At 34.3% G+C, this 72,089-nt stretch overlaps 6 protein-coding genes and 1 pseudogene across 11 annotated transcripts; 5 read left to right on the top strand and 2 right to left on the bottom strand.

Annotated features, from left to right (window-relative positions):
• Nucleotides 1-4,415: 4,415 nt before the first annotated feature.
• On the top strand, nt 4,416-11,336 carry LOC131616042 (uncharacterized). 3 transcript variants are annotated; one of them, XR_009288007.1, is made up of 15 exons: nt 4,417-4,708; nt 4,882-5,009; nt 5,087-5,219; nt 5,370-5,526; nt 5,601-5,679; nt 6,755-6,795; nt 6,923-7,039; nt 9,131-9,211; nt 9,987-10,049; nt 10,123-10,174; nt 10,408-10,468; nt 10,588-10,635; nt 10,764-10,799; nt 10,880-10,954; nt 11,044-11,110. XR_009288007.1 is itself a non-coding variant. In XM_058887266.1 (15 exons), exons 1-15 carry the CDS (start codon nt 4,546-4,548, stop codon nt 11,101-11,103), a joined length of 1,308 nt encoding a protein of 435 aa, XP_058743249.1. In that variant the 5' UTR covers nt 4,418-4,545; the 3' UTR covers nt 11,104-11,336. The 3 variants fall into 3 exon arrangements, 2 of the variants coding, with proteins under 2 accessions (XP_058743248.1, XP_058743249.1); XM_058887266.1 differs by having other exon boundaries at nt 4,418-4,708; nt 10,408-10,482; nt 11,044-11,336; XM_058887265.1 differs by having other exon boundaries at nt 4,416-4,708; nt 10,408-10,635; nt 11,044-11,336.
• A 1,600-nt stretch (nt 11,337-12,936) lies between these two features.
• On the bottom strand, nt 12,937-26,226 carry LOC131616044 (uncharacterized). Of its 4 annotated transcripts, none has more exons than XM_058887272.1 (4): nt 26,074-26,226; nt 25,411-25,559; nt 13,472-13,521; nt 12,938-13,331 (listed from the first exon to the last, which is right to left on the bottom strand). In XM_058887272.1, the coding sequence occupies exons 2-4, from the start codon at nt 25,470-25,472 to the stop codon at nt 13,093-13,095; spliced, it is 351 nt and encodes a 116-aa protein (XP_058743255.1). In that variant the 5' UTR covers nt 25,473-25,559; nt 26,074-26,226; the 3' UTR covers nt 12,938-13,092. The 4 variants fall into 4 exon arrangements, with proteins under 4 accessions (XP_058743252.1, XP_058743255.1, XP_058743253.1 ...); XM_058887270.1 differs by lacking the exon at nt 26,074-26,226 and adding an exon at nt 25,658-26,062; XM_058887269.1 differs by lacking the exons at nt 25,411-25,559; nt 26,074-26,226 and adding an exon at nt 13,833-15,431 and having other exon boundaries at nt 12,937-13,331.
• LOC131616043 (serine/threonine-protein phosphatase PP1-like) lies at nt 17,695-19,150 on the top strand. The gene is made up of 2 exons (XM_058887267.1): nt 17,695-18,013; nt 18,098-19,150. The coding sequence occupies exons 1-2, from the start codon at nt 17,845-17,847 to the stop codon at nt 18,826-18,828; spliced, it is 900 nt and encodes a 299-aa protein (XP_058743250.1). The 5' UTR covers nt 17,695-17,844; the 3' UTR covers nt 18,829-19,150.
• LOC131616045 (uncharacterized) lies at nt 23,589-24,617 on the top strand. The gene is made up of 2 exons (XM_058887273.1): nt 23,589-23,753; nt 23,862-24,617. Exon 2 carries the CDS (start codon nt 23,889-23,891, stop codon nt 24,465-24,467), a length of 579 nt encoding a protein of 192 aa, XP_058743256.1. The 5' UTR covers nt 23,589-23,753; nt 23,862-23,888; the 3' UTR covers nt 24,468-24,617.
• Nucleotides 26,227-28,172: 1,946 nt separating the features above from the next.
• On the bottom strand, nt 28,173-29,354 carry LOC131617934 (unknown protein 1-like). Its single transcript, XM_058889203.1, has 2 exons — nt 29,215-29,354; nt 28,173-28,954 (listed from the first exon to the last, which is right to left on the bottom strand). The coding sequence occupies exon 2, from the start codon at nt 28,935-28,937 to the stop codon at nt 28,446-28,448; it is 492 nt and encodes a 163-aa protein (XP_058745186.1). The 5' UTR covers nt 28,938-28,954; nt 29,215-29,354; the 3' UTR covers nt 28,173-28,445.
• A 4,113-nt stretch (nt 29,355-33,467) lies between these two features.
• On the top strand, nt 33,468-35,548 carry LOC131619789 (uncharacterized; annotated as a pseudogene).
• Nucleotides 35,549-35,962: 414 nt separating this feature from the next.
• On the top strand, nt 35,963-37,705 carry LOC131617935 (uncharacterized). The gene is made up of 5 exons (XM_058889204.1): nt 35,963-36,256; nt 36,332-36,505; nt 36,579-36,728; nt 36,879-37,049; nt 37,138-37,705. Exons 1-5 carry the CDS (start codon nt 35,972-35,974, stop codon nt 37,516-37,518), a joined length of 1,161 nt encoding a protein of 386 aa, XP_058745187.1. The 5' UTR covers nt 35,963-35,971; the 3' UTR covers nt 37,519-37,705.
• Nucleotides 37,706-72,089: the final 34,384 nt, after the last annotated feature.

Consider the following 72,089-nt stretch of genomic DNA (forward strand, 5'->3'; position numbering starts at 1 on the left):
CCCCAGACTCAAAAAACCAGAACAACAACATTTGTAACCATAAAAAGATCCATTCCTTAATTAAAATCGACATTGATTAAAATATACATCAAAATTTTCCCACAAAAAATTAAGAAAACTAAGAGATCTAAGAAATTACAACAGTTAAAACAATGTCATATGATCCATGCATCAATAGAACGGAATCAATGTCGCCTTCCACTTTATCCCACCAACGTTCCTTTTCTTCGGTCTCAGACGAGGTCCTTGTTCTAAGCCTCTAGATCCTTCTGATGACTTTGCCAAGTTTGTACTCCCCCTCAAAATAAGACATCAGGGTCCTCTTGAGTTGGTCAAAGGAATGGATGTTCCAAATTTTAAACGGCATGGGGGGTTTGACGGAAGAGAAAATAACATACCCATCCCTTCTGCGATAAACCAGTTCAGGATCGGGGCGCTTGGATGATGTTTGCAGCCATGTACAAGGCCTTATGTGAGCCATTTTTGTGTTTGTGTTTAGGGTTTGTGTTTGTGTTTGTGTGTAATGCAACACTAGACACCCCAAATTTATAGAAGCTTTTGGTGAATATGGGTCACACAATTTCTATCACAGAATGTTTCGTAGATATATCCACAGAAGGGTCATAGATTTCTTCGTTCCGTAGATACATCTACGGAAAACACCCATAATTTTCAATATCAGAACCTTCTGTAGATACAACTATAGAAGTTTCCCTGTTAGTTTTTTTAACAGAACTCAATGCAGTAGCAGTAGTAGTAGTAGTAGTAGTAGTATAAGGAAAAAGACACAAACACATAAGCACATAAACTAATACTTGACAAAAAAGGATTATATTGCAATGTTATAGAGTGAATATATTATACTTTGAAACTAAAAAATACATCAAAAGAACTGTCGCTGGCTAAATCTATCGGAGGTTCTAATCTTGACTTTTCGATATTTGATTCCTTTACAATGTTGTTCAACCTTTCGAAATCGTGCATCATATCCTCAAAACGATCTGGCCACGTCTCAGCAGCTTTGGTATGATGAAACGCCCATTCCGGTGACGTAGGTGGTATGGGGCATCTCGATTTCAAGTAAGCTTGCACAAAATGTTTCGATTTTGCGAGCCATCCAACACACATAATATATGATCATTTGGATTTGTAGGAGGTGCGGTGCGGAGCAGAAAAAAGGTTTTCGAAAAACCATAATGCGTCAAGTCAATGCATACCATGTCATATGCATATGCAATAAGATGTCCCATTTCCGGGAATCTCATCCATTTTGAAATCGGCGCGTAAGCGCCCAACCAAGGAACAAGAGCTTCGTTAACTGGTTCAAATTTAGCTTTGTCTCCAAATACCCGCGTGTACAAGTCTTTATGGTTCATCAACTCTTCGATTAGTTCATGACAGACAAGCTTATAGTCATCCTCTCCCTTACCAAGCAAAGTCGATACATCACGTAATCCGCAATTACCGTCCCTCACCACATTGACGATCCAGTCGATGTATTTGTGCATAAAAATTGGCATCTCATCGATGAATGGAATTTTTGGAGCAATATGCACCTCTTCGATTGATGGATTTTTTGGAGCAATATATACCTCTTCTATTGATGGAATTTTTGTGGCAATAGGTGTCAGAGTCGAAACTTTCTGAACAATAGGTGTCAGAGGCGGTTTGCTAATGCGAGCTCCTTTTTTTGAACTTTTTTGAGATTTAGGAGTAGGTGAGTCGGGAAAGAGTTTGTCGAAATGCTCACAATAAGAAGGAGACTGTGTAGTCGAGTTATCATTCGGAGTAGGCTTCACTTTCTTCAGAGCACCATTTGTCTTAACCGGTTGAGACGGAAATTTCATGTCGGTTGTTTTTGGAAATCCAATCTTCCATAATTGTTCTTTGATGTATAGTTTCATGTTGTCATCGGCCTTTGAAAACCTCTCTTTTATCGCCTCCAATTCAGAAGTAATAGAGATATTCAATTTTTCTCCTTCGATGCAACCATCATCATCAAAACTAAGTCTCTTCCAATGAGGAGTGACTTCATCCATTCTTATTGGCTCACCTAATCTCACCTTTTTAGGAATAACACAAGGGCACTGAAGACCATACGTGCTAGTAATAATGCAACCACACTATGCGCTATCGCCACCAAAAGTTACACCGTGTTTGGCCTCGTGAAAGATATAATTCGATCCGGCCCACAACTTATTACCGATCAATTGATAGTAAAGGATGTTGTCCTTAAATCGATGCTCCAACACCGTAAAGCTCCGACTGAATGAGGTTTATATCTCGTTGTGTTGGTTCAAAATCATGAAATTTATGGTGTCCCAACCTCAACACAAATCACCCTTGCTATTATAAAACCAATTTTTCAAAGTAGCATGTGCCGACTCAACTCTATTGGTGGTTGTATTCCCAAGGTGTCGGTCCTTATCAGTCCATGCATAAACAAACTTCTCATTCACCTTGTCAATAATGGTGCTTTCAATATATTTCAATAAATCAGGATATTTTTCACATGACGGAATCGGCATACAATTCTTTTGTCGACGAACTTGTAATACGAGCCCATGCATCCATTATTTGGTCAACAACCACTCCGGGCTTCACCGGTTTCCCACCTTCGGTCTCTACTTGTTTCATCCCCACATCGGGTTTAACCTTACTTCTCAAATTACATGATATATGATATCGACAAAGTAATGCATCGGAAGAAGGAAATACCTTTGCAACCACATTCATCAAAGCAGGGTCGCTGTCCGTAACAATCGCATTAGGCATCTCGACTTGTTTCTTGAAAAGTGAGCGACACACCTCCAATGCCCACCTAAAATTATCTTCTTTTTCACACTCCAAAAAAGCAAAACCAACGAAAAATGTCTTCTCGGTGGATGTAACACCAACCATCTCAAATAATGGGAGTCGATACTTGTTGGTCTTGTAGGTAGAATTGAGAAGGAGCACTGTTGGGAAAGTGTTGAACAACTTTATCGAATCCGGATGAGTTCAAAAAATATCTCGGACCTTAACTTCGTTATCACAAGTTCTGTACCGCAACACGTATTTGTTAGCATCCAAAATTTTCAACAATTGTTGTATCCCACATATCTCCCCTACTCGCCTTAATATTGCGGTACCGTTGATTATACACTTGCCTTATATTTGATACGTTGTTGGGTTCCTTCCTTTTCAATGTGCCAAGTATATTTTTCGATTGGACAAAATTCAATGGCACGTCTTTAGTAGATGTCTTCTCTTCTGAATTGAGCTGACAGACACTAGGATGTCATTGTAATTTTGCGCACAAATCATGGTTATGCAAGCCATAAATAATTGAGAATATCCACTTCTTGCTAGCCAACATGTAACAACGAATTTTAAATGGACACTCGCATTTTCTAGTACATGTGTAGTCTCTCTTAAAAATCTTTAGAGGAGGATGGTATTTCCCGCTTCTTTCGCACACCATTGTTACAAACGAGTTTCTTTTTACCGTACCATTATCCGATATTCCTATTACCACACCAAAACCAAGGTTAGTTGTATTCCTACGAATCCATGTTAGCATGCTTTCATGATCATCAAATTCTTGCTTGCTATTAAAGTCAGCTCCAACCTCTATACCATCTTTGCGACTACCCCATCAACACTCGTACAAACATCAACTAAAGGAGATAATTCTCTTAAAGTATTACCGGGGTGCACCATACCTATTTGCAAACAATTGCCAAAATAACATAGAATTACAAAACTGTTGGAAAAAACAACTCAAGAATTATTTTGTAGATGCACCTACGAAAGTGTTCTTCCTCACCACGTTCCGTAGATGCACCTACGGAAGCAGCATAACTTTTTTTCACATAATTTAGTTGTATAATGTGAACAATGTAGTGGTTGAAGATGAATATTTATCAAAAATTCAGACTCCTTTTGCTCCCTTTGATTTGTTGCACCAAAAAATTTGAGTCTTGGAGTGAAATAAGGTATTGATGATGTATGGTTTTTAGGGAGTGGAATATGGAGAGGTTGAAGAAATGAAACAATGAGAGGAGTGATCATGCTGGTTCAAACTATATCAGACACTTCCATAGATGCATCTACGGAATAATGTGACACTAAGCCATTATGTAGGTGCATCTACGGGAAAATCCCATAACTGATTTTATGTGTATTTTTCTCTCATATATACTAGTTTATTATACTTCTGTATATGTACCTACGGAAGAAATCAATTATTTTGAATAAATGAGTTGCTTCTCGAAGTGCATCTACGACAACATGGAGCAAAAGTAAAATTTTATTCAGTGGGTAAGAGATCCATGAGGTGCATTGAAAAATTGTCAATAAATTAGATTAATTATTAATAAGATTGAATGATAAAAATTGACATAATATAATATGTTAATAATGAAAGTAACTGATTTATTTGAAAGGTTAGGAAAATAAGCCTAAAAAATACGCTGTGGAATTGAGTTTGACGATGGAGTAAAGAGAATATCCAAGAGGAATAAACGTTGAATTGAATTGAAGAGATCTGAAAATCCGATTCCGATGGCTTCTACAGAGGGTTTGGTGCCCATAACTAGGGCTTTTCTGGCTTCTTACTACGATCAACACCCCTTTACTCCTCCTCTTTCTCCAGATGTCTCTCGTCTTTCTTCTCAGCTTCGTTCTATGGCCAATCATTTGCTCACTCAACATCCTCCTATCCATGGTTTACTCCTTTATCTCTGCATTCATTATTATTTATTATTATTATTATTATATATCAAGCATAGACTTCGACACTGACACTAATAGTTAGGGCTGTTACACTCTTGATCTATCATCAATCATAGACTCCGACACTGACACCAGACACTCTGACACACCGATATGTCAATCCAGGAGAAAGCATATTAATAAATGAAGCTGAGAGCCAACCTCCCCATAAGATTGATGAAAATATGTGGAAGAATAGAGAGTATATTGAAGAAACTATTTTTTTACTTCAACCTTCTAACTGCCCTCACCCGGTAATCTATATTTTTCAATGCCAACTTCATTACTTCTCCTTAACATCGTTAATCTAACACCTATTTTCTTGATGCAGCTGAAACAACAGTCCGATCCTGACAATGTTGAATTTTCCATTATGCTTGGGAACCTCAAAGATAAACTTGATAATACTTTGAGGATTTTGGAATCTTTCCAAATCAAAAATGCTGACCATGTATTTAACACAGGTACCCCGCCCATCCCACTTCAATTACTAGCTTCTAATTGCCTATTTAAGTTAACTCATATTTTGTCCAGATTCAGCAGTAAGTTGTTTATTTCGAATACTTGGTACACTCAATCTTTTTCTTCTCTAACTCGACCAATTGTATACGTAGTTATGACATATCTGCCTCAAGATTTTCGAGGAACTCTCCTCAGACAACAACGTGAACGCTCAGAGAGGAATAAACAAGCAGAGGTAGACGCTTTGGTGAATTCTGGTGGTAGCATACGTGATCGATATGCTCTTCTGTGGAAACAACAAATGGACAGGTAAGGCTCCACTCATGTCTAGTTGAATGTGCTTGTATAAATAAGAAATTTATTAAGCCACTTATGGGTCATAGGAGAAGGCAATTAGCTCAGCTTGGCTCTGCAACAGGAGTCTATAAAACCCTCGTAAAGTACCTAGTTGGAGTTCCTGAGGTATGGTTATCTTGAATTTTCAATACAAGGTCCTTTTTTTTTTCCTTTCCCTCTTTTGTTTCTTGTTCTCTCAGACTGTCTGCTTAATCAGCTTATGCAACTTGTTTTGGCTTATTCATAACTTAATTTTTGTAACGGGCCTAGCTTTATTCTTTAGGTATTTCTATGTAACATGGACGTATCAGTTTGTGTTGGCATATGTACAAATGACATTAATAGGATAAATATACATTGAAATTACGGTAATTAGGATTTTCTTAATTCTTGTAATTATCGACATTATAACTATATAATAAAGCTTCTGCTTTGTAATTTAGACACTCAAAATTTAACCTTTTGTCTTTTGTTTCGTCCTTTCTCAACATGATATTTAAAGCTTCATGAGATACATAATATTCAACATAAGCCTGGTGAAACCACTTTCTATTGGTGGAATTTTCTTTTGGAAATTGTATTCCAAACTCTGGTTAATTGTCTTCGTTGCAGTGTCATCCTTTTAGTAGCTACACATGCCTTGATAGCCATCATATGTATGGAAAATTGTAGGTAACTACTGATTAATTCCTCAAATGAATAGTACATATAGGGAATCTACACTAACTGCAAGATAACGTGAACTTAGTTACAAGTTACAAACTCCTCATATATACACATTCGTAAAACACGGATTTTCCACACTTCCCCTCAAGCTAGTGAATAGATATTCTACATTCTTATCTTCCGCATGCTGTCCTTTGTATACATCTACAAATATATGTGTGCACTATTCTCTAACAACCAACTAGTTATTTTCACCAAGTTTTCAACAGATCTACAGATGAGTTAAACATGCACCAAGCTTAGTGTGTTGACCAACATGGTGTGACAAGAATGTTGATTCATAGATTTAATTACATCTCTCTCGATTCCTCCTTCCTTGCTAGCAGGTTTAGGTTGATTCATGACTAATATCACCAATGTGATACGTATGATGAATTTAGACAAATGTTGCTGTTTATATTATTGTCTTTTGGTGCTGGTTCTTTTGGCTGATGATTTGTTGATATTCTAAATAACTGTTCAATTTGAGTTATAGGTATTGCTTGATTTTACAAGGCAGATTAATGACGATGATGGGTACAAAATTACTTTCTTCAATGTTGTTCAACTTTTATTTTTTATATATGCACTTTATGTGTGTGTGTGTGTGTGTGTGTGTGTGTGTGTGAATAACAATTACTTGATAACACTTATCTACTGGTAGGCCCATGGAGGAGCAACGTCATCGCTATGGACCACCTTTATACAGCCTCACCTCAATGATTCTTTATGTCCGATTCTTCCTTTCATTATCGTGGGCACGCTATGGGCATAATAAATTGTGAGATTCCTTGAATCTTTGGTATTTCAATGCTAGATTTCAGGTTTGATTGTGATGTTCTTAGTTCTATCTATTGGTATAAGAAATTGCAAGATACCTTGCATCATTGCTATGGACACATATCCACTATGGAGACACCCAACACATGCACACACTCACGAGAGATGTAATCTAAATAGGATGATCTATCTAGATTCTAAGCACCAAGAAATCTAATTATAATCAATATCAGTATCTCAACATACACACACACACACATGAGAGATGTAATCTAAATAGAATGATCTATCATGATCCTAAACACCAACAATTCTAATTATAATCAATATCAATATCTCAACACCCTTGCTCGATATGGAGAAAATATATCATACATACATCTTGTTACATATGTAAGTTAATCTAGGACACTATGGAGATTTAGTAAAGATATCGACATGTTGATCCTTAGAATTGACAACGGAAGTTCTGATGACTCTAGAGAGAATCGTTTCCCAAACAAAATGACAACAAATTCTATATGTTTTGTTCTTTCGTGAAAAACTGGAATGGAGAAGATGGGTGGAGCGGACTGATTAGCACATACAAGTCACATAGGGCCAACCTCAAAATGTAATTCTTAATAGTAAATGTTTCAATCACACAAGCTCACTTGTGCCATGAGCCACAATTTGATACCTGACTCGACTTCTCTACTCGATCAAGCAACAACAATACACCTTTTGCTCTTCCATGAAATTAAATTCCCATCCACGAAATGAAATAACCAAAGTATTTTGCTTATCATTTTATCAATCACGCTCTAGCTCAATCAGCGTATGAATATCCAAGGGAACTTGTATAGGCCCCGATCAACGAAAACAAGTCATTTTTCAAGTAACCTTTTGATGTATTGAATTCGAGCATCTGCATTCCAATGACTGTCACAAGGAGTATTAAGGAACTGACTCACAACACTAACCATAAAAGCTATGTATGGTCTGGTCAAGGTAAAATAATTCATTTTTTTAGTAGTCTTTGGTATCTTCCTGGACTAGGAAAAAGCTTTACATACGGATCCACAGGAGAGGGGCGGCTGATTTACAATGTATTAGACTTGTTTCTTCTAAAATATAAAGTGCATACTTTTTCAGAGAGATATCAATATTTGGCTTCAATCGAACTACCTCAATTCCAAGAAAATAACGTAGAGGACCTATGTCCTTAGTCTAATTTTTTAGAATATTTTTTGTTTCAATATCTTGATGATACCCTTATAAATGTATTTGAAAATTTATTCAATTTCCTCCCCCAATGCATTTTGAGTTCCACAATATTATAGGGTTTTAATCCAATGAAGAAAACTAAAATCTCATGCAAGGTGGGTGGACTACTCACCACCACTCTTCCTCTTCCCTTTACTCATTCCTTTGTCCATAAAACTCTCCCTTCCCTTTTGCACCAAACTCGCCTAAGGGTTTTATTTAATATACCGAGTAGGTTGGACAATGAATATTTTAGTTGTTAATTTGAAATGTAGTACTTCTTTGTGGATGATCAGCCATTATAGACGTATGCCATGTCTACAACCTACAAGCTGCAAACATCATTGGGGTAACTATTTGCTAGTTTTGGCTATGATTGTCTTGGCTTGGATTTTGCCCATTATTAGTAAACATGTTGATTTTTTTTACTTTCTTTATGTAATCAACTAGTTGAATGTAACAACCACTACTAATTGTTCGGGTTTGATCTGTCAAGGTTCAGGATATGTTATGTTTATACAAGATTTTAGGTGCTAGATAATATCAATAGAGGGAGGATCAAGTTTTATGAAGATGTTTCTTGTTATCTATTTTTTTTTTTTGGGTTAAATGATGTTTCTTATTTCGTCTGTGTTTAAAAGTTACTTCATGATGGTACAGAACTATGCATATTACTTCCCTCCCTTTGTGTCTGCCTACAGCCTGTAGAGGAATTCTGCTACTATTTAATATAATTGATGGACTTTTGTAGTTTGATTCCTTAACGGTTGTGGTGTTCTTATTTTTTTTGTACAATGTAGAGCACTTTTAACCCCCTTGTGTTCTCTATGTGGGTATAATTTGTTAGAAAAAGGGAACGGTTAGCTGTCTTGGAACAAGCTGTTGATGTCTACACCATGGAGTTTGAGAGGTTCATTACATTTCTTAGGTATAATAATGCTCGAGTTGATAATGCTCGTCCTTTAATTTTCTGTTCTAAGTACATAAAATTGTTGCTCGCTTTAAATCTGTTTCTATTTTTCTTTTACAGAATATTGATTTTCATGCACAATTTATGGAAATTATCTACACACACATATATAGTTATATATTTAGTGTTATTTATTTTCATACCAGAGAGCAAAGTAAATTCAAACCATGCAGCTATATACATTGATGGTCAAGATTAAGTTAAATAATGTCTTGAAAGAACTTTATCGCTCACAGTTGATTTCTTTTGTGAAAAACTTGGTTGGAAGTAATATGTACCGCAATTTGGTTGTTGCAAATTAGTTTCTTCACCTTGACATCTCCTAGTATGGGTTGTTGCCTGTTGGAGGTAATTTGATCTCATGCCGGAGCAAGAAGTAGAGCATATTCACACGTTCGAGTGCAGAAGCAGAGTATCGTGCCAAGCTAAATGTTAAATTATTTGATAGCTTCACGGAAATGTATGCAACATTAGAAGATTTATTTCTCGTTGAAGAACTTGCTATTTTTGAATTGGTGCGATGCATTATGCAACATCAGTTAGTTTTTGATTTGTTACGTATTAACTTTTAAATAATAATTGGATTGATGAATACTACAATTTGTAATATATTCTTAAAAAGAGTGATGTATGCTAATTTTAAACCTAGTGTGAATGGAAATCAGTCATTGTTCTCACTTGTGTTACTAGAATTTTATTTCTTGTCGAATAACTTACTGGTAATTTTGATCAGTGGGGTCTTTGCAAACTCGCCTTTCTTCATTCCAGCAGATGTTGCCGGTGCAGTGGAAGCAAGGTAAAAATCAAATCTCGCTTTCTTGTATGATTTATACTATTTTCAAGCCAACACTTAAATTTGTCCTTTTCAGTAAAAATGACGACTTCAAAGAAATAAGTGTTCCAGCTGGGAAAACTTTTGAGGTATATTTACAAGGCTTGTGAACTTTATTAACATCTTTTTCTACAAGAACAGTGAATAGCTGTTGTTTAATTTAAAATTTTTGCTTCCTGTTGTACATAACATGTAACAATTTATAAATTTCCTGTTGATAATTGAATCCGCAACTCAGCTGTATTCTTAGTTATTTTTAAGAATTGTTTGCATTATGCCGCTTTTTAGTTTATGAAAATTTATGATAATATTTGAAACTCAGGTTATACTCTCAGTGGACTCGGTAAACTCGTATATTGCATGGGATTTTTCTTTAGTACAAGGCAAGATAAATATGGTATTGCCGCTACAGTTTTTTTTTTTTTTTTTTTTTGCGCGTACGAGTTGTCATGATATTTCTAAGACATCCTTCTATAGTAAACTTGTTTTTGTTTATTGTCAGGATATTGGATTTACTTTGGAGTTTGCAAGTCCTACTGGGGAAAAGACTGTAAGTTTGAATGTCATTTGCGTGTTGTACTTTAATTTGGTTTCTTTAGATTATCAGAAGCTTTGTTCTCTAGTTTGATGTCTGTTTTGCCATTTTTCATTCTCATGGTGGCTGATTGGTTGACACAGCTGATGCTGCCTTACCGCCGATACGAGTCTGATCAAGTGAGTCTTCCATGTTTGTTACAATTTGTATGCTTGCTTCACTAGGCATTTGATGTGTAAATATTTGTCTTGAATTTTAGGGGAACTTCTGCACATTAATGGCTGGAAGCTATAAACTGATATGGGACAACACACATTCAACTTTTTTTAGAAAGGTATTTATCATGTCTATTTGTTCCATCTGGACTGATTACAGAATATAATATGCTTACTAATTATATTGATGAATTTCTGATGATTGTAGGTGCTACGGTATAAGGTAGATTGTATACCTCCTGTCACAGAACCTGTGCAGTTGGAGTAATGCAAAAATGGTGTAGTAATTTTATTCTTGTTAAAAACACAAGTTACAATTACTCATGCCAAGATTGAGACGTGTTCAATTAATTTCTGTAAAGGGAGCCGACTGTTGTAATGGCAAAAAAAGTAATCATTATATCAACACATTGTTTGATGTAGAACAATATGTGAATGGTATGACACTGTTTGATGAAGAACAATATGTGAATGGTATGACATTCAGGTATTAAAACAAAATCTGAGCACCATTAAAACTTTAATTACAAACTTCTACTAAGAAAATATCAACAAAAATAAAATAAAATGTTAATAATTAAGTATTTTAATTTAAAATGTATTTAATATATATATATATATATATATATATATATATATATATATATATATATATATATATATATATATATATATATATATATATATATATATATATATATATATATATATATTAGGGAAGAGAAATAATTAATTATAGAGAATTTCTTCACCCACCTCCTAACCTTCTTGCTCACCCCTGGTGAATTTACAACACTACCCCTTGTTTCGGAAGTTCATTTTCGAAAAGGTACTTTTTTTTTGAAAAAAAGGTGTTTTCGGAAATGAACTTCCGAAAACGTGTTATTTTTAATATAAAATATTAATTTCGGAGATGCATCTCCGAAATAAAGTTACATTTTCAGAAAATATGGTGTTTCGGAAGTTCATCTCTGAACTCACCCCCCTTGGAGGAATTTGGAAATGCACTTCCGAAAAAAGGTCTGGACAGAAGAAAAATAACAAACAAGAACGATTCGCTTTATTTAATCGGATGAAGACGATGGAGGAGACGCTGCAACAGGTTAGAAAGTCCTGATCCTCTAGAAATCCATACCACATTGTAACTTACCAACATAATAAACAACAACAAAAAACTTATGAGCAAACTATACTTACATCATAGTGGTGTAGATCCTTATCAGCCATTCGCAACTGAAAATGATTAGCACGAACTTGAATTTTCCTTCTGAGACGACGGAGCCGACTCTAGAGTAGCCTTCTGTTTAACTTCGACAGTCAGGCTCTCGATGGAGATCAGAGCCGAACTCAAGGAAGCAACCGGCGCTGCGACAGATGGAACAGACGGCGCTGATACAGATGGACGAACAACCGGAGCTGCAACAACAGACGAAGGAGAGGTAACCGGGGCCGGAGCATATGACGGAGGAGGTGGATGTCCGGAGGAAGAAGGATTGGAGGTACGTCCACCGCGAGAGCCACGGCCACCACCACCACGGCCTGATCCTGCAGCATTGATGGATGATTGTTGAGAATGTGCAGGAGATGGTTGACTCCGGCGATTTTCGAGATGATTTCCTCCACCGCGGCGAGACATTGTGATGAAAGCAATAACAAGAGATAGAAAACGTTAAAGCAAAGAAGAAGACTTAGGATCGAAAATGATTTGGGATATTTTGAAAGAAAAATGGGTGAGAAGCTTTTAAATAGGAAAGTGTTTTAGAAGTTAACCGTCTGAGAGTGGTGGGGAGAAGGAAAAGGGAACTTCGAAATTTCAAAAGGTTTTTTATTCTTTTAAATAGGGCGTGGCTGTGGAGCTTCCCAATTTTTGTTACGTAGGCTTTTAAGTAGGAAAGTGTTACCATATTTCTTAGAAGGTAACCGTCTTAGAAGGCTTACGTAGGCACATGTGTCCACATTTCTTACCTGATCAGGGGACGTCATTACAAAAAAATCAAACAAAGGGGTGCGCTGGGAAAGTCAAAGTTCTATGTTTATAATCCAGAAGATGGATAGTGTTCGCGGCGATGAAATCCAAGAATCTACATATTGAAATTAGAACAATCCAAAAACTAAGATGATAAATCCAATACAAAAACACTGTGCGATACAATCCGAAATCAGAACAAAACAAAACAAAACACGTCAAACAAAACAAAAACACGTTATTCTGCCCGACGAGCGTTACAAAATACACATCAAACAAAATAAAAACACGTTATTCTTCCCGACGAGCGAACTCCTCCGAATGAAGATAATTATACCAATCCTCATCCCACTCAGTATCAGAACCATCAGCGTTGATCACGCCTGAAGACTGAGTCTGCACGTCCGAGCCATGGACCCCCAGGGGACGAGAAGCAGAACCAGTCAAAACCTTCTTCTTCTCCTTCACCTCCTTCACCTCCTTCACCTCCTTCTTTGAAGAACCCTTTCTTCCCTTAGCGCCACCCATTCCTGCGTAAAAATGAAGAAAGAAAGGTCCATGAGACCTCCTTTTATAAAAGAAGAAAGGGACACAAACTTCAAAGAAACAGGCACAATAAACAAAGGCGTTAAAAATAAAGTACTTGCAAATTAAAACGGACACTCCCTACCCTCTCTAGAAGACGCAGTCCTGCGTGCTGGTTGATTGTCTGACATGTTCCTGTAAACAATTGAAATCGATTAATATGCGAGACAAAATAAAAAACAAAAAAATTTGAACTTCTGATACATTTCGGAAGTTCATTTCCGAAAACTGGGATGGAGGTGTTTTCGGAAATGAACTTCCGAAACACCCCTGCGATAGAGTTTTCTGCAACTTCCATGGCAGACCCCTAAACCAAACTTCAAACCAAATCAAAATGCTTCTTAACAACCTAAATACTACTAACAACCTAACCATATATCATTTATGCAATTAAAACCCTAAATAACATGCACTTGAATAATAGATCTAAAAATTTCAAAACTTACAAAGTGTTAGGATTGAGGGCTTTTGAATGTTGTTTAGCAGTGTGATTGGAGCCTTGATGCAGCTTTGGAATTCTGTTTGCACAAATTTTCGCCTTTGCCACTTTTTGTTTTGATTTAGGATAAATGATTGGGGGAGGGGGAGTGTTTTGATAAATCTGCAGAAATCGCAGTATTTCGGAAGTGAACTTCCGAAATAATGTTTTTGGAAATGAACTTCCGAAATAAGTCAATTTTTTCAAAAAAAGACGCTTTCGGAAATGAACTTCCGAAGCAGGGGTATTTTGGAATTTTCGCTGGGGGTGATCCCCCATAGTGAGGTGGCTAAAGAAATTTTCTTAATTATATTACATTAAAAAGAAAAAAGAAGATGCATATTGTGAGTGAAATAATTAAAACCTAATATTCAATCAACAGACATATATTATGCCAAATCACCGAATAAAATTAAAATAACTGTTTATAACATTTTATTAGAGGACACTGAAACTATTTTAAATATGTGCATGTGCTTTAAAAGTTTCAAACATTATCTCTCTATAACATATTTAATAAACTAATGCTTAAAAAAAAAAGTAAAGGGTGACAATTTATTTTGAAAAGAAAATGGTAACAAATTCCCTAAAAAAATGGTAACAAATTTATCTTGTGGACAGCAAAAAAAGATACCACACGTTTGGTGAATATTTGATTAAAAGATGTAATGTTTGAGTAAAAAAAGCACACTCATTCCTTGTTTGAATGTCAATGAATAACTAACTTTCATGTGGTTTGAAGTCCTTGTCATCATATACCACCTTAGAGATCGCACACTACATTTTAAGTATAAAAAAGTGGTACATTAGAGATCTATCTGACCAAAAAAATGGAAGTTCAAGTTATTATGAAGGAAGAATGTAAGAGCTCCAATTCAAGGTAGTATTATTGATTTTACCCTCATACATAGCATACTCTTGTTTTAATCTAAATGTTTGAAAAATGTTTGTAGGAGCATACACGTCTCTTATATTTATAGAGAAACTCAAGTGATTGTGATTGAAGAAGAATGTAATGACAAAAGCGGAGGAGATGATCAAGGGATTAAGATGGAAGAACATGAAGCAGACAAAGTGATGATTAAGATGGAAGAACATGAAGCAGACCAAGTGAGGATTAAGATGGAAGAACATGACAAAGCGACGATTGGGTCTATAGTGATAATGTCAATGTTATTATGTGTGACTGAGCTGCTCACCCCTACGCTGAGTGATAGAGAAGAACATTTACCTGAATGGTATAAAATTGTGTTGTTCGTTCCTGGGTCTTTAATCACTCAAATATTTATACTACTGTTTACTCTAGACCTCTCTGTTAACAAAAGCATTTTTACAATAATCTTATGCATACTTATCTTACCAACCGCAATATCAGTAATGGAAATCAGCTATGTTTCCCACACAGGTGCTATCATTATTTTCATCTCATGGGGAATCCTATATGCAATCATCCTTATTCGTAACCGCCAAGTGATCTACAATCTATGTACATGTCTCAAAAGAACATAAACCTAGGTTTCAGAATTTCTTTTTCTTCTTGTTTCATGTAATATTTATTATTTCACTAGTTTTGAATTTTGTTTTCGAATTCTGTTTGTGTTTTCAGTTATAGTAATGTCATATTTATTCCAGAAAGTACAAAGTTACATGATTTAAATTTTGTACTCAAAATGAATTGGATTCTATGTCATACATTTTATGAAATTATGCACTATTTACAATTTTTAACTTGTGAGGATGAAGAGGCATATATTATAACGTATCAAATTTCCAAGGAATATCTTTTAACTAAGGGCAATATTACAAAACCAGTTTACTCAAACCAAACATGGGAACTAGCTAAGTTACATATGGGAAACAAGGAACTTCACAACAAATGGGTGTATCATGTGAAGGAAGAATACGATGACTCCAAGAGATATAAGGCCCGACTAGTTGTCAAAGGATTTCAGCAACATTGAAATCTTTGCTCCAGTTGTGAAGCTCAATACTATCCATTCAGTTTTTAGTATTGTGGCCAGCAAAGAGCTCTACCTTGAGCAATTGAACGTGAAGATTGCATTTCTTCATGGACACTTAGATGAAGAGATTTGCATGCACCAGCCCGAAGGTTTCTCAGAGGAAGGAAGTTTCAAAGCTTCATGCACAAGGAAGGTTTCCAGAAATGCAATGCCGACCGCTGTTGTTTCTTCAAGAGATATAAGTCCATACTATGTCTCAAAGACCCAGCAGGGCAGTATTGAAGGGACATATAGATTTTGAATCCTTTACAAAGACTCAATTTTTCTTTCTAAACATGTTAAATAAATTATGATTGTCAGCTGAAATGTTTGAGGCTTGATGCTCAAACAAAGTAGTGTGTTATTCATGTTGGAGGCTACTTGGGGAGGGGGTCAACAAGGGAAAGGTGATAGGTATGTGGGTTGTCTCACTTGAAGAACCAACGCGGGACTTCTTTCTCACATTTTGTGACTTCCTCTTTTTTAACCAATGTGAGACTTCTTTCTTACACTTGATATCAAGTGTGGGTTGATACACAATGTCCCCCTCATGTGGAAATTTGAGGGGGTCACAACGAGGGAGCTGAGACACACTTTGTGAGAGACGCACCACATACTCATCTAAAACCTTAAGGTTATAAGTGTGTGAGTTCTATCACTTATAAAGTGTTAATTCTTTCCTTTTCTAACCAATATGAGACTTCTTTCTCACACTTGATTCTCAACAATTCACACATGATCATTTACTAGAAATAGAAACAGCTAATAGTTTAACACCTACATATGTATGTATAGTAATGATTATCATAATGATTTCATGACAATTAATAGTTAGTAACGTACTAACAACATGCTCTTTCAAACCCACTGTCTATTTTTGAGTTTCATGTGGATTCCAATACATAATCTAGGACAACTACAAGTTTATATGAGTATATATAATACAACAAATTTACATGAGTATTGTATCCACATTTGCATGAAGTGGGTGTAGAACCCCATAGAGCAGTATATATGAGATCAAATGGTGCATTGTAAATATTATCAAATGCAAAAGAATGTATTGTATCCACATTTACAACCAAATAGGTCAATCTAATAACTAAGTGTAAACATATTAGAAGTAAGAGAAATTAAGTCATATCCACATTTACAATCAACTAGGCCAATCTAATAACTAGGCCAATCATGTGCCAAATAAGAAGGATTAACAAATATAAAAATAAAAGTAAGAGAAACTTGAGATGTGGTGGCAGTGTTTTAAAAACCGTATCCGACCGTTCAGTTGAATCGTGAATCGGAAGGGTCATCAATCTAATTTGAATGTTGGATCAGATAAGCTATTAAACAAGTGAGAGTTTGACAAAACAGACGAAAACCTATAAAAATTGGCGAACCAACGATTTTAGAAAACCAACGGATTAAATGTTTGTTTGGGCCAAATGTCGGCCCAGTCTAGAACAGATTGTATGTGAAAGAAAATACTTAGCTATGTACGAAAAATAACATTTAATTTTACATACAATCAATCATAATTTTTTTAACAATTAAAAAATTAAAAAAAAAAAATGTATCTCCTTCATTATCACAGCTACTCATGATTCCAATTTAAAAAGAAAATTTTAAATATTTGGATTTATAAGCATATTGATATAGTTAGTATACATACAAGTATTTCTCTAACATGAAAGGTGTTACTAATTTTAGGGAGGGAAAAAAAAGGTTAGCAATCTGCTTTCCATTGGTTGGTAGCTATTAGATCCTCAACTTGTGAACCATAGAAATAAGTCAAATTGATAAAACAAAAATATGTTACTCTATTCTAAAATTAACCATGTTTTTTGTAAACTTGTTTTCTCAATATCACGTTGAACCCATAACATAACATCCTTTTTTGCCTTCCGTTGTTTAGCTTCATGAATTTGGTAAGAGTAATCATCATATAATAGAACAAAAACTCTATTATTTGTGTTTCGCTTCATGGAAGGATTGGATGGGTTAATAGATAAGCTTTTGGAAACAAGAAATAATAGAGGAAAGCGGATTCAACTAGGAGAGTCAGAAATTCGCAACCTTTGCACCAAAGCAAAAGATGTTTTCCTGAGCCAGCCAAATCTACTTGAATTAGAGGCTCCAATTAACATCTGTGGTATCTCTAATCACATTTCTCTATAATATCTATTATTATGTTTAATTTAGAATTGCAAATTGTTTATTGTTGATTCCATTCCAGGAGATATACACGGGCAATATCCCGACCTATTGCGAGTATTCGAGTACGGTGGGTTCCCTCCAGATTCGAATTACCTGTTTCTTGGAGACTACGTCGACAGAGGAAAACAAAGTATAGAAACAATATGTCTCCTTCTGTCATACAAGATAAAATACCCTGAGAACTTTTTCCTTCTTAGAGGAAACCATGAATGTGCATCTATTAATAGAATTTATGGATTTTATGACGAGTGCAAAAGACGATACAATGTTCGCCTATGGAAGATATTTACGGATTGCTTCAATTGTTTGCCTGTAGCTGCGGTGATTGATGATAAAATCATATGCATGCACGGTGGCCTTTCTCCTGATATGGAGAGCTTGAATCAAATCAAAGCTATAGAAAGGCCATTAGATGTGCCTGATCAGGGTCTCTTATGTGATCTCCTTTGGGCCGATCCAGACCCGGAAATAAAAGGTTGGGGAGAGAATGATCGCGGTGTTTCCTACACTTTCGGACCAGATAGAGTAACTGAGTTCTTGAAAAAACATGATCTTGATCTTATATGTCGGGCTCATCAGGTTGTTGAAGACGGTTACCAATTCTTTGCAGACAGGCAATTAGTTACAATATTTTCAGCACCAAATTATTGTGGCGAGTTCAATAATGCAGGTGCACTTATGTGCGTGGATCAAACTTTACTTTGTTCATTCCAGATTATCAAACCGTTGAGAGGAAAGAACGTGTGTTAGATTCATTTGCAAGCACACAAACTTCAACTTTTGCTCCAAACAATCAAATTACTATGTCGTGCTTGCTTGCATCCCAAATTCAAGAACTTGCTGTCTGCATTGTTTTATGGTAGATGAAGATAAGGCAAAGTGGGAAACTGCAGTTTTAGCACCCACTTTCGACTTCATAGGTAGCAGGTGTAATGAAGTTAGGATTCAAAAAGAGGGTTCATAAATAATGGTTTGTTAGGAGATGTATATATATGTACTTAGGCCATATTGTTTTTTTGTTTTTGTTTTGTTTTATAGCACAATTAACTAATATTAATCTTACTTGTTTGTATATTGTTTTATGTGTATCGTTGCTTGTTTGGAATTTGGTAAAAAAATTATCTAACAAATAGAGATAGAAAAATATCATTACACTATATCAAGATTTATCTAACTATTATTATAAGCAACTATGATATTTTCTTTTATTAAATTAACTTATATACCATTAAAAAGTTGAGAAGAAATTTGGCACAAATTAAGAATATTAAGCGTTATTTAAGTCTGCATTGTGCAATGGCTGACGTGTTAAGTTATTGGTGAGGTGTAATGAATGGTTTGATTATGTGACCACAAACTCTTTTCCATACAATTGATATGTTGTTATTCTTAATATGTTATAAAAGTGTTTTAATTTGATGATGATTTAGGTTTTAATTAGGGGATTTTGGGAATTTTAAGTTAGGGTTGAATTTGAGAAAAAAATATAAAAGTGTATCAGCAACAAGGAAGAAGAAGGTGATGAATAGACATTCCACCAATCCACCTCAGTTTCCACGTCATCTAAAGTAACGCCGTTAGCCAGTTTTTGATAGAAATGACCACTTTAATTCAATTATACATCATAAGGGACCAACTTGGAACCTTTAAAAGGAAGAGGACCAAAATGAACTCCGAGACATAGGTACGAGACCAAAAAGGATATTAAGCCTTTGAAATAATTGTGTTTAACAAAATATCTTTTTAAGTATATAGTAACAATTTGTAAGAAAGGAAAACATAAATCAAAAAGATTTGAGAAATAAAAAATGCAGAAGGAAATGAAACACATCCTTCTAACATCTAACCTACTAAACGCGCAGCAAAAGTTGTTACTTACTTAGCAAGTAACACAAAATGAGATTGAGAAAAATCAAAAGAGAGAGAGAGAGGGGGGTTAAGTTGTTACTTACTTAGCAAGTAACACAAAATGAGATTGAGAAAAATAAAAAGAGAGAGAGGGGTTTGTCAAAATTGATTTATATAAGCTTAACATAAGCTTATGAAAATGCATGGGTAGTTATAATCTTCATTTAGAATGATTACATCACTCTCCCATAAGTCAAGATATTTGTAAGTTCTAGTTGACTCCTCAAATATTCAAAATTTTCAATCTTAAAAGCTTTTGTAAAGCCGTATGTAAATTGCTTCTTTGTAGGGCAATGTATGTCTTCTATCATACCTTTCATAACTTGCTCCTTTATGAAATGAAATCTTGTCTCAATATGTTTTCTTCTTCCATATAAAAGTGGATTATTGGCCAAACTTATTACAGATTTATTATCAATCATCGACTTCATAGACTTTTGTATTCACACCTTAGCTCCTTTAACAAAGAGTCAGGCCAAATTGATTGACATGAGGCAAATGATCCTGCTATAAATCGAGTCTCACAAAAGGACAATGCAGTGACTGGTTGCTTCTTGGTACACCAAGAGATGGTTGCCTCGCTGTATAAGAATACATAACCATGTGTACTTCTTCTATCATATCTGCCTCCACAGCAGTCAACATCACTAAAGCAATCAAACCTGTTCACTTTTCACTCACAATAGTTGGAGACTTCAAACTTAACTTCAAGGTTCCTTTGACATATTTAAATATTCTCTTTTCAACTACTACACGAGACTTATTTGAAATGCTCATAAATCTTCTCATTATGCTTACTGTATAACATGTATTTGACCCGCTATTGCATAAATATTTTAGTGAGCCAATCATTTGTGTGTATAATGGGGCATCTACCTTTTCTTCACTAGTACACGCGTCTAGATTAATGTTTCTCTCAGAAGGATTTGTGACTGATTTACATTCAATCGTCTCAAATGTTTCAAGCAATTCTTTCATATGGTTTGTTGATGCATGATCATTCCCTTTTTTTCTCTTCACAAATCTCATGCCAAGAAAGTATGATAGCCTGCCAAGGAGTGTCATCTTAAATCCTTCAATCATGTGAGCCTTTAACGCTTCTAAAGCATATGAATGTATGCCCGTAATAAGCAAGTCAAATACATTCAAGTAAATCATCATGACGTCTACTTCCTTTGATTCCTACACATATAGACTGTCATCCACAATGCAGTTCTTGAATATCAAGTTAGCAAGAAATTGGTCAATTATTTAGTTCTAAGCTCTTGGAGCTTGCTTTAAGCCATATGAGGCCTTATGTACCTTGTATACTGTATGTTCCTTTCCTTTTACCACATAACATATGGGTTGAGTTACATATGCTACTCCTTCTAAAGGGCCATTTAAGAATGCATATTTTACATCCAAATGATGCAGGGACCAGTCTATACTATTAAAACTTTTTACCATTAACCTTATAGTCTCAAACCTTGAAACGCAAGCAAAAGCCTTAATGTAATATATGCCATGTCTCTGCAGGAACCCTCTAGCCACCAATTTTACTTTTCATTTTGAAACTGAGCTATCTGGATTAAGCTTAGTCCTGTACACCCATTTCACACTAATAGTTTTCTTCTTCTCAAGTAGTGGTACCAATTCTCAAGTTTGATTCTTCTCAATTGACGTCAATAATCCTCTCACAACTTCATGATAGGCCACAAGCGTATGGCAATGTCAAGTAGTATAAAAAATATCATACCACATAGACCAAGTGAATGATTCTTGAATTCTATTTTACCTCTATGTAGCTAAAACGATTGAAAATATGGATTGTGAATGATTTTCACGTTTAGAAATAAAATGTTGTGACGATCACACTTGATACCTTCGTTTGCCTACGACACATTCCTATCAGAGGAAGGTTACTTAGCCACTCTTGGATCACTCGTGATGTTGCCACTGAATGGATGGTTAACTATTTGGGAGCCTAATGGAAAAAGGCAACTGAGCAGTTTTCCTCGACTAATAGGGCTCATGCCAAGTTCTCATTCCTGAAGGACCTTTATCACAACCACCTTGATGCGACAACAGATTCCAAGACTGAGGGAGATGCCTTCTTGGTTCAATATCACCGTCATTGTACTTTAAGGTGTTACTTCATGTTCTTGGTTTGCACGCCCCTTTTTGTGAACAAAATTGCAAACTACGTGGATGTAACATACATTAGGCACTTCATGGATTTGGATACAGTGAGGGAGTGGAACTAGGGGCGAAGGTTTGGTATACCTATACCAAAAGCTGAATGAGGCCTCTAACTGGAGGACGGGGTAGCTGACAGGCTCTTCTACACTGCTGACAGTACCTTTCATTCCAACTATTAAATGTAATTTACTATTAATAATTTGTTTTTACATTCATTTTTCAGGGATGAATCATTTCTCACATCCATCACATTCATGGTTTTGATCTTGATCTGTAATACAGTTGGGAGATGTCGAGGGATGCCATGTATATCCCCCATAGAGGAAATTATATTGTATTATCGTTCCGGATGTATCTTGATCGGACTGTGTATGATGACATCATATGGACGCCATTCGAGGATCACATAGAGATTATCTCATTCGACTTTATTTCATTGTACTCCAGGTGGCTGGCATGTGGGACCAACACTATGGTTAGGTAACTGTTGCAGTGATGCATACGCCAGTTTGGCTATGTGCAGACCATACCCAAATTTCCATTTCAGGATGCTCTAGACACCATTGTCTTTTAGGATCTCGATGACATCTTTAAGGATTAAGAGCATCATATGGTGCTTGAGGAGTGTCAGATGATGCAGACATTAAGTAGTTGACATTGTGTAGAGGGATGCATGACATGGTTCTACACAGTGTCACACCTTATCATGACATTGTATGCTCTTGGACTTCCACCTAGGCCAACTCACAATGAGATCTTAGAGAACCAATTGGCCTAGGATAACCATGTCACTGAACTCTTGTCGATCTGTCAGTGAATACAATTGATTGGGCATAAGGATTTGAACTTAGGAATCATTGAGAGAGGGGTCCTGAGGCGGTGGTTATCGTAGAGAGGATGGTTAGGAAGGCAGTGAGTGCAGCGGAATACAAGAGGAAGAGAAGTGGCCGGGAGGTGAGGATTAGGCATACACAGTAGGCTATATTTTTTTTATTCCAAAATAATTTATGAACATTTTATGTATTATTTTTTTATTATTTCATAATAATATATTGTATTTATTATCGTTTTTTATTTTTTATCATTTTCTGTTTGCACTTTTATTATCGTTTTAATCTAATTATATATTCAAACATTGATGATTTTAAAAATATATATCACTGTTCAGGATTTCGTAGATGCATATCTGAAACACTTTTCTCACGTATTAAAAGTGTTTTGGAGATATATACGTGAAACAACCACTTTTTTGGTGTGTTCAAATATGGATCTGAAGAATATTTTAGAATTTTCAGAATTTTATACAATAAATTTTATAATCCTAGGAACACAAATAGGATTAATATTTAATAGCTATTTGCCTGCCTATATTCAGTTACACTCCTGATTTAATATTTTTCAGGGTAGAGTAGAGATAAAGAAAAACGAGAGTTACAAATTGTCGGCTTGAATAGGCTGTAAACCCATTCAATTCCTTAAACCATAAACCATTGAATAAGTCCATCGTAACCGCACCGCGGAACCCTTTTAAATAGAAGTCGCGTTTAGGGTTTTCAAGAGATCCAATTTGTTGAGATTTGGACCAGGTACAACTGTGTGTCATATAATTTTTATTTACGCGTTTTTGGGCAATATTGAAACAAACACACTGTTTTTATGTTTTTTTTCTTCCATATAATCAATCATCCTTACAGGAATAACACTTGAATACAAATATCAGAATGAAAGTAGGATCTGGTAAAGGGAAAAAAGTATGTCTCACAGTGACTATAATTTTCATTGCAATTGTATTGCTAATTGTCATTCTGGCTTTCACTGTATTCAAAGCCAAGCATCCTGTTAACACCGTTGACTCAGTGAAACTAGAAAAATTCGACATCAACTTGGATATAGCAAAACTAAAGGTTGATTTGAATGTAACCCTGGACGTCAATGTATCTGTCAAGAACCCTAATAAGGTTGGTTTCAAATACTCAGACACCACTGCACACCTCAATTACAGAGGCCAGCTTATAGGTGAAGTCCCCATCATTGCTGGACACATCTCTTCCGGTGGCACCAAAGGATTCAACCTCACTCTCACCGTTATGGCCGACCGGTTGCTATCCAATTCCCAGCTTTACTCTGATATCATCTCTGGTACTTTGCCCCTAAACACTTTTGTGACCATTAAAGGAAAAGTCAGTATCTTAGGCTTTATCAAAGTCCATGTGGTTTCCTCTGCTTCCTGTGATATTGCTGTTAATACTTCAAATAGAACAGTTGCCAACCAACAGTGCCAATACAAAACTAAACTTTGATTATTCATTGCTAATTGCTATTTTTTAAGTAATCTGTTCATATTTTATCCTTTTCCATTGGTTATTGTCATTTGTATTCAACTGTCTCTTCTCCCCTGTAAGCTCATTCTGGAAATTTATTTCTTACAGTATCATCTTTCTGCTATCTGTGTTTAATTGTTTATCAAATTACGTGATTTATTCAATTCCGTTACTGTTATCGTTCTTTTACTAAGGCATTGGTATTCTGAAACATGCTTGTTTGGCTCATTCATTATGTGTTTCTAGAATTAAATTAAATACATTATACATCTACCGTAGTTCCTGGATTAATGTAACAACATTTTGCAGAAGAAACATCTGAATGCTTCATATACATAAATGGTGCAGAAAGAAGCATTTTGATGCTACTTTTTGTTGTGCCTTTTAAGCACATTAGTTTAGTGTAGAGTTGTCAGTTTGGGTTTTCTCAGCTTATGTGTCAGTCCATGACAGGCCAAGACATCGTTGGGCAGTGTTTGGTTAAATTTTGTTCAAACCAATAACTTACTAGCAAGACCTTGAGTTGATCAGTGTTGGGTTAAATTTAGTTCAAATCGATAACTTACTAGCATGAAGTTGAGTTGGTCAGTGTTGGGTTAAATTTAGTTCAAACCAATAACTTGCTAGCATGACCTTGATATCAGGTGTATACTAATGTCATCATTGGAAAAGAGAGCGGCGATGTTAGGGGAAAGCAACAGCTGCCGTCATTATGTTTGTGAGGAAAGGGTATGAATCCCCTTAGTCCCAAATTCTGCATTATGTGTTACAAATTCAAATCAAAGAACATTAATTTGAATTCAAGGGTCTTATCTCTTTTATTTCTCTGAACTAATAATATTTAAAACCAGTAGGAGATGATCGTTATATATTAGTAGGGTTTTGTTGAGGAAGAAAGAAGGAGAGAGGGGAAATATGGTACCTTTCGTATTGTTTTCTCAAAGCGTATAGATGCTCCATTTTTACGCTATGCACCGTATACATACATATGTGATGTGATTATTCAAGAGGTGGTTGTTGGGTGAAATGGAATCAACACTCATTGTCTTCCATTGAAGCTACATTCAAGTCCTACAATGAGTAAGATGTAATTAAGTTAGTCACTTGTTTATAACATTGGTTAAACTGGACAGTCATCAGGGGGTTTTCACGACTTTTAGAATACTCACATTCATACAACCAGCGGGGTTTAGTTTATTTGAAGGGACTACTCTCTTTGGTGAACTGTGTTTGAATCGTAGTTGAAGGACTAGTTTCTTTGATGAACTAATTGGGATTCATAGATGATATAAAAAATGAATAAACTCAAATGAATTGAGTTCAAGATTTTCTATTGATGTTGTTGGTTCAATGTGTTTGCAGTGATTTTTACAGCATAACAGTATACTGACATCCTAGCTTTTCCCCCCAAATTTAGTGTTGAGCTTTGCAATAGGACTCTGTATGTTGAATTGGGTTTCACCTATGTAATCTTCTTAAGATTTTGACCAGTGTTCAATAAAACTAAAATGCACGATTAACACAAACTTAAGATAGATACAAGAAGACCACCTCATCACTTTAACCAATTGAAATGAAATCTTACCTCATGATGATTCTCAAACATTCTTTGATGGCATGAAATGAACTGTCTTGTGTATTTTTCTTTTGTCTTGACGTTTCGTGTATTGGGAATTGGTGTATTTACTTTCATTTACCAGTGTGGATGTGTAGCTTTTCAAAAAGGCTAAAAGGTGCTTCTTCAAGAAGGAAATTATAGTATATAACTTTATTATAGCATAGTCATATAACATCCGTAGTTGACTATTAATTGGCACAGTGCCCTTTGGAAAGGATTTTTCACCCAATAATGCTATTTGTACACCAAAGTGTACACCTACACCGTATGTACGGACGGCAATGTTCATGTACGGACGGTACTATTCACCGTCCGTACATGAACAGTGCAATATTTATATTAATTTTTTTTTTCTTTTTTTAAAAAATTTTTTTTTTATGTTTTTTAAAAAAATATTTAATAGTACCTGCGGATTTACCTACGGATTTGATAATACCTGCGGATTTTACTTGCGAATTTACCTACGGATTTGACAATACCTGCGGATTTACCTACGAATTTGACAATACCTGCGGATTTACCTACGAATTTGACAATACCTACGGATTTACTTGCGAATTTACCTACGAATTTAGGTGAATCCGCAGGAAATTTCAAATGCAGGTAAATCCGGAAGTAAATCTGCAGGTATTGTCAAATATTTTTTTTAAAAATATAAAAAAAATGTTTTTTAAATAAATAATATTTAAAAAAATAAATAAATAATGTTTTAAAAAAATATTAATATAATATTGCACTGTTCATGTACGGACGATGAATAGTACCGTCCGTACATGAACAGTGTCGTACGAACATACACCAATACGGTGTAGGTGTACACTTTAGTGTACACATATCATTGCTGTTTTTCACCTCATCAAAATCTATATGTATTTACACATGTCTATATATATTTACACATCTGTAAGTTATATATTTTACACATTTGTAAAATCTATATATTAATGTCCTGTTGATCTCGACGGAAGCTCAATGCAAGATTCCTCCTTAATATTCCTTTCATTCAACAATGAGTGACTTATATTCGAAAATGGATCCTCTCCTGTTTTTTTCTTTAAGCTTCTATTCTGCTCTAAATCCTATGGTTGATAAATGTAAAAAATGGGTAGACAAAAAATATAATCTAAAGGTTCGAAATACTGCTTAACAAAGGGCAATATAATCTAAAGGTTGGAAATACTGCTTAACAAAGGTCAGTAGAGGAAAAGCTGGAGAGAATCCTAATCCCTTATATTCATATGGTTCAATATGCGATCCCATCGTTCACTGTGAGTCAGATCGAGTTATAGTTGTATGACATGTGATTCCATATTTTACTGAGTGGCTGAACAATAAGGGTGGCGAACAGGTATATTCACTCCATAACAAATCCCGAAAAAAAATGAAACAACATAAAATAGTAGATGACATACCGGAAATCATTGGCTCACCCTACCAAAAACGAATATGGGTGGACTTGACAAACTCTACACCCATAAAACCTAAAATTGACAAAAAAAACTTTGACAAATGGATATATCCGTCCTATTAAAACCTAAACCCATCAAAAAAGAAGGTGTGGGCAGAATAGATGGTGCATGTGTAAAACCTTGATTGGGTCCGCCAAAAATTACAAACAAAACATCCATGCTTGGCGAATCATACCCATTTTGCTAAGCTTATTTACTTTATTTACCAAGTTGATTTTAAGACACTAGGGTGTTATTGATACCAACAGGTCCAGTTGGCATTCTACAAAAAAAGTGTACTCGTTTATCTTCAATGGTACTATTATCTCTAAACACTAAAAAGTGACACTTCCCAACTTAATGCAGCGGGGCTCACACCTTGTTTGCTCACATCTCTCCCTTACAAATGCAAAGTTTCATTTTTTACAAGTATAAAGCTCCCAAGAAATAATATAAAGAAATGAGTTGAAATAAAATCAGTCCTTTTTCATAAGAGAGGAAGCAATAAAAGTTCAAGAATCAATCTTGCATTATTCCATCCAACTACTAACACCCAAAACAAATGAATTTCAAAAGTTTAACTAGGCTGGCATTCCTAGCAATAATCACACAAATAACTGAAATAACAACAGCAAATCTGACCATTAAAATCAACTGAATCTGAATGATTTATTAAGCACAAACTAAACTAATTAGTGTAGTTTACAATATTGAAGCTCATCCTGCTGCTACATCCATCTATATGAGCTTGGTCAGATGCAGTTATTTCCTCTAAAAGTATAGTATCATTCAAAAAATAACAATAACTAGGTAAGATACAAATTAATCAGACACAGAATCTCAAAATCAGCAGCAGTACATAATTAAATGCAAATTAACAACTACAGAGAGTCAGAATTCAAGCTTCTTGCATAACTCCATCAGAATGACCTTGGGTTGATGTTTGAGCTTGCGAGGCGCAGGAGGACAAGTATGAGCAATTCCTGTGAAACGGAGCTGTGGAGGAGGTGATTTACATTCATCTTGTTCTACATTTGACATTGGAGCTAGAACCCTCTCCTCCATTTGCTTAGAAAGAATGAACTGAAAGAGATTTTCATGTAGCGACTCAAATATATCCTGATCTGAAGGAGAATCAGCACGGAAAGGAAGGCGGCGTACAACAGAGCTCCTGGAATCATTGAGATTCTTGCGAGTATCCGCAAAGGAGTCCAAAACAACATCCTTGGTGCCGGAATGAATGGTTGTCCCGTTAAGCTGTTTTCTGACCACCGTCAGCGTAAGAGGAGACTGCAATTCGATATCACCATTTTCTTTGACAACATCAGGAGTTACAGGAACCTGACAATCTTTTTTCTCAGCAATCGGAGAGCACGAATCCATAAGCGGCGAGTTTGGTTCTACACAGTCACACAACATTTGTAAAGTTAGGGTTTAGTTTTCCACATAAAAGAAACCCTAATTTTACCCCCAAAGCACAAAGAAAAAGAATATTCTGAGAATGAAAGCGATAAAAGTAAAAAACAAAAACACGAAAAGAGATAAAGAATCGGATCCAAAAGTTGAAGCTAGTATTAAAAAATGAAATCGGTAAAAAAGGTTTGGATTTTGAAATTGGTGACAAATATAAGAGAAACGAAAAGAAGAGGAGAGTGAGTACCTGGTTGGGTTGAGTTGAGTTGAATGATCGGAGGCGGAGAAAGGTTTTATAGAAACAGTCGCCGCCGCGAAGTACAATGCTTTGCTTTCTTGCGTTCTGTGTTCCAACTACAGTCTATGAGTGCCAAAATGCGCCAACTGTTCTTCTCCTTATTTATATTTAAAAAATAAATAAATAAATTCTTATTTTCTTTATTTATTTATTTCTCACTTCCACTTTGCTTTTCTAGTATTTCCACATCCACTTAATAATGATCATGTTATGTATCTATTAATTTTCTTTTTTGAGGGAACAAATCTTCAATATGAGCATGGAGACGTACATTTGTTTTGCTGAGTTCACCTTCTAAAGATTGTCTTCATTTACTTTGAAACACGAGTAGTAATGGAAGTAACTATGTAGCTCAATCTTGTGTTTGCCACGTAGTCCATAACACTAAATGGATAAATACTTATTTGCACTAGTTCCACTTAATTCATACTTGTCCTATGTTAAATTAATAATTTTAGTAGTACATTAAATTAAAGCTATTGAGAAAAGTTTTCTTTTAAAATATGTTTTTGATTTTTATAAATATCTTAAATTTTATTTTTAGTTCCTACTAAAAAATAATATATTTTAGTCCTTATAAAAATTTTATACATGTAATTCTAATCTTTGTTATTTTTTAAAATTTTAAAATTTATTTAATAATCATTTAATTTTTAATTTTTAATTTTTTGAATAATTTTTTTCATACATGTTTCTGTAAAATATTTATTTATCAAAGTTTAAATTTTTACAAAATAAGAAGAATTAAATTTAAATTTTTAAAATTGAAAAGATAATGATAAAAGTAATGCAAATTTTGATTTAGAAATCAAATTTTAAATTTTTTTTCAAATTTTTTTTACAATGTTCATGTCTACAAAATAATTATTCAAAAACACACATTAATTTAACAGCAGGGACTAAAATAATGTGCATAATAATTTTGTAAGAACTAAAACATGTTATTTTTTATAGGATTAAAAAATAAAGTTTATTAATTTATAGGGACTAAAAATATATTTAATTTTTTTTTAAACCAAAACAATACACTTTCTTTATAGGTTAAACAGAAATTAAAATTAACATCACCTTAACCGATTAACTATGACTAATTTCAAATACAAAGTTCTATAAGGTTTCATTTGACTTGATGAATTATAATAGAGTTTATCGGAAGAGAAAACGATGGAATGGAGTGGAATATAACATAATGGAATATAAATTTTATTATTTTTTATGTATTTTTCATAATTTGGCGGGATTGAACATAAAATAAATTAGTTTATTTCACAACATACACCTTAAATTTGTTAAATATGTAATTCTACGTGTTAAGCATGCTTGTAAATTCGACAGAGGCGAAGTAGTATGTAGTTAATATAATCAAATTTAGTTCATAGCAGTTGAATCTGTATGTACTTGACAGAAGGTCGAACACAACCTGAAGTAGTCAAGTTGTGTGTCTTCGACTAAAAGTCTGATACAACAAGATGAATATGTGTGTATTTGACAAAGCCGAATACATTATGTGAAAGTTAGTAAGACAATTAATTAGTTTGAGACTGCTTGATGTACATATAATCTCATTATAAATAAGAGGGCACCTATTGTTTGTTATGAGACGAGACTGAGTAAATTCACAATTGTTAACTCAGACAGAGAGAAAATTTATATTTAATAGAATCAATAAACAATTTCTTCTTCTCTTCTCTCAAAACCCTAATTTCATCTTACCTTCCCCTTTTCTCTTTTAAATTATCTCTTATATTCAATCTATTATGCAAGGAAATTGTCTTGCAACCAAGGTATGGTTGAATCACTCGAGCGAAAGGGGAAGAATAAGAATCTTGAATCAGTCAAGAAAGTGGTTGAATCTTGTTACGTCAAGATTGATTCCAACATCTGGTATCTAGAGCACTAACTACGATTCTTGGGATGCATAGAGCATCGACTTCTCATCCAAACTGACATTTTTCAGCAAATCTTCCCATCTTGAATGCCAAAAATTATAATAATTGGTGTAAGCAAATGAAGTTTGTCTTATCCTATTAAGACGCTTGGGATATTATGAAGAATGGTGTAACACTAGTTAGTGAGAATGCTACAAATGAAGGAAAGGCTGCACATAAAGATTTGAAGCAGAAAGATTATAAATCTCTCCTTAGAATCCATCAATACGTTGATCCTTACAACTTTGAGAAAGTTGGTGATGTAGACTCATATATGGAAGCATGAGGCATCCTGGAGAAATATTTTGGAGGTGCTGAAAAGGTAAAGGAGGTGAGGTTACAAACTCATAAAAGGACGTATGTGTTGCTTCAAATTGATGAAATTGAAAGTGTGGATGACTTACTCACTAGGATAACAAAATTGGTTAATCAAGTCAATATATGTGGAGAAGTGTTGACCTCAAAATGGTTAGTTGCAAAGATTTTGAGGTCGTTACTTCCAAAATTTGATCATGTGGTTGTAACCATAGAATAATCGAATGACCATTTTAGCATGACAAAAGAAAAACTTCAAGGGATGCTTGAATCTCATAAATAAAGAACGACTGAAAGATCTGCAAGCAAGACAAAAGGTGATGTAGCGTTGCGGGCATAATCAGCAAAAGAAAAGAAAGACAAAGGAAGATGGAATGACAACAAAGGTAAAATAAGTTACAACAATTCAAATGGTAGAGGTAACCTACAAGAAGAAACTTCATCGAACCAAATAAGACCTTTAAACTAAAACAATCATAGAAGTGGTGTTTCAGGAAGAGGGAGAGGTGGAGGAAGAAAACCTGATAAAAACCATATTTAGTGTTTCAATTGTCACAAGCATGGTCATTATGCTAGTGATTGTCCTGAGAACAAAATAAGTAATTAAGAAAGTGATGCAAGACTTGCAAAACACGAAGAAGAAGAAGAAGAAGAAGAAGAAGAAGAAGAAGAAGAAGAAGAAGAAGAAGAAGAAGAAGAAGAAGAATTGTTGCTGATGGTCACAACGAAGATATTATTGAATGTCAAAAACTGGATAAATAAATAACAATTGATATTATTGAATGACAAAAACTAAATTACACAATCTCTATTTATATACAACTAACTAAATTGTATACTAAATAATTAACGAATCTTAAACTCTAATTAACTTAGACTTTAACTATGGATTATATTACAACCTACACTAAATTACCTTCACCATAACTTTTTCAAAACCAAGAAAAGGAAAAAATAGTTAAAAAAATAAAGGGTACATGTAATATTATATAAATATAATGTAGTTATCATTTTAAGTCATTTCTCTTAAACTATTTATGAAGTATATTTGAAATCACTACATTCATTAATACTAATTTCTTCAACATTTTTATCAAATGACTATAATTTTGATACATTTCAAGGATGTATCTAATGATTATAAACCTATAAAAAAATTATACAAATAATATGACACAACACTTTTATTTAGCGTTGAACTTTGTAAAATATGTATGAGTAAATATTTTTGAATATACATAACACTAACTAAGTGTAAACAAATCTTTGTTCAAAAAAACTAAGTGTAAACAAATGTTATTTAATTCCCTTATATATTAGCATATAAAAATGTACAATTATAAATATTTTTAAAGTAGTTAACATATAAAATGTATGTTTTATGTTGTCAATAATAGACAAACATCTTTTTCTTAATTTGATCACAACATTTTTTTTGTCTTAAAGTAGTTAATATATAACTTGTCATAAATAATGGATCAGAACATATTTTTTAAATTTATTCTATTCTATTACTCTAACTAATTATTTTTCATTTTGAAATCGAGTTGAGGGACCTTGATTGGAGTGAAGAAATTGTGAGTGATAATGAGGAGAATATTTTTGCATGTGTGAAGAAGTGTATCCTTGGTATTTAATTTCAAGATGTTGATTCGGTGAAAATTTGTTCCAATATTTTCTTTTTTGATTAAGATATTAATTCACTTATTAGTTGAAACAAAATTTTAAAAGAAAAATCCTTGATCTGCTGATCCATAAGCATTATTGCAAGATCATGATCATGTTATTACTCATTAATTCACATGACTCTACCTTTCTAGTACTTGTACATAGTTAAGATTTTTGATATCTCCCAAATGCAATAAACATTATATCTTACCTTTAAAAAACATTGGTACATTGTAATAAATAAAAAAACATTGGTGCGCATCATTTTAAGTCTTTGCATGCGAATGTACAATGACTAGGTTGAGGAATTTGCAAAACGAAGATGTAAAAAGGAGGAGTCCACGTATATCTTGCATGATGAAGGGCAAAAAGAAGACAAAATTCAAGTCACCTCAGCATCTCACCTCGTCACCAAATCAGGTTAAGTTTGTTTACATTATCCATATAAAATAATAACAACTTTCTTCCATATCTTAGATCAATTTTACTCAATTAAATTAACATGATACTTAATTTATGTCATCTAAATAATTATGTGCAGGGTGTGAAACGTGATGATATCAGAAAGAAAAATGTTAAATGTTAGTAAACTTCTTTTTTACATACTTTGTGTCACATCTAATTTATTCAAATTATAAATTTTCATGTAATATATTATAAACCTCATAATACATTTAATTTATTTCACTTGTATGTATCAGATCAACCATCAAAATCGCCATCAACTATTTTTCCAGAAAAACAAGTACTTGAACTTGTCGTTGACACTTTACAAAGGTGTGCTTCAAATTTTATATGTTGCCGATTGAAAAACTCACATTGATATTTTCAATTTCTTGCTTCATAACATATATGATACAGGAGAGACATCTACGAAATATTTGCTGAACCAGTCGATCCAAATGAGGTTAGTGATCTTAATTACTCATAGTATGTTATGGATATATTTCATGAAATTTTTCTTATAACTCACTTTTGGTGGATTTTTGTGGAAAGGTTGAGGACTACTATTCAATTATTCAGGAACCTATGGATTTTGGCACTATGAGAGCTAAATTACACGAAGGAATGTATAAGACTCTAGAAGAATTTGAGGTTTACAACCTTGATTTTCCATAAAGGATTGTCTCCTTATTTTTATATATTACTACTTTTAGTAGGAATCCTAACATGTGTATGCATACAATTTTATTATACTTTAATGTTTGTCATCTAATACTTGGTATTTGAACTATTATGTAGCATGATGTTTTTCTGATATTCAACAATGCAATGAAATTTAATTCTTCTGGCACCATATACTTCAGACAGGTATGAGATAGAACTCTTGTGAACAACTTGGCTCCAATCCAACTTTCACTATCAAATATTTATTTCTTTTTATTAAACTATTTGTATATGACCATTTCAATATGTAGGCTCGAGCTATAAGTGAGTTAGCTAATAAGGTTTTTGATGTTTTAAGAATCAGTCCTAGCAAGTTTGAAATAGAGTTTTCGGAAACAAAACATCAAGTGACTCCAATAAACGAAAGAGATGTTAGGGACTCAACACACATTAAGTCCAATAAAACAGTAACTAGTGTACCCTCGAATAATGCGGCATGCTCTTCCTATGGTACATCAAGCCGAAAAAGCGTTAAGATAGATTTTCATGACACCTTTAAGCATAATCAAGCTATAGATGTAAAAGTTGGTTCAGGTAAGAGGAAACATATACATAAATTAAGATTGTTGAAGCTCAATTCCAAAGTTTTTTATTGCTAAAGAAAACCATTCTCATAATAATTTAGTCTTAATGAAGAAAATGTGAAATTCTCATGACTTACACATTTTAAGTTGTCTAGGTATTGAGGAATATCGGAGATGTAAATCTATTAGTTTTGATAGGCGTTCTACTTATGGAAAATTTTCCAATGACAAAGATGAGTCAATATTTTCAACTATATATGACGATAAAGTAAAGTTACTTGAACATGTGAGTCTTTTTATCTCCTATTATCGCTATTTTACAAAAGACTACATAAAATTTGGATTTGGTTAATCATATGGTTATATTGTGGCTTTGTATAGGTTAGTCAACAAGATAATGGCTACAAAGACAGTTTGGTGTTATTTACTAAAGATTTAGGACCCATTGCTCAAAAAATAGCTAAAAGGAAATTACTTGGATGTGAAATACATACTGCCTCTGCTTTGGTTCCTGCTTCTATGTCATTGTCTCAAAACTCCTTAAATAAAATGACAAGTTATAGAGGAAAAACTAATATGCATATTTATGGTGAAGGGTCATTGAGTTGTGAAAGTGATAAACAAAATCAAAAGCTTACTTTCAAATTTGAAGACAAGTCTTGGTCAGATAGAACCCTTTGAGCAATACAAGCTCTTATAATAGGATTCTAGTTTATGAAAAGGCCAATTTTTTCTCAAATGAATTTTGATCTGTAGCATTTTAAATTTGTAAAGCCATGATGATGCACATTTGTTAAGGCAAGCTTATTTAAGAATTTTAATTAAATGTGAGTTTATCTTTAATGGAGATTATGAAAAAGAGTATTCTTTTCTATTATACCCAATCATGATGGTTAGTAAGTTTTTTTTCTAATTTTATTTAAAAAATGTCTTTCTTTTAAATTAATTAAGGGAGAAGAAAAGGATGAGGCTAAAAATGGGTATGAATTCTAAACACCATCCACTTGTGTGTTAAATGTTGGTTTGGTTATTTACTTTGATGAGAAAAAAATGAAAAGAGTTGAAATTAGTTGAATGTGAGAGAGATAGAGAGAGTTAATAATAATGGCATATAGAAGAAGGCAGGTTGTATCGAGGAGTTCCACCTTCAAGGAAGAGATTAATGTTAATGGGAATGAATTATTAGATGATCATAATAAGAATGATGGTTCAATTAGCGCTCCTCCATTTTTGTCCTCTATTCATAATTCCTTAGCAACTCCCTCCTTTAATAATTCCCTTGCTGCTCAAGCCATCAAAGCTTCTGCTGCTCGTCGCGACCCCTCTCATTCACTTGCTCTTGCTAATTCTTCTATTCCTCTTCAACATGAAAATCATAATAGATCTAAGGTTGTTCTTCGTTTTATTTTCTTTTTTTTCTTCATTTTCTTCTCTCGGTGCAATAATTTAATTTTACATATGTAGAGCTTTGATTCTTACGGTGATGCTTCCAAATCTGGTTTTTGGGGCGTTCTCGCGCAGAAAGCTAAAGATATTTTGGACGATGATAATCCGCCCACACAACTTCCTGATCATGACATCCAAAAACTGAGATCACAATCTTTTAATACCACAATCATGCCTCCTGGTGGAACTCAGGTCAATTGATTAATTCATGAAACGCATTCCATACATGCAATTTGTTTGTCTAAATTATTTATAATTTGTTCAGGATATTGGAAAAATTGGTGAGAGTAACCTTAAAGGATGTGAAGACGTGAATCAATTAATGTGGAATCCATGGCAACAACAATCCAAACAGACACTTGGGACCACCAATTCTCAATCTGTCCATGAAACACAACTCAAGGCTTCTCGCGACGTAAGGTGCCAACTAACTATGTCATTATATTGTGATGAGATTGATTCACATAGCACAAACACTATTTTATAAATATATTATTTAATAAGATATTGAGAAAAAAAATTTATTTATTGTTTTGAATGTTGAATATGTTTGTTAACATGATAGGTGGCAATGGCAACCGCTGCAAAAGCAAAGTTACTTCTGCGAGAGCTTAAGACGGTGAAAGCAGACTTGGCTTTTGCCAAAGCGCGATGTTCACAACTAGAAGAAGAAAATAAACTACTACGTGACAAGGAAGGTCGCGAGAAGGGGCAAAATCGTGCAGATGATGATCTGGTATGTATATTAATTAATCTATAGTGTAGCAGGTAGAACTCGGTGTAATGTACGAATATTGATGGATCTTGTATATATGTATAAATAGATTCGTCTTCAATTAGAGACACTTCTTGCTGAGAAAGCTCGATTGGCTAGTGAGAATGAAGTGAACTCTCGTGAAAACCGTTTTCTACGAGAAATTGTGGAATACCATCAGCTGACTATGCAGGATGTGGTGCATTTTGACGAAGATATGGAAGATGACCCTGAGCTTTATGGGCCCATAGATACCACTTATGGACCTCAGATGTTATCTCCTCGCTCTCAATTACCAGGTCGAAGCACGCATTCACAACCAATATTTGATGTACCACCACCAGAACAACAACAACAAGATCAGAATACATCATCATCGTCATCACAAGATGAAGCTATCCCTAATCCTAGTATCCCACCTTCTGTTTCTAAGGATCAACATGAAAAATGATCCATCATTTTCATTGATATAGCTTAGCCTAATTAGACATCTTTTTGATACCATTGAAATACATAAACTAATCAATGAATGCATATTTTCTCTGTTATAAATAGATACCAAACTAAAGGGAAAATAGGCGGCATGGAATGGCATGGCCCGTGGATTAGTCATAAGTGTTGTTTTTCTGGCCAACTATATATACTTGTTAATTAATTGGAAAATTGTTCATTATTATATGGCTTAATTTTATTTTTACCCTTAATTTAGAAATTTGATCCTTTAATTTGTTTCAACACTTTCTCTACAAATAATTGGGGATAATGGTAAGTCCATTGATGTATGGCCTAAAATAAAATAGGTTGATCAAATGGATATAAGTTAAGTTACTTAAAACCTCTTGTTTAATCAATATTGGAGAAGATTTTGTGCATAATGTTACCTGCATACAATTTCACACAAGAAGTTGCTAAAGCCAACATGAGATGAGACTATTGGAGTAATGTGTATCTATAATTATGAACCATTTTCATTTCACAAGACCATCACATGGACGAGCAACATAGACTTTGAATATCTTGTTGAATATTTTTATAATAGTGGTATTCTATATGAGAAATGCTATCTTTAGACCAAATTTTGACACTACACTATATATTCTTATTCTAAATACAATCAATTTGATAATTTTTGTCATTTTTATTTAATTCTTATGACCCTTCTTTTTCTTCTCCATGAGAACCATACACTTTCTCTTTCTTTCTCCATTAAAATTGTTCTCTCTCTCTCTCTCTCTCTCCACTATAAACTAGAACAAGGCTTAACTTGTGATTAGTTAGTTTTTTGAACTTGGTCTTATCTTTCTTCTAGATGAGATGAACTAAAGTTTGGGTTCATTCTCTTTCAGTTCAAATGTGGTTTGTTCTTTTTACGATAATGGATCTAGATTTCTTCTTGATATATATATGGAATTTATGAGAGAAAGGTCCTATCTTTCTTCTGAATTATATGAACTACATATAAAATTCAATTATGTTGTGTCATGCAAATGATATTTTGTTTTACGACAATGGTCATACCTTTCATATGAAGTACATGAACTACAACATGACATAACTAAGGACTATTTGAACCCTAGTTTGTCATTTTTTGAAACTTGATACTATCTTTCATTAGGATGTGGTGAGTTAATGTTATGGTTCACTCTTGATAAATTGGAACATGGCTTGTTATTTTTACAATATTGAATCTACATTTCATCTTGATCCGTTGAACTAAAGGAAAGACTTTATCATGATCACTAGCCGAATTGTAGTTTTCCAGTTATCATGTAAAAGTCTCATATGAGTTAAATCTATACATCAATGTGATCATTAGAACAAAGGCTTGTTAGATTTTTAACACCATTCACCAGTACCACAGTTACTGACTTTTTTTGCTAGTTGGGAGAACAAACAAAGTTCATTTCTATTATCCATTCCCAAGCCAATGGACAAGGAGAGTTGACGAATAAGGTGATCTTAAAAGGTATTAAGAAGATGTTGGGTGATGCCAAAGGGTTATGGGTTGAGTTACTCCATGAAATATTATGGTTATACCCTAATTTACCATGGTATATAGTGCAAATAATATGTTTCCCATTGAGATTGACACATCATCATGTCGTTGTTCTCGAATCAACCAAGAAGTTAACGATGTAGGGATAAATTGTGATGCTGAATTGATCGATGAAGTACGAGACGTTGTCCATATTCAAGAGTTCACCGTCAAGCAAAGAGCAGCTAGAAGATATAACTCTAAGTTAATGCCGAGAGAAATGCAGAAAAGTGACTTGGTGGTGAGGCAAGTAGTTTTGTCTGCGCAACAGAGAAAAGTGCAATCCAACTGGGAAGGATCGTATGACATATTCCAGAAGATGCCCCATGGATCATATAATCTACCAGAACTGAATGGGCAACTCGTTCTCAAGACTTGAAACTCCATTCGTTTAAAATATTATTACAATTAAGTTATTTATGAATTTTAGAGGAGGCACGTTGCTGACCTATGTACGAACTTTTGAATATTTATTACCTAGGATAATGTTCCAGTTTTTAGTGTCATGTATGCTGCACTTTTATAGGAAAATCCTTGTCGTCTTTTAAGGAAATATGAATATGTTGGACTTCCACAAAAATATCATTTCCACATTTTAAGGCACTACAAATAAGTTCTACATCCACGGGGAGATCCTTGTCGTCTCTCAAGACAATATGAATACACTAGACTTCCATAGGAAGATCCTTACCGTCTGTTAAGGCAATACAAGTATGTCGAATTTCCACAGAAAGATTATTGTCACCCTTAAGAGTAATACGAATGGGCTACATGTTGGGGATACCTCATCTCAACGCCTCGCATGAGAGACCTAGTGATATATTTGTGGGACTCTTCAACTCTTATTTATTTATAATAGGATAAAAAATAAATCACATATTTATATTGAAAATTAGAATGAATGATTTATCTTATGATTTATCTTATGAATACACTAGACTCTTCAATTTTTTTTTAAATAATTAAGTATTTAGTTTGATACAATTTTTTTTACCCATATAACAAAAATTTAGAGACAAAGAACAAATAAATTAACTATACAGTTCCATTTTTTTATAAAAAAAACATCTATTTAAAAAACATATTGAACTCGTTAATATTTTTATTTTTGAAATACAATACAAAAAATTTATATTGTATGTAAGTATAGGGGTGTTCATGGGTTGGGTAAACCCAATAAACTCAGTAAAACCCACCCAAACCGATCCAAAAAAGTGGGTTGCGTTGGGTTATTGGATGAATATGGTTTTCAAAAATAAAAACTCATTCAAAATAATTGGGTTATGGGTAAACCCACACCCAACCCACAAAACCCATGGGTTATTGAGTGACTATATTTTTTCTCTAATTTGACAAGTGATGACTTTGATATTTTTAATTTTGCTTGCTTGAATTTCAACTTTTGAACATCTTTTATTTAGTAAGTAATAATGATTTTAACTTATTTAGGATGCCACATTTTGATTATTTTGATGCTAATTTTAATAAATTGCAAGTATTTTATACAATTCTAGGTTTTACTGTAATGTAACTTTGGTTTTTATAAATATATGTTTATGATAAATTTTATTATACATTTTGACATTTGATGTTTAAAAAAACAATAGAAATATGTTAAACTATTTATTAAGAAAAAATGTAACTTATCATTAATAATTATATAAGGAAAAATAATATTGGGTAACCCATTACCCAACCCAATCCAACCCACAAATGTGTGGTGTTACCCAAACCAACTCAATGATATTGTGGGTGGTTATTTTTCTTCACCAAAACCAGTGTACCATGTATGAGTTGAGTTATAGTTTTGACTAAATTCAACCCAAACCGACCGACGAGCACCCCTAGGTAAGTAATTAGGGATGGCAAACAGACCCAAACCCGCGGGACCCACCCGCACCCGAACCCGAGTCAACGGGTGAAAACCCGAGTTGACTGAGTTTGGGTTCGGGTTCGGGTGCCACCCGATATTTCGGGTGCGGGTTTGGGTAGTGTGAAACCCGCGCCCGAAACCCGAAATCACACCCGAATATATATATATATATATATATATATATATATATATAGATATATATATAATATAATATAATATAATATATTATATATAATATATAATATATATATTATATATAATATATATATATATATATATATATATATATATATATATAAATATTATATATATAATATATATATATATATATTATATATTATATATAATATATTATATTATATTATATATATATATATATATATATATATATATATATATATATATATATATATATATATATATATATATATATATATATATATATATATATATATATATATTATGGAAAGTTGTAAGAAAATTGTAGGAAAAATATATTTTATATATTTTGTTGCGGGTTTGGGTTTGGGTGAAAAAACCCGAACCCAACGGGTGTGGGCGTGGGTGTTATTTTGTCACCCGAATAGCTTATGGGTTTGGGTTTGGGTTCGGGTGGTAATTTCGGGTGCGGGTTTGGATAGTATAAAACCCGCACCCGCGGGCACCCGTTGCCATCCCTATAAGTAATTAGCTTTTGCTCATAAAAGAAAATAACATTTGTGTGGTACCTTAAAAAAAGCAACTTAATTTCGGTCAAAAACACCCATTAAATATCAGACTAATAAAAACTCTCATATTCCAAATCTATTAAAGTCTTTTAAAAGTATCCATAGAATATTAACAAAAATGTTTTTATAAAATTATTTTTTATTTTACACAAAATCAAAAAAATTAAATATATTCAATTAATTTTTCGATAATTAAATAATTAATTATGAGATCTTAAAAGAAGCACATTCTCAAAACTCACACACCCACACTCTCTTTCTTAGCATAGTAATAAATTAGCAATAATAATAGTAATAAATGATAAAATGAAGGTTAATATGATTTTAAGAATCAGTAATAAATTAATGTAAATGTTTTATGTTTTGGATAAAAGTAGTGAGTGTCGTGGCATTAAGTAAATTTTTTAATTGGATAACGAGTGATGTGGCACTGAGTACATTTTTTAATTGGATAATGATTTCGTCTTCTACTAAATTTAAAGATCCAAAAACTAACCAAAAAAACTAACACGCACTATTTTTTTTTCTATTTCTGAGAAGAAAAAAATGATTAGAGGTCAATACAATTCTGAATTATCCTCACAAAATTCTGATTCAGAAAACCAAGGAACCCTTAGTGATCAAGAGTTGAATCTAGAGGAGGCAGAGACGAATGTGACAAGGACGTTGTCGTATACGTATACGAGTTTGAAGGACATCATGTATACGAATTCCAGCGTGAATGAGATCACCTTAAAAAATCCTCTTCTCAAACAAGCTGCCATGGCTTATCTTCGACCATTGTCTAATTTATCTGAACAAGATAATAATAATAAGAGGTTTTTTGGTAATTGTTTCACATGTGGCGGCGCGGAATCTGGATGCTTTCATTGGCTTGAGGCTTTGGTTAGCTTCATTTGCGGTAGAATCAGGGACACTGAAGAAGATGAAAATAAATGTAAATGAATGAGTGAGACACAACACGGGACTGTAGTAGTAGTTTTGGAACATAGGTTATGTTTTTTTTTTAAGTTTCTTTAGTTTAGTAGTACTTCCATTTAGTTCAATTGGAATTTGTACATTCAAAATGTTTTATTTCACTTAATTACATCACTATTTTATTTTATGTTTGTATAAAGTGATTGTTACCAGCTCAACAAGTTCTATGAAATAGAGTTTTAGTTATAGATTGATGATAGAGATTATAGTTGTTATGTTTGGTTAGTCTAAAACTATGGCCAAAAGACCGGTTTAATATTTGATTACAGTACAATCTTGATTTTCCTCATCTTAAAATATCCATCTTCAGTCAATGTGGTTATTGTTTCCACTTTCCAGTAGGAAACTATAGTTGGAGATGAGGGCCTTATATTTTGAGTGCATTGCAGCAATCTAGTTTGCGTCTTCTAGTGCTTGTTTGATGAAATAGTCTGAGCATAATCAAAATTAGGCTTCAAATAAAATTATGTTTCATTGCCTTGCTCTATTTCTGGTAGTTTTTTATATGCCTTTCCCTTCCTGTTATTTTTGGTAGTTTTTGAAATATGCTATTTCTGGCAGTTTTTGGAAAGAAAAAGATATTACTAAAAAATGCTTATGATATGGTTCAGAGTCAGACACACGAACCCGTGCCGTGCATCACATAAACGAGAAATATTGCACAAATCCAAATGAAAATCATAGTCACACGCTCATTAGTATACTAGTATTATTTACTTATTTTCAAAATATATAATATTTAATTATTTCTTTCTCTTTTTTTTTTCACGAATGTGTGTCTAAATGAATTTTATTTATGCTTGTGAACAAGGAAGTATTCCTCCACATAAACACTTAAAACCAGTTATAAATAACGATATATAAGAACTCAATATGTATAATATTCTTTTAAGCTCTCGCATGTATTATTTATACTTTCTTTTAGGCAGGTAGGAAGGATGGGAGGAAAATGACGTGGATTGATTGAGATTTTATTTGTTTGAGTAAGGAGAATGGAGGTTTGAGAGTGAGAAAGTTGAGGGAGTTTAATGTGACTTTATTGAGAAAATGGTGTTGGAGGATGTTGAAGGAGAGGGGTAGTTTTTGATGTATGGTGTTAACTCATCGGTATATGAGAGTGGTGGAGGGTCTCTGTGCTGGCAGATATTGAATATGATTAGACTAAGAGTTGGCATGACCGATAGAGGGTAGTTGCTCAATAATATTGAGTGTGTTGTTGGTAATGGGGTAGAGTCGTTGTTCTGGAAGGATCCTTGGTTGGAATGAGGGACGTTGATGCATCATTTTAGTAGGCTTTTCGAGTTTGTTGTGTATAAGGATGTGTCAGTTGCAGATATGTATTCCTTAGGGTGGGGGGTGGGTGGAGTCGCGTGGGATGGAGTAGGATGTTTTTTGTGTGCATTCCTTAGGATGGGGGTGGATGGAGTCGCGTGGGATGGAGTAGGCTGTTTTTTGCGTGGGAGGAAAAGATGGTGGGGGAGTGCATTTTACTTTTGAGTTATGTGGTTTTATAGGTTAATGTGGTTGATTCGTGTGTACAGAGACTTCATGATTTAAATTTTACAGTGTGAGTGATAAGTGCCAATTTGTAGTGCTTTTGTATATATAGTTTTGTGACACTTATTGTGTTTTTGTGTAAATTCTGTTGAATAATCTCACGTTTTGTGTGTAAATACATTTAGTTTATGTATACTCATGTTTTGATTCATTTATGTACCATTTGATAGTTTTCTATTCATTTTGTAGGTATTGAGGCGTATTTTGAGCATGAGCAATAAAGTGTCGAAGACACGGCTTCAAACGCGCGATTTTGAGCAACGGAACCAACTCGTCAACGAATATAGCTCAAAATCAAAGAATAATAAATCACCAATTTGGTTGATATGTTGTCATTGTTATATAGGAAATTGAATAAGCTTTCCAACGCTTCGAACCGAGCGCAAATCAGAGTTACGGTTCTCAAGTTATGCCCAAAACACTAAAGCTGGTATTTTTCAAGACAGCAGTCAGCGCGCGGCGCTCCCTCCTACGCGTGACGCGAGCTACACCAGATCAAAAATTGCATAAATAGAGGAAAACACATTTTATTTTTAGGTTATGGTTTTGGGGTATTTGTTCCCAAAGTCATCACCTACATTTTTTGTACATTAGAGCTTAGAAAACAACATTTATGGCTTGCTCATGGATGATCCGGAGTCGGGAGTTTAGTGGATCGTGTTTGACACCGCGAGAAATTGGGTTTTCTTCTCTTCCTCTTCTCTTTGTAACCATTGATGTTGGGGTTTTGTTGTAAGTATGCTTTGTTTATATGTATATTTATTGCTTATGGTGTTATTTAATGCTCTCATTACAAATCTTCATTAGTGATTGCTTTCTCTATGTGGGTTTGGATTGTTGCAGATATGGATGATTCGAATCCGAGTTTAGGAAGAACATTTATTGGGTTTTAACTCTAGATATAGATTAGAACTTAGTATTCACTTTAGTGTCGGTTCTTAATGCTTCCGTGTTGCTCGTGTAGTGCTGAGAGATCGTCGACGCGAGTAATACGGTTGTTGTCTCACTTTGCGTTAGACATAATCTTCGTGTGAGCGATACGTGATGATGTTGATTAGTAGTTTAGGTTGATTTCAACTGAGTAGTAAGTTTAAGTATTTAAGGGGTATATGAGTTTCAAATCTCGAGAGTCTCTATTGTCCGACTAATGAAATTTTTTTGTGTTCATAAGTTAAATTTCCGCATTTACCGTCTAAACCCATTTTAACCCAAACTCATAACTAAGAATCCGTCGAACGGCAATTCAGTAGCACTAATCTCTGTGAACACGATAATTTCCCAGATAAATACTTCTAAAATGTTTGTTGCTTACCACTTTACCGCTCCAACAAAATGGCGTCGTTGTCGGGGATTGGTGTTTTACTCAATTTGCATTGCAATAGTTTCTATAGTATTGAGTTTTTTTTATATTAATACTTGTATATGTTTATTATACTTGTACATGTTTTTTATACTTGTAAATTTGTTATAGTATTGTTTGTTTCCTTTCACGTTTGCTTGTGTGTGGTTAGGAATAGTCGGGCGGAAGTAACTTGAAGGAACTTTCTTAAATAACAGGCGTCGAGCTTACTACGTAAAACAAGCATTTTTTTAGTTTGTGTTTAGTTTAGGTAGTGTGATGCAATTGTCTAAACAAATTTAGATCGGACCAGTTCTTAAATTTCAAATCTTCACTATTAAACTTTTTAAGACAATTTCATGTGGCCTTTTAGTTTGTGTATATTAATAGTTGTGCGTTTGTCTTTGAGCTTGTTTTGAGTAGCTTGAGGATTTTGAGGTGATTTTCCAAGTTTGATTGTTTCGACTTGCGAGTGTATGGTAATGATTTTGTTAAAGTTTTGTACACGTTCAAGGTATGTGTTTATCACTTTCTTGACTTTAGCATATTCATGATACTTAGGATTTTTACAATTTCTATGTCATTCATTCTTTTGTATACTTGTTCGTTTGTGAATCACTTTAGTTCCTACCCATTTTGTGAGGTAGCTTTCCATTGTTCACATATGCTGGAAACCACAACTCTTGTTTTAACTGGATTTTATTATGCTTAATCTTTTCTTTGTGTTGACTATTTAAATGCATGAAAGTGATCAAGGCATTTTTGTTCCATTTTGAGCACAACTATCTTGGCCATATAATCAATTCACCTTGTGAGTGTGTGATCATTAGTATCTCTTTGGAGCCTTTTTGTCAATGTCCATGTTTTTTTGCTAAATGCTTGTCTATGAGTGTTTGGTTCTCACTTTTTTTATGGACTTTGATTCTTTGTTTTCTTGAACCCTCAACCATGATTTTTGGTTTGAATTTTTGCCTTGCCTTAGAAAGTAGGGAGTATTCACACTTTGATAATATGGTTGAATTCAAGTTTGGGAGAGAATGTTTACTTGCTTTTTGGTTGATTGATTATGAGGTTGTGAAAAGAAAAGAGAAAAGAAAAAAATGTGAAAAGAAAAAGAAAGAAAAAAAGAGAAAAGTTTTGAAAGAAAAAAAAAAGAGTATGGAATAACGTTGTGTAAATAAGTAGGTGATTGGTTTGAGAAATTTGGGATTATGAAGAAGTTTGATTGAAATTTTGTGTTTGAAATTTTGTGAGTTGATCATTCCCTTAGGTTTAGACAAGTTTTTGTTTTGATTAGCCTTAGGAATTATCCCTTGTTTGTTCACCCGACCACATTACAACTTTGAAAAGTCCTTGTGATTCTTGTTTTTATATTTTCAACATAATTTTTGGATGGTTGCATAATTTAGTCTTTTGTTTGCAAGATTGTTGGATGAGTGAAAATACCCCACTTGTGTGTTTTTCATCTACCGATGATTGTGTGCTAGGTGTGATTCATTTTTGAAATAGTGTTGTTTTAGAATATTTGGTATATTCTTTGTATTTAGCATTTGTGTCATGTTTATGTTATCGTCGTAGTTTAGTGGTAAATATATTTCTTTGTGTGTACCGTCTTTCATTTTAGCCATACATTTGTTTCATTTTTTCAAAACTTGTTGATTCGTGATTTTTGGATTTTTGCGCTTGTTTCCTTGAGTTAGTTGATTTTTGTTTAGGGACAAACAAGTTTAAGTTGGGGAGAGTTTGATAAGTGCCAATTTGTAGTGTTTTTGTATATATAGTTTTGTGGCACTTATCGTGTTTTTGTGTAAATTCTGTTGAATAATCTCACGTTTTGTGTGTAAATACGTTTAGTTTATTTATACTCATCTTTTGATTCATTTATATACCATTTGATAGTTTTCTATCCATTTTGTAGGTATTGAGGCGTATTTTGAGCATGCGCATTAAAGTGTCGAAGACACGTCTTCAAACGCGCGATTTTGAGCAACGGAACCAACACGTCAACGAATATAGCTCAAAATCAAAGAATAAAAATTCACCAATTTGGTTGATATGTTGTCATTTTTAGATAGGAAATTTAATAAGCTTTCCAACGCTTCGAACCGAGCGCAAATCGGAGTTACGGTTCTCAAGTTATGGCCAAAACACTAAAGCTGGTTTTTTTCAAGACAGCAGTCAGCGCGCGGCGCGCCCTTCTACACGCGACGCGAGCTACACTTGATCCAGAATTTCATAAATAGGGGAAACACATTTTTTTAGGTTATGATTTTGGGGTATTTCTTCCCAAAGTCATCACCTTCATTTTTTGTACATTAGAGCTTAGAAAATAACATTTATGGCTTGTTCATGGATGATCCGAAGTCGGGAGCTTAGTGGATCGTATTTGACACCGCGAGAAATTGAGTTTTATTCTCTTCCTCTTCTCTTTGTAACCATTAATGTTGGAGTTTTGTTGTCAGTATGCTTTGTTTATATGTATATTTATTGCTCATGGTGTTGTTTAACGCTTTCATTACAAATCTTCATTAGTGATTGCTTTCTCTATGTGGGTTTGGATTGTTGCAGAGATGGATGATTAGAATCCGGGTTTAGGAAGAACATTTATTGGGTTTTAATTCTATATATAGATTAGAACTTAGTATTCATTTTAGTGTCGGTTCTTAATGCTTTCGTGTTGCTCGTGTAGTGCTGAGAGATCGTCGACGCGAATAATATGGCCGTTGTCTCACTTTGCGTTAGATATAATCTCCATGTGAGTGATATGTGATGATGTTGATTAGTAGTTTAGGTTGATTTCAATTGAGTAGTAAGTTTAAGTATTTAACGGGTATATGAGTTTCAAATCTCGAGAGTCTCTATTGTCCGACTAATGAAATTCTTTTGTGTTCATAAGTTAAATTTCCGCATTTACCGTCTAAACCCATTTTAACCCAAAATCATAACTAAGAATCCGTCGAATGGCAATTCAGTAGCACTTATCTCTGTGGACGCGATAATTTTCTAGATAAATACTTCTAAAATGTTTGTTGTTTGCCGCTTTACCGCTTTAACACTGAACAACGCATATCATTTATTGACAAACAACTTGGACGATCATTTGGTTCATTACCATCAGCTTTGGTGGATGAAAGGGTGTCTTTAAAGGCTAATCTCTTTGTTTGACAGTTATTTCATAATAGAATTTCGACAAAAGACAATTTGATGCGAAGACATATTATTAGCGCAATGGAGCAAAGTTGTCAATCTTTATGTGGCTTAAACGAGTCTCGGGATCATATGATTTTCCGATGTGAATTTTATAGTAATCTTAGATTCTTTTTGTCTGGGTGGTTGTGGATTGAGTTGGTTTTTCAAGTAAATTGTAAGGATCATTATGACCAATTTGTGACGTTGGGTAGTTGGAGAAAAGAATGCATCCTGATGTTACATATTATTTGGGTAACAACTATTTGGTTTATTTGAAAAATAAGGAACCAACACGCTTTTCTAGAATAAAAGCCTTTCTTTGGTGAATATGTGTGAGCAGGTTAAAATCTATGTCTTCTGATGGCTAAAGGCTCACATGTCTTCTTTTAAAGTTGAATATCAGGTTTGGAGGATTAATCCGCTTCAGTGAATCCTAGGCACTGGTGGCTAGGTTGGGTTTTTGATTGTCGTTACGTGAATCGTGTGGTTGTTTTTTTTTTGGACAGTTCTTCTAATACATCTTGTGCTTGAATGGTTGTTTTGAGGTTAATATATTTTTAATTTTTTCAGAAAATACCATTTATTATAAATGTAAAAATTTATATTTATAATAATTTATAAAACCCAAAATCCAAAAATATGAGGTTCCATTTTTTTTAAAAGTTTCGTACAACTGGCAGGTTGCACAAGTCTATATCGCGTATGATATAGACATAATCATTTAAAGATTAAGTCATTTAAAACCTATAAACATGCAAAGTTAATCCCATTTCATCATTTATATAATTCCTTTCTAAAATTCTATTTTGATTTCTAGATGGTTTAAAGTATTAGTAAATATCAAGCCAACATATATATGATGCTTAGATTCTTTAACGGACCAGCTGCAGAAGTTGTAGTTGCATGATATGCATGTGCTGAACGTTGTGTTGAACTTGGAGGATGTGTGGGACAATCAAAAATATAATATGACCTTGTTGCTTGCAATAATTACAAAACTTTTTACTGCAACTTCGAGAAATATGCCCAAATTGTTTGCAAGAGAAACATTGAACTTGTCTCATATCACGACCATTACCTCTACTCTAAGCAGCATATGCAACTGCCCATGGCTCAGAAACGACAGCTTCATGAGACATGGCTCCTTGAGTAATAAGACGTTGTTCCTCTCTTAGAAGTTCTCCAACACATGTATCCAAAGAAGGAACTGGATTTCTATTAAGCAAAGCACCTCTAACAACTTCGAATTCTGGCCGAAGTTTCATGAGAAATTGATCTCTCCTACTTGTGTTATAAACCTCTTGGACAGCCGCGAGAGTAGTCTTGGGAACATCAAAATGAATAAGAGCCGAGTGTTGTGTCCACAAATTCAAAAAACCGGAATAATATTCTTGAATAGATAAATTACCTTGTTTGTAATTGGCTATCTCTAGTTCAAAATGAAAACGTTTGGCTGCATTGTCCTGATTGTAAATTCGCTTTAAATAATTCCACATATCTTGAGCAGTTGAAAATAAGCGTAAATTATTGATCACTTGAGGATCAATAGTGCTAAGGATCCAAGTGATAATTTGAGCATTTTTGATTTCCCACGCATCTAATGCAACTTTCTCTGTAGGGAGTTTAGACACACCGTCTAGGTGACTCCATAATCCCTTGCCCTTCACATAATTCTTGAATTGAAATTCCCAAGTTGGATAATTCTTACCAGTAAAACGGACACAAAAACAATTCCTCTCTTTCAAATTCCATGATACAATTCAATAATAATATTTTTTTTAAAAGGAGATACTTGCACGTACAGTAGAAATTGGATAAATAAACACTTTGTTTCTTCCTCTGGAAAATTGGAGAAATAAATAGGAACGTGAAATCACCAAACAAGCCCACGACCGTTAACAATAGCATCGAACAAGAGCATCGACAAGATCGAAGAACAAAAAATCTGCGCGGGACAAGATCAGGCAACAATCTCCGTCGAACAAGATCGCAGGATAAAAATCTGCACGGAACAAGATCGCACACAACAATTTGCGTCGAACAAGAATCGTCGAACAACAATCAACGCCGAAACGGTATCAATCACAACCAATTGAACAAGAATCAATTGTGATAGACACAAAATCAAGATTGCGGAGTAGCAAGACGAAAAAACACGGGAGGACAACCAATAACTCAAAAATCGCAAGCAACCTTACAATTTTCAAAGAACAGTTTCGAAACCAGATTTCGAGAGCAACCCAGTGGGGTGTTGCTATTCAGCCAAGATAACAGGTTTCACAGGGTTGATCGTTCACCCTCTGATACCATGTCAGGAAAATTGGCTTCATGCCTTTCTCATTGTATTTGATACTATATATAATAGTGTCGGTAATTACCGCTAATTACAATTCATAATGACTAATTACAATTCATAATGATTAATTTCCCATTCTATAAAAGTAAATTATTCACAATAAATGCAAATATTATTTCCTGATTAACAATTATCAAAAGATAAAAATTATGTACTCAAATCACATTTCACAACTTTAAAGAAACAATACTTTGATGATATATATATATATATATATATATATATATATATATATATATATATATATATATATATATATATATATATATATATATATATATGGGGCGACTCAAGTGAGAACACTTGTTATTATGAGAAATGAGAACAATGAATCACGACCATTAAATTTTGATTTTGTTGATTTTAATGGATTTGATTGGTTTCTCTTTATATGTTGATTTAAAATAAATATTAAGAATCATAGAAAGAGAAACAAATCTAGTCCATTAAAATCAACAAAATCAAAATTTAATGGTCGTGATTCATTGTTCTCATTTCTCATAATAACCAAGTGTTCTCACTTGAGTCGTCCCCTATATATATATATATATATATATATATATATATATATATATATATATATATATATATATATATATATATATATATATATATATATATATATATATATATATATATATATATATATATGAATATATGAGCAATGCTATTTGACGCGAAAGAATTTTTCACGAAAGCCTCACGAATTACTGCCTAGCCAATGAAAGTGAATGTTAGCCGAAAATCATGGAAATTCCTATTCTTAATTTTATGGTTGAAACAATCATTTATTTTAATATGGCATGATAATTGATTCTGGTTCAATTTAATTATAATCAAGTGAGAGGAATAGTAAAATCTAATGAATAGTATACTGCCACTTCATTCGCGTGATTTTAACGAAGTGTGTCTTCGTGCTATATATCATTATGCTATATATATATATATATATATATATATATATATATGTTGCCATGTATTTGTTTATAGAAACATTTTGATTGTTATCGATCTTAAATATCTATCTCTGAACAATGATTTTTGTAACGGTATATTTTTTAGCCCTTATGGAACGATATTCTACAATGGACAAGAAAGGTCGTCCAAACTGGACTAACAAGTCATCCACGGGAGCTGAGCCATTTGAGCCAACACTCGCGAGCCACCCAAACATGAAAATTATTGAACATGTAAATCGACACATAAGTGAAGGTGAATTGTGTGAGTTTAAAAAACATTGGTTGAAAATAAAACCATTTGAAAAATCCGAGTTTAAAATATTTTGTAAAAAAAACAAGTAAATAAGTAGAGAAATAAAAGTGTAATACGGTGAACTGACTTTATTTGAAATGTGCAACAATGTTGCGGTGAGCAAGAGTCGCCACCGACTTTTATTTTATCCAATAATAAAGGCTAAAAGAACAGAAAAAGACCTTTTAAAGATTTTGAGTTCGGGGGGTAAGTTATACAAAGGGAAGGTGTAAGGAACCCTTTGCATCCATGGTTATCCATGGGCTCTTAATTGCTTAGCTCACTTTTTGAATTGTTTGTTTGAAAAGCAGTGTGTGAATAGAAAATTTTGAATAAGGACTTTAGCTTGTAAATAAGCGTAGCCTTTTGGAAAAGTTTCTTTGAAAAGAAGTAGGAAAATATTTTGAAATTTGAATTCGAATTTGAATAGAGCAAGCAATCATGAGCACCTACCCTAAGTTTAAAAAACGTTCATTTAGCTTTTCAGGTGAAAGGATCTATCCATACCATGAGAGGGCAGGAAGTCTTTCCATTGGATGTTTAAGGGTCATCGAAATTATCGTTCGCCATAAGACTGTCCCATGCCATAAAGAGGGCAGGTAGTCTAAGGGAAGGATATAATAGTCATTTTATCTCTTTAGGCATCATGCGAGGATACCTTAGCAATTGAGACAATCATCTTTTACCGAGGCAACTTCGAGGGAATTTCAATAACTTTAAGGCGACATTGCTTTAGGTATCCTCGGAATCGAGGGACTTGACTATTTAGTATATTTAGAGGCAACAAGGCAACAAGAGGGATTACCCTAAAGGTGTGTGGGTGCACAATCATGTGGTTAACTTCGATGAAATTTATCTTGTAATTGGGTGATCTATGTTCAATTCATGGTTATCACTCCCTAAATTACTAACCACAACAGAAAAGTAAAGCAGTTTAAATGTCCTACGCTATTACGATAAACACCTGCGGGGATGGGGGAAATTAATAGACAAAAAATAATAGGGTACAATAATTAGCATAAAAATTCTTGAATGCCTTGATCTTCCTTGAACCTTCGATTGACTTTGATCACCTGAGACTTAAACAGAAAATAACAGGGGTGAGTGTAGGAGAGATTCCTTGATTTTTGAAGTAAGCCATATTTTGGGCAAAAGGCAAAAAATTAAAAATAAAATGATGTTTAAATAAAAAGAATTAGAACTTAGCTTTTCGATGGGTATGGCGCGTGGCTGAAGAGTCATGATTAATCCTGAAAAATTGGGCACAAGGAAGAAAAATGGTGAGTGTAGGAGAATAAAATGGTGATCACCTGAGACTTAAACAGAAAATAACAGGGGTGAGTGTAGGAGAGATTCCTTGATTTTTGAAGTAAGCCATATTTTGGGCAAAAGGCAAAAAATTAAAAATAAAATGATGTTTAAATAAAAAGAATTAGAACTTAGCTTTTCGATGGGTATGGCGCGTGGCTGAAGAGTCATGATTAATCCTGAAAAATTGGGCACAAGGAAGAAAAATGGTTAGTGCATTACAGATCTATAAACCCTGGTTGATTAAAGATCTACAAGCCCTAAAGAGTATACAAACACTCTGAACCTAAAAGGTTATTTAAGAAAACTTATTGTGACCCAAAAGGTTCATAAGGCTTGTCAAAGGCATTATTGGACAAACCTACCAGTAATAGTGATTAGTGGTCATGTTAGAATCAGGGTTTTAAAATAATGATTAACTAAAAAACCTCAATTAAATTATTATTGTAAAAGAAATTTTTATTTTACGAGAAAAATTGAGTTTTCGATTAAATATAGGTAATTATAAAACCATTATTTATATAAATAATTTATAAGTAAGATAAATAAATCATAAATAATAATAAAAGAGAAAAAGGAATAAAAGATAATTGTGTAAATAAAAAAATAAAGATAAAAACTTAGCTTAATAATCTGGTGTGGTCCTTTGCTGGAGGTGTACCATGGAACACGTTACTTGTGACCTTCAGATCTGGATGCCCTAGGAATCTAATGGCTGGTGACTGATGGCGTATGGTAGGCGTGCACAGCTTGGCTACACCATATCTGTGAGAAAATATAAACAAACAAAGGGGTAAAATAAATGTGGGATGCTGGGGATCGAGCCCCTTCCCCTTGAGTCGCGCCTCTCTCTCTTTTGCCAATTGATCCAAATTTATTCGCTGTTATATACATATTCAATAATCAATAAATATTAATAACAGAAAACAAATAGTATAGTCAAACCGTGGGCCCCGGAGGCGTGGACCAGCCAATCAAGAAGAGAGAGAAGAATTGGAAAGTTTGACCAACCAAACAAAACATCCCACGCGTAATTCACCTTCCATGGGCACTATTCATCATCTTCTCAAAACATTCCCTACGAATTTGCTTCGATCTTGGCAATAGAATAGCTGCGAATTTTCTGTAGCAAATCCTGCAAAACTCAAAACTTAAAAGGTACGCGTTAACAAAGACCAAATAAGACCCAGATCCCCTAAAGGAATCCTTGAAAACACGATGGAGCCCACGGATTTTCCTGAAACGCCCTAAAACCACTGGTCCGAAAGCTTCACTTCTTTGAGCCCTAGCCATGGCATCTCGCAATTGTCACGTTAGAGCTTTAAACCAAAGACTCATGTCCCTTCTAAAACGTTCCAGGAACTCAAATAATAAGTTAGATTCAATTGAAATAAAGTAAAACGTGAGATGTGAGAATTTGAAATATGCATGAATATGTCACATGTGGGATGCGATTCCTAAGAGCATGTAGGCATGGTGAATGGTTCAATCTTACCTTATGTTATCTTAGAAGCACGATGGAGTCCTTTGAAGTCCCTGGAAATGGCTGTAGGGTGAAGACTTATAGGTGCAAGTTTGTTTGAGAACTTTGGAGTAAACCCTAGTTTTTTGCAGCAGCTCCTTGCCTTTCTTCCCCTATTTTTTCTCCCTTTCTATGCCTTGAACGTGTTATGTATATATAGCGGGACAAATTAGGGTGACAAACTTGAATCAAATCTAAGTGATTGGAAGATTTGAGATTTGATTTAAAATTTAATGAAAAGTGTTTATTTTTGTATTCAATATCTCTCAATCAAGGGCAAACGAAATTCTTTGTATTTACCTCTGAATATACACTCAAAAATTGATTGAAAAATAAGACCATGCATATCCTCCATATTTCCAATTATTTATTTAATTAAATTTGACTTTTAATGATTAGAAAAATCAAAAATAAATAAAATAGATAAAGAATAATGTATGAATGGACTCAGGGGTCTTGGACTATGTTAGAAATAAGTTTCAAACATAAAAGGATGGGCCCATTTGGAAGAAAATCAATTTTGCTCAATATCGACTTCATGCACTTTCTCCAACATTGGTCAACTTCATCAAGTCGTAACTCTCTCAATTTTTATGGTATGGACCTATTCTAGGGCTTTTTAGAAAGCTTAGAGAGTCCTCTAAAAGCTCATTTTGGTTTAATCTTAATTGAGTCTACCATGTTCAAGTTATGAGTTTTGAGAAAAAATGACTTTTTTGCGATCCTTTAGAAGGACCTGTAATGTTTTGGCTCATATCTCTCAAATGGTGTATTTCTGGCCTTGACTTGTGATAGACAAAGTTGTAGAGAATTCAATTTCCTTCAAATTGAGCTTTGGATGGAAAATTTCTGATGTTCCATGTGAAAGTTATGGCTGGTCAAAGTTGGGTTGACTTTCTCCTTTGAAAACCCTAATTTAGGAACTCTTTGAATTTGTTGATTTCTGATCTTTTCTTGATGAACCATGATCAATCCTTGATAAAATGGTGAATGATACCTCAAAATAAGGATGTTGACAAGAAATCAGGAGTTTTGACTGTACTTTGACCACAATTGACTTTTAGGTCAACTAGTCGATTGTTGACCATTTGAGCTGTTGATTGAGCAATCTGAGGAATCAGAGCTTGAAACTTGGCATGAGGGCACTTTGAATCATATGAGAGATCATGGAATCTACTTGAGGTATCGGAAGTTCAAGTTCCTTGATTAAATCAAAAAACCCTAATTTAGAGGCTGTTGTTTAGGAGAGAGACTGCATGCTTCCTTCTTGTGTATATTTGACAGTCAGATGGGCTGAAATATGAATAAATATGATGGGCAAATTTTAGGGTATGACAAAAAGGATAGATAAAAAATCAACGAAAAGAAAATAATTGGAAAGTAAAAGAGGTAAGGGAGAGAGAAAGGCAATATAGATTTATATAGGTTCACGCTAAATTGATCTACTTTTGTTTCCAAAAATTCTTTTTTAGATTATCCACTAATATTGAGAGCTTCTAGACTATGTTTGGATATCATGAAATGAACGGAGCAAAATGGAGCGGAGTAGAATGAGATGGAGTGGAACGAAAATACCATTCCATTGTTTGGAAATTTTAGGCGGAACAAGGCAAGTTGTTCATTCCGCCTAAATCGGATGGGAAGGAATAGGGTGGTAACTAGTAAGTGATGGAATGGAATGGAATCTATACCACTCCACTGCGCTTCATCCGTTTTTAAATTATCCAAACAATGGAATATCATTTTATTCTATTCCATTTTGCACAACTCAACACGATTCCATCAATCCAAACAAAGCCTTAGAATGATGTGCTCAAGGGCCTCCTTATACATGGAAATAAAGTTTAATAGCTAACTTGCAACCAAACGACAAATAAAGTTTAAAGTAGCTATCCTCCAAACTAAATAGATATTTTCCATGGGCTGATCTCAAACTAAGATAGAGTTTTACATTGGTTATCCTTCAAAACTAAGATGGATATTTGAGTTGGCTATCCTCTGAACCTTACCGGGATATTACATGGGCTAGCCTCAAATCGATATGATATTTTACACATGCTAATCTCTTAGAAACTCAGCTTTTACATAAGGCTAAATTTAGGAACCAATATGAGATTTTATACAACTAATTGTTAGAACAAGAATTGTTCTGATCAATTATCTTAGTTTTGATGATAACAATAATATGAATTTTGCTTAAGATAATATGGTACTCTAATCCAATGCAATTTCCTTTTCAGGAAATATATAAAGAGTATGCATAATTCAGCGCTCAGAAGCTTTGTCTCAAGGGTTCAGCATGCAACATCAGAACATGGTCTGGCAAGACATCAGAAGATGGTCGAAGCAGAATCAGAACATGGGTCTATGGAAGCATCAGAAGAACATGAGATCAGAAGCACTGAAGTTCTGATGGTATCACGCTCAGAAGCACTTCAAGGTCAGAAGATCAGAAGATGCTTTGCACCAAGCTGTTTGACTCTGATGGTATTCAAACGTTGTATTCACAAACATCAGATCAGAAGGAAGTACAAGTGGCAAGCTACGCTGACTGACAAAAGGAACGTTAAAAGCTATTATAGGCTACGTCAGTAGACACAGCGTGAACAAGGCTCGAGGTAGTTGACAAAAGCGTATAACATTAAATGCGATGCTGTACGGAACACGCAAAGCATTAAATGCACTCAACGGTCATCTTCTCCAACGCCTATAAATATGAAGTTCTGATGAGAAGCAAGGTTAACGATTCTGCACAAAACAACTCATATTAACTTGCTGAAACTCTGTTCTACTCAAAGCTCAGAATCTTCATCTTCATCAAAGCTCACTACATTGCTGTTGTAATATATTAGTGAGATTAAGCTTAAACGTTAAGAGAAATATCACAGTTTTTGATTATAGCTTTTAAGAAGCAATTGTAATACTCTTAGAATTGATTACATTAAGTTGTAAGGAACTAGAGTGATCGTGTGGATCAGAATACTCTAGGAAGTCTTAGAGGTTATCTAAGCAGGTTGTAACTAGAGTGATCGTGTGGATCAGAATACTCTAGAAAAGTCTTAGAGGGTATCTAAGCAGTTGTTCCTGGAGTGATCAGTGTGTGATCAGAAGACTCTGGAAGACTTAGTTGCTGACTAAGTGGAGAACCATTGTAATCCGTGCGATTAGTGGATTAAATCCTCAGTTGAGGTAAATCATCTCTGCGGGGGTGGACTGAAGTAGTTTAGTTAACAACGAACCAGGATAAAAATAACTGTGCAATTTATTTTTATCTGTCAAGTTTTAAAGCTACACTTATTCAAACCCCCCCTTTCTAAGTGTTTTTCTATCCTTCAATTGGCATCAGAGCGCCGGTTCTAAGGTGCAAGCACTTAACCGTGTTTAGAAAAGATTCAGGAAGAGAAAAACGCTTCAGTAAAAGATGGTTGATGAAAGTGAAAAGTCTACACCTGCATCTACATCTGGCTCTGCTGAGCAACACAACGGTAACAATGGTTATACTAGACCGCCGGTATTTGATGGTGAAAACTTTGAATACTGGAAAGATAAACTGGAAAGTTACTTTCTTGGTCTAGATGGTGATCTATGGGATCTTCTGATGGATGGTTACAAACATCCAGTAAATGCCAGTGGCGTAAAGCTGACAAGGCAAGAAATGAATGATGATCAGAAAAAGCTTTTCAGGAATCATCATAAATGCAGAACTGTTTTGCTGAATGCTATCTCTCATGCTGAGTATGAGAAGATATCTAACAGAGAAACGGCCTATGACATATATGAGTCTTTGAAAATGACTCATGAAGGAAATGCTCAAGTCAAGGAGACTAAAGCTCTAGCTTTAATCCAGAAGTATGAAGCCTTCAAGATGGAGGATGATGAAGACATTGAAAAGATGTTTTCAAGATTTCAAACTCTTACTGCTGGATTGAGAGTTCTTGACAAGGGATACACCAAGGCTGATCACGTAAAGAAAATCATCAGAAGCTTACCCAGAAGATGGGGTCCTATGGTGACTGCATTCAAGATTGCAAAGAATCTGAATGAAGTTTCTCTGGAAGAGCTTATCAGTGCCTTGAGAAGTCATGAAATAGAGCTGGACGCAAATGAGCCTCAAAAGAAAGGTAAGTCTATTGCATTAAAATCTAATATCAAGAAATGCACTAACGCTTTTCAGGCTAGAGAAGAAGATCCTGAAGAATCAGAATCTGAAGAAGAAGATGAACTGTCCTTGATCTCCAGAAGGCTAAATCAACTCTGGAAGAACAAGCAAAGGAAGTTCAGAGGCGTCAGAAGTTCAAAGAAATTTGAACGTGGAGAATCTTCTGATGACAGAAGATTTGACAAGAAGAAGGTCATGTGCTATGAATGCAATGAGCCTGGACACTTCAAGAATGAATGTCCAAAACTTCAGAAGGAAAATCCCAAGAAGAAGTTTCATAAGAAAAAAAGTCTTATGGCAACCTGGGATGAGTCAGAAGATGATTCAGACTCTGAAGATGAGCAGGCTAACTGTGCGCTGATGGCGACAGAAGATGACGGATCAGAATCTACATCAGAATCAGATTCTGAAGAGGTATTTTCTGAACTTACTAGAGATGAGTTAGTTTCCGGTCTAACTGAACTTCTGGAATTCAAGTCTCAGATTAGTCTCAAATACAAAAAGCTGAAAAAGCTATTTGAATTTGAAACAAAGAAGCTTGAGTTGGAGAATTCTGAATTAAAAGAAAAACTTTTAAAATTATCCAATAATGTTGGATCTCCTTCTGATTCAGAAAAATCCACTCCGAGTCTAAACCATATTCTGAAAGAATATGATTTAAGTTTCAGGAAGTTCTTATCTAGAAGTATTGGCAGAAGTCAGCTAGCTTCTATGATATATGCTGTGTCTGGAAACAAAAGAGTCGGCATTGGTTTTGAGGGTGAAACCCCATACAAACTTGAACCTGTTGATGAAATGAAATTCACATACAAGCCATTGTATGATCAGTTCAAGTATGGCCACTCCCATGATATTAGGCACACTTCACATGCTCAAAGTTTTCACATAACACACACCAAAAAGCATGTGACACAACCTAGGAAATATCATGAAACTCACATTAAAAATTATCATGCTGTTCCTCCTATTGCTTACAATGTTAAACCCAAGTTCAATCAGAACTTGAGAAAATCTAACAAGAAAGGACCCAAAAAGATGTGGGTACCTAAGGATAAGATTATTCCTATTGCAGATATCCTTGGCTGCAAAAAGGACAAAGCACAACATGTCGTGGTACCTGGACTCTGGATGCTCACGACACATAACAGGAAGAAGGTCTATGTTCCAAGACCTGGTGCTTAAGTCTGGAGGAGAAGTCAAGTTTGGAGGAGATCAGAAGGGCAAGATAATTGGCTCTAGAACTATAAAGTCTGGTAACTCTCCTTCCATTTCTAATGTACTTCTTGTAGAAGGATTAACACATAACCTCTTATCTATCAGTCAATTGAGTGACAATGGTTATGATATAATCTTTAATCAAGAGTCTTGCAAGGCTGTAAATCAGAAGGATGGCTCAATCCTATTTACAGGCAAGAGGAAGAACAACATTTATAAGACAGATCTGCAAGATCTTATGAGTCAGAAGGTGACTTGTCTTATGTCTGTTTCTGAAGAGCAGTGGGTCTGGCACAGAAGATTAGGTCATACTAGTTTGAGAAAGATTTCTCAGATTAACAAACTGGATCTTGTCAGAGGACTCCCTAATCTGAAATTCAAATCAGATGCTCTTTGTGAAGCATGTCAGAAGGGCAAGTTCTCCAAACCTGCATTCAAGTCCAAGAATGTTGTTTCTACCTCAAGGCCATTAGAACTCTTGCACATTGATCTGTTTGGCCCAGTCAAAACAGCATCTGTCAGAGGGAAGAAATATGGATTAGTCATCGTAGATGATTATAGCCGCTGGACATGGGTAAAATTCTTGAAACACAAGGATGAGTCTCATTCAGTGTTCTTTGATTTCTGCATTCAGATTCAATCTGAAAAAGAGTGTAAAATCATAAAGGTCAGAAGTGATCATGGTGGTGAATTTGAGAACAGATCCTTTGAAGAATTCTTCAAAGAAAATGGTATTGCCCATGATTTCTCTTGTCCTAGAACTCCACAGCAAAATGGGGTTGTAGAACGAAAGAATAGGACTCTGCAAGAAATGGCCAGAACCATGATCAATGAAACCAATATGGCTAAGCATTTCTGGGCAGAAGCAATAAACACTGCATGCTATATTCAGAATAGAATATCTATCAGACCTATTCTAAATAAGACTCCTTATGAATTGTGGAAGAATAGAAAGCCCAACATTTCATATTTCCATCCTTTTGGATGTGTATGCTTTATTCTGAACACTAAAGATCATCTTGGTAAGTTTGATTCCAAAGCACAAAAATGTTTCCTTCTTGGATATTCTGAACGCTCAAAAGGCTACAGAGTATACAATACTGAAAAATTGACTGTAGAAGAATCAATCAATATCAGGTTTGATGATAAGCTTGGTTCTGAAAAACCAAAGCAGTTTGATAATTTTGCAGATTGTGATATTGACATATCAGAAGTTGTTGAGCCAAGAAGCAACGCATCAGAAGCAGAGCTTCTCAGAAGCAAAGAATCGGAAGATCAAGTATCAGCTTCTCTGGAGAATCTAAGCATTTCTGAAGAACCATCTGTCAGAAGATCATCCAGACTCATCTCTGGTCATTCAGAAGATGTCATTCTTGGAAAGAAGGATGATCCAATCAGAACAAGAGCATTCCTTAAGAACAATGCAGACTGTCAATTAGGTCTTGTATCTTTGATCGAGCCAACTTCTGTTGATCATGCTCTAGAAGATCCAGACTGGATAATTGCTATGCAAGAAGAACTGAATCAGTTTACAAGGAATGATGTTTGGGATCTTGTTCCTAGACCAGATGGATTCAATATAATCGGTACAAAATGGGTCTTCAGAAACAAGCTCAGTGAGAAAGGTGAAGTGGTAAGGAACAAAGCCAGACTGGTGGCTCAGGGTTATAGTCAGCAAGAAGGGATTGACTATACAGAAACCTTTGCACCAGTGGCCAGGTTAGAATCTATTCGTCTATTAATTTCATTTGCCACTCAACATAACATCACTCTCTATCAGATGGATGTTAAGAGTGCCTTCTTAAATGGTTATATAGATGAAGAAGTTTATGTCCATCAACCTCCTGGTTTTGAAGACTCTATGTCTCCTAATCATGTTTTTAAACTAAAGAAATCGTTGTATGGATTGAAACAGGCTCCCAGAGCTTGGTATGAACGCTTAAGTTCTTTCCTTCTGGATAATGGTTTCACTAGAGGAAAAGTGGACACTACTCTCTTTTGTAAAACCTTTAAAAGGGATATTTTAATTTGTCAAATATATGTAGATGATATTATTTTTGGAACATCTAATGCTACACTTGGTAAGGAGTTTGCTGAGTCTATGCAGGCTGAGTTTGAAATGAGCATGATGGGAGAACTCAAGTATTTCCTTGGAATACAAATAAATCAAACATCAGAAGGAACGTATGTTCACCAAACCAAGTATGTGAAGGAACTTCTGAAGAAGTTTAATCTTCTAGACTGCAAAGAAGCCAAAACTCCTATGCATCCAACATGCATCCTAGGTAAGGATGAGGTAAGTAAGAAGGTAGATCAGAAGTTATACAGAGGTATGATTGGATCTCTTCTATATTTGACTGCTTCTAGACCTGACATTCTGTTCAGTGTTTGTTTGTGTGCTAGATTCCAATCAGATCCTAGAGAATCTCATTTAACTGCTGTTAAGAGAATTCTAAGGTATCTGAAAGGTACTACTAATGTTGGCTTAGTTTACAGAAAATCTAAAGAATACAACTTAGTAGGATTCTGCGATGCTGACTATGCTGGAGACAGAATTGAAAGAAAAAGTACTTCAGGAAGTTGCCAATTTCTTGGAAGTCATTTGATCTCTTGGTATAGCAAGAAGCAAGCAACTATTGCTCTATCAACAACAGAAGCAGAATATGTCGCTGCTGCTGGTTGCAGTACACAGATGCTCTGGATGAAGAGTCAGTTAGAAGATTATCAGATATATGAGAGTAACATTCCTATATTCTGTGATAATACTTCTGCTATATGTTTATCTAAGAATCCTATTCTTCATTCAAAGGCTAAACATATTGAGATTAAACATCATTTCATAAGGGACTATGTTCAGAAGGGTGTTCTATCTTTAAACTTTGTGGATACAGACCATCAATGGGCTGATATCTTTACAAAACCCCTGGCTGAAGATAGGTTTAAGTTCATTCTGAAGAACATCAGTATGGATTTATGCCCAGAATGAGAAGATGAGAAGTTCTTATGTATGAGTATCTTCTGAAATGAAAATGGATTATTTTCTAATTAGAAGTTCTGATTGAAATCTTTTAGAAATTATGATTCGGTTATTACTAACGTTTCATTGTCTAAGTTGATTCAGAACCTCTTTTAAAGCAAAATAGCTGTAACGTTTTATCTCGGGATGGTAAACCTGTCGTTACTATTCATGGATAAGCGCGCATGCAGTTGAAGGGACGCCGACCATAGGTAACTGTGCTAGTCACCTCAGTTGTCTTTATTATCTCTCCTCATGTCACGTAACATTAAATGCTATCCATCATTTGTTTCATTTTATTTTCTTTTAAATACTCTTCAAACGCTTCTCTTTCCCTCTTATATTTTTTCTATTACACTCTGTCTTTGTTTTCCTTCTCTATCTTTTTGCATTCATATCAAACCGTAGCTGTTCATTATCTGCAAATCCATCATGAACTCTTCATCAAGCCCAGGAAACCATAAAAATGATCAAAACAAAAAGAGAAAAGCTGTTGAAACATCTCCTTCCAAACCCAAAAAGATAAAGATCACCTATGACCCTCTCAAGGTGAATCCATTTGAAGCAATGTTATCTGGAAACTATTCTAGACGTGTGTTTCAACCCCCTGGTGAAAGCCCTCCATCATCTCCATCTTCTTCCTCATCTTTTTACCTTCAAGACTCAACTTCCTCCTCATCTAACCTTTCCTCTCCCTCAACCCATTCCAAAGAAATCTCTTCATCTTCACCTGCTGAGAATGTTGTCTCTGATAAAGATTGTGGAAGATCTGCATCAGAACCAAGTCTCCCTGACCCCTCGCCTAGAAGCCCAAGAAGCAGTCAATGATGCGTTTCACTCCTTCATGGCAAGGATAACTGCAACTATTGACAGGGTTCAAGACATGCTGGCACAGATTTTGTCTTAGCTAGGGTCTTAGTCTTTGGTCTTACTAGTTTTCTTTCCTTGTTGCATCTGCTTGTTAATCATCTTCTCATGTAATATCTTGTGATTATCAATGAAAAGTTTCTTTGTTTTTGCATTTCAGTGATTTTATTTGTCGTTTTATTCATCTGAATCTTTTGAAATATTCTTTTTGATGTTATGACAAAAAGGGGGAGAAGATAAATGATAAATGATTTGATTAATCTATCAGTTGCTGGGTAAAGCTCCCACACATTTACTAACAAGAACTGCAAGTTCTATATGGTTTAAGTGTTTTGCAGGTATAAAGAAGTGAAGAGAATCTTCAAAGCAAACACATGAAGCAAAACCATAAGAAGTGTTATTCTGTAAAAAGAATAAACTCATGGAAACTGAAGCAAGCTGAGTGCTGTCAAGCTTCAGAAATCAGAAGCAAGAAAGAAGAATGAATCAGAAGCACTGATAATAGAATTTGATCCATATTTGTCTATCTGTTCTGACAAAATTCTATTTGCTCTGATACATTATTTTAGCCTATATGGCTCTGATACATATCATGTGTTCAAATATACATTTTATGTTCTGACTCGTTCATGCTGACTTTTGTCGTTTAGTTTTTGTTCTGTAACATTTCAGGATGTAGAGATGCTCTGATGATGCTCTGGTACATTCAACAATGTTCTGATACAAATCTAGCATGAAGTGATGTTGGTAGAAATTCAAAGCTCTGAAGCTGTCCTAGATGGAAGCAGAAGTCAGAAGCTGTGAATGTTCAGAAGATCAAAGAAATTCAAGTTCTGAAGCTGTCCTAGATGGAAGCAGGAATCAGAAGCTGTGAGTGTTCTAGGGATCTAAGGAAATTCTAGTTCTGAAGCTGTCCAATGGAAGCAGAAGTCAGAAGCTATGAATTCTCTAAAGACAGAAGCTTATGTGATCGTCTCTACCGAAATAATCAGGGAAGTCTTTTATTAAAGTTCTTCGAGTATTTATTTCAGGGGGAGATTATTTATCTCAGGGGGAGATTGTTAATCTCAGGGGGAGACATATTCATATGCTTATGCTATAGCTGTGTAATTTGTCTTTTGCCGTCTGCTCTTTCTGATCGCAAATTCATATCATTTATATATGTTTTTGTCATCATCAAAAAGGGGGAGATTGTTAGAACAAGAATTGTTCTGATCAATTATCTTAGTTTTGATGATAACAATAATATGAATTTTGCTTAAGATAATATGGTACTCTAATCCAATGCAATTTCCTTTTCAGGAAATATATAAAGAGTATGCATAATTCAGCGCTCAGAAGCTTTGTCTCAAGGGTTCAGCATGCAACATCAGAACATGGTCTGGCAAGACATCAGAAGATGGTCGAAGCAGAATCAGAACATGGGTCTATGGAAGCATCAGAAGAACATGAGATCAGAAGCACTGAAGTTCTGATGGTATCACGCTCAGAAGCACTTCAAGGTCAGAAGATCAGAAGATGCTTTGCACCAAGCTGTTTGACTCTGATGGTATTCAAACGTTGTATTCACAAACATCAGATCAGAAGGAAGTACAAGTGGCAAGCTACGCTGACTGACAAAAGGAACGTTAAAAGCTATTATAGGCTACGTCAGTAGACACAGTGTGAACAAGGCTCGAGGTAGTTGACAAAAGCGTATAACATTAAATGCGATGCTGTACGGAACACGCAAAGCATTAAATGCACTCAACGGTCATCTTCTCCAACGCCTATAAATATGAAGTTCTGATGAGAAGCAAGGTTAACGATTCTGCACAAAACAACTCATATTAACTTGCTGAAACTCTGTTCTACTCAAAGCTCAGAATCTTCATCTTCATCAAAGCTCACTACATTGTTGTTGTAATATATTAGTGAGATTAAGCTTAAACGTTAAGAGAAATATCACAGTTTGTGATTATAGCTTTTAAGAAGCAATTGTAATACTCTTAGAATTGATTACATTAAGTTGTAAGGAACTAGAGTGATCGTGTGGATCAGAATACTCTAGGAAGTCTTAGAGGTTATCTAAGCAGGTTGTAACTAGAGTGATCGTGTGGATCAGAATACTCTAGAAAAGTCTTAGAGGGTATCTAAGCAGTTGTTCCTGGAGTGATCAGTGTGTGATCAGAAGACTCTGGAAGACTTAGTTGCTGACTAAGTGGAGAACCATTGTAATCCGTGCGATTAGTGGATTAAATCCTCAGTTGAGGTAAATCATCTCTGCGGGGGTGGACTGGAGTAGTTTAGTTAACAACGAACCAGGATAAAAATAACTGTGCAATTTATTTTTATCTGTCAAGTTTTAAAGCTACACTTATTCAAACCCCCCCTTTCTAAGTGTTTTTCTATCCTTCACTAATCTCGAACCGGAAAAATATTTTACACTAGTTTAAGCTCAATAACCATTATGGATATTTTGATGGTTGATCTTCACGAACCAACTGAGAGCTTTTCTTTTGGCGAAATGCTCGAACTAAACATAGACTTCCTAAGACAATCCCCTAAACCAAACAAGGTCTTTAATTGGTTTAGCTCACAACCAAACAACCTGCAGAAGAATATTTTATTCAAGAGATATACACTCTTGATAAACTACAATTAAGCTCTCACCCAGTATAATGATCCCATCTTAGATATAAGAATAATCTCGAAGCATTATCGCTAAATATATTTGAGAAAATGAGAAATTTAGACAAAATGATAAGATAAAAGAAAGTGAAACCAAAAGCCATTTAATGAATGATTTGAAATGATAAATAATCTCTTTATTTATATGATAAATTATGGTTTAAATTTGAAAACAATCAATGACAAAAATGAATTCTATAATCGATTATGCTAGTTAATTATTGACCCTCTAATAATCGATTGTTCGAGTCATAAATGAAAGGTTTTGATATTTAGTTGTTACCAATCATTATAAGGTTGTATTAATGGATTTTAGACTAAAACAATTGGAAATAATCGATTAAATTATTCGTTTTAATTGATTATCCTGTTTAAAATATAATCTAATCGACTATACAATCTCCTAAATATATTTCTAGGCCTTAAAAATAATTCCATGTGTTTTTTCTAAAATAAGAGAGGTTTCTCAAAGGTTTTGAGTGTGTGTGAGATTTTTCCATAGCATTTTTAGAAGTACCCTTGTGCCTTTACAAGACACTGGTCGCTTAGACCGGTAAAACTAGGCAAGCTTTCACATTTCCTCTCTTTCACAACTCTGAAGTTTCAATTCTTGGCATCATTATCTTTGAGTTTAGCATCACACAAGAACCTTGAGCCATATTAAAGAGGTTTAATATATCTTCAAGTTAATTACCATCATTAGCGAGTTGAAAAGATAAACTATTGATGAATCTTGTGTCGAGGCGCAAAAAATACACGAGCGCATCACATACTCGAAATACAATAGAGTCGCTATTGAAGTTTATGTATTCGAAAAGGACTGGTAAAATACCAAGAAAACCCACAAAGAAAAAAGGATAATATGGTCATCACAACCAAAATAGAGTTCGAGAGTCGGTTATGCAAGGGGAAGGTATTAACACCTCTCACATCAGTTATACTCAACGAGACCTATTTCGTTAGTCTTGTAAACTAATTCTAGTGTGATGTTTACTTGTGATCTTCTACTTATTATGCGAGGAAAGAAAGAAAATAAAAGGAAAATGTTTTTGGTATTTTTTATTATTGGGCTCGACAAGACTTCAAAATCATGTGCCTACGTATTCTCGAGTGCAATGGAAAAGTTAGAGCTTACATATTTCTTAGGAGAACTTAAAGGTTTTAGATTTTGGTCTGAGCGACACTGACAAATGTGTAGACCAACATGAACGAGTGTTAGAAAAAGGGTAAAATAGTTTCACACTTGGGCGATAAAAGGCGTTTAAAAAAGGACTCACACTTGGGCGAAAAAGTAACAACACTCGCACTTGGGAGAAAGATGAAGAAAACCCGCACTTTGGCGAAAGGTGAAAAAAACATCTCACTTGGGCGAAAGGTATATATGATGGTGAGCGTTGGAGGGGCTTTAAGACACAAATCACAGAAGAATATTTTAAAAATAAAAAAGATAACGAAGTATCTCCATACTTGAAGTATTCATATATTGATAAGAAAGTTTGGAAGAATTTTTTAAAGTCTCGCACCACTCATGAATTCTTGGCTAAGAGCAAAAAAGGAAAGGAGATTCGAGCTAGAAATATTTATCCTCATAGATTAATTCATGGAGGATATGATAAACTTGAACAAAAAATAACTAATGAAAAAAGAAAACAAAGGGAATTAGTGTTGGGAGATCCTTCTAGAAAGCCTTGATCATAGTCAATCTCCACCATCATGCCATAAGAAATTGAAGAGGGCACGTCCAAGACCAGATGACTCGTTCACTTTAGAGGCTACACACGAAGTGGCTGAAAAGATTGTAAGGAGATACTTTTTTCTCAACATTACTTATTTTAGTTAATTCAATGTATTGTAGGATGTAATGGTTGAACAAACCAACGTTGGTAGCTTCGTTCCATAAAATTTTCATAACATCTTGGTAGAAGCGATTGGAACCGAGGAGCATATTGGGTGTATCTGTGGTCTTGGAAGAGGCGTCGAATTGAAGTTACATTTTGAACCATCATAACCTATTAACAAAGTAAACTGTAGGAGAGAAAATGAAGAGATAGTTACTGCAAAGATAATAAAGGTTTTAGAACTTGAGCAAGACAAGTGGAATCAGGAGAAGCGGGAGGAGCGAGAGAGGATGTTGTAGGAGGATCGGGAGGAGCAAGAGAGGATGTTGTACGAGCAGCGAGAGAAGATGTTGCAGGAGGTGCGGGAGGAGTGAGACTGGTTGGCTAAGATTGATCGAGAGAAGTGTATCTGTGATGTGATTGAGGTACAAGTATAATTTAAAATATTTGTGTTGTAGGTTGTTGTTATTGTTTGTGAATTTTAATTTTTGTATTGTATTAAGTTTTTTTAATGATTCAACAATTAAAATCAATGGGTGTACTCAACCACCCAAATCCATATCAGTTAGACATGCATGCAAAAGTAGTTGAGAAAGTTGTTATGGGTGGTGCAAGAATGAAAGATAGTTTCTTTGCATAACAATATTGAGACCACACCACCTCAACTAGATAACACTCAAAGACTATCAAGGATGATAGACGAGATTCCATATGTCTGTGAGATTCCTATCTTATCATGAAACTCATAAGTTTTTCTTGGTTTTTGTAAGCACTGTATAGAGGTTTTGTCATTATAGCCGCAAATATGTAAAAGGTCAAATATTTATAGATTCTCTTATTAGAGGTTTTGTGTGTTCCAAATGTTATTATAAGCAATGTACATTTGGTTTTGTAAACAATGTAAATTTGGTATTCTATGTTATGTATAAAATACAACTGATCTAATTCCATCACATAATCTATAGGTTCTGTCTAAAAAAATGAATCAGGCCAATCAAAATGAGATTCATGACAAAAAATTGTCATACCCCTCGGTTAGTAATAAATTCGACGTAAATATTAGAATTTCCCCCCTTGATTATTAACTAAAACTAAAACCAAAAGGTATATGGCGCACACTACATAGTTAATAAAATAAAAAATGTTGTTGCTGAGGATCGAGATAACCACCTTTTCACCTATTCCTTCGATTATTCAAAATTCGAGGGTATGATGCTAATTTTCATAATGTTATTCGTTACCTCTCCCCTATAACCGAGGTAAATCCCATCCGTGTTTGAGGTAAAATGGGTATATATAGTAGTGTTAGCCTAATCGACATGGCCGACCCTTGGCCCGGACAAGCAGGCCCACAGCCCAGGGCCTCAAATAAATAGGGGCCTCAAATGGGGGTGGAATTAGGAAACTATAATACTAAAATTAGAAATATATATTTGTCAGTGGAAAAGTTAACAGTTTGTTGCTCTTAGCCCAGCGGTTCAGCCAATTTGTTGATATCCTAGTGTTAGCAGTTCAAGACCCAGTGGCTTCCAAATTTATTAATTTTTATTTTTACATCAAAACTCCATTCTCTTCCAAATTTTTTAATTATTAACTTTTACAAGAACGCTCCATTCTTTCACACTATAAATAAAGATGACAATAAATAGTTGTTTTTTTTTAATGGTATAGTTGTTCATTTAAATAGGAAAAATTAGTCAATTATACTTTAGTGCCACCTAATTACATATGTTTGCAATGAATTTCTTATGTGATTTTTGTGACAATTAACATTTCTTAAAATTTAATTATAAAGTAATTTATATATAATTAATTATAATTTATAATGAGATTTTAAATCAACTTTTATTTTACATGGTTATTTATTGTTATTCTTTTTATTTTTATTTTTATTTATTTTAATATAAATTTTAGAGACTATTTATGTTATAATTAAATATTTAAAAGTTTTTCATATAATTAATTCATTTATTATCAAATTTTTAAGATGAAATTAAATTCACTATCACTTGTCATATAAACTTTTTACCAATCATCAGGTAAACCTGCGTATCATGGTCAGGACATGATTTACGACTACTACTATATTTTTTAGCCATATGATTTGGTACTCCGCAATTAAAGCAAGAGAAAATGTCACTTTCATTTCTTTGAGATGGTGGATGTTGCCTAAAAATTGGAGCACCATTTAAAAAGATTTTCATTTTTATTTCAATTAATCATACTTCAATTTTGAATTCTTTAATCATTTACAAATGACTACTTATCTGCATTGAAATTTTTTTATAGTTAGAAACAACTAAGACTTCATATTGTCTCCGAAATTCTTCTTCATTTTGGAGGAAGGCGAGTAAAACGTAAACTTTTTTATTAGGGGTCCATTTATTTGTTTGCCCCGGGCCTCTAAAAAGTCGGGATCGGCCCTGCTAATCGATTATGACATTGAATTGACCCATGCATTGTTTCCAAATTTAGACCACGTCTTGACCTATAATTAGAGAATTTCTTTATAATTTTTACACATCCACAAAACGAGTAGTGATCCTACTTTCTGATTTCTCTCATCATTTCTTTAAATCTCTCAATTTTCTCACATGTATTTAGCCATAGTGGTTCGAGAGTACTCTTGAGTTCAAGTGAAGATCTTTATTCTGGTGTATAAGAACTGTACCGAACAAAAAATAACTGAACTTATTATAACAATTCGCAAACTGAACCGTGAATTTAACTACAGTCATTAAACTGAACCCTTAATAATCAAATGACTACTTATGGCTAAATACATGTGAGAAAATTGAGAGATTTAAAGAAATGATGAGAGAAATCAGAAAGTAGGATCACTACTCGTTTTGTGGATGTGTAAAAATTATAAAGAAATTCTCTAATTATAGGTCAAGACGTGGTCTAAATTTGGAAACAATGCATGGGTCAATTCAATGTCATAATCAATTAGCAGGGCCGATCCCGACTTTTTAGAGGCCCAGGGCAAACAAATAAATGGACCCCTAATAAAAAAGTTTACGTTTTACTCGCCTGCCTCCAAAATGAAGAAGAATTTCGGAGACAATATGAAGTCTTAGTTGTTTCTAACTATAAAAAAATTTCAATGCAGATAAGTAGT

Source organism: Vicia villosa, linkage group LG7 (genome assembly GCF_029867415.1).
Source record: "Vicia villosa cultivar HV-30 ecotype Madison, WI linkage group LG7, Vvil1.0, whole genome shotgun sequence".
Taxonomy (NCBI): Eukaryota; Viridiplantae; Streptophyta; class Magnoliopsida; order Fabales; family Fabaceae; genus Vicia; species Vicia villosa.

Excerpts from the sequence above, each read along its gene's own strand:
- LOC131616042 (XM_058887265.1), top strand. The coding sequence starts at position 4,546 with ATGGCTTCTACAGAGGGTTTGGTGCCCATAACTAGGGCTTTTCTGGCT. Across the intron at positions 7,040-9,130 it reads CGCTATGGGCATAATAAATT|AAAAAGGGAACGGTTAGCTG; the intron begins GTGAGATTCCTT and ends ATAATTTGTTAG. Across the intron at positions 10,800-10,879 it reads GCCGATACGAGTCTGATCAA|GGGAACTTCTGCACATTAAT; the intron begins GTGAGTCTTCCA and ends CTTGAATTTTAG.
- LOC131616044 (XM_058887269.1), bottom strand. The coding sequence starts at position 14,143 with ATGGGGGATCACCCCCAGCGAAAATTCCAAAATACCCCTGCTTCGGAA. Across the intron at positions 13,522-13,832 it reads GCCCTCAATCCTAACACTTT|GAACATGTCAGACAATCAAC; the intron begins GTAAGTTTTGAA and ends AATTGTTTACAG. Across the intron at positions 13,332-13,471 it reads GACTGCGTCTTCTAGAGAGG|GAATGGGTGGCGCTAAGGGA; the intron begins GTAGGGAGTGTC and ends ATTTTTACGCAG.
- LOC131616043 (XM_058887267.1), top strand. The coding sequence starts at position 17,845 with ATGGAAGGATTGGATGGGTTAATAGATAAGCTTTTGGAAACAAGAAAT. Across the intron at positions 18,014-18,097 it reads GGCTCCAATTAACATCTGTG|GAGATATACACGGGCAATAT; the intron begins GTATCTCTAATC and ends ATTCCATTCCAG.
- LOC131616045 (XM_058887273.1), top strand. The coding sequence starts at position 23,889 with ATGAAAGTAGGATCTGGTAAAGGGAAAAAAGTATGTCTCACAGTGACT.
- LOC131617934 (XM_058889203.1), bottom strand. The coding sequence starts at position 28,937 with ATGGATTCGTGCTCTCCGATTGCTGAGAAAAAAGATTGTCAGGTTCCT.
- LOC131617935 (XM_058889204.1), top strand. The coding sequence starts at position 35,972 with ATGGCATATAGAAGAAGGCAGGTTGTATCGAGGAGTTCCACCTTCAAG. Across the intron at positions 36,506-36,578 it reads TGCCTCCTGGTGGAACTCAG|GATATTGGAAAAATTGGTGA; the intron begins GTCAATTGATTA and ends TAATTTGTTCAG. Across the intron at positions 36,729-36,878 it reads AACTCAAGGCTTCTCGCGAC|GTGGCAATGGCAACCGCTGC; the intron begins GTAAGGTGCCAA and ends TTAACATGATAG.